This window comes from Giraffa tippelskirchi, chromosome Y (genome assembly GCF_054371585.1).
Source record: "Giraffa tippelskirchi isolate mGirTip1 chromosome Y, T2T-mGirTip1v1.2.pri, whole genome shotgun sequence".
NCBI classification, from domain to species: Eukaryota; Metazoa; Chordata; class Mammalia; order Artiodactyla; family Giraffidae; genus Giraffa; species Giraffa tippelskirchi.
Window position 1 is genome coordinate 21,700,099 of NC_137290.1, and position 72,089 is coordinate 21,772,187.

Genomic DNA, 72,089 nt, shown 5'->3' on the forward strand with positions numbered 1-72,089 from the left:
TATTATCATTATTATTTTTTAATTTTTTTCTTTTTCTTTCTTTTTTCTTGAAGTCCTGTATTACACCTTTAACTTTCAGTGTCATAAACCACTATTACCTTGCAAAAAAAAAAAAAAAAACAAACTATTTTTAAAGCAAACTGCATACATACATCTTATACCTTTAGTGGTTTCTTTTTTTTTTTTGTTACCGTTTTTTTTTTTCCTGTTTTACTTTTTTTACTGTTTCTTTTTTTTTTTTTTGACTGTTTTACTGTTTTATTGTTTTTTTTTCTTTTTACACTGTTTCCTTTATTTCTTTTTTTATATTTTATGTTTTATAAGAGGCTAACCTCTACTCTAGATTTGTAATCTTTGTTTTACATATTTGATATCAATTTTGCACATTTTAGAACCCAACCTTTAGGACTCATTTTTACTCAGGAGTGTGATTACTGGCTTCAATACTCTCTCCCCCTATTGACGCTCATTCTTCTTCCCCAGGGAACCTCTATCTCCCACTCTCCTCCTTCTCTTCTCAACCCAATTCTGTGAATTTCTGAGGGTGTTCTGGGTACTGCAGAACACGTCAGGAACAGAATACTGCCCAGATCTCTCTCTCCCCTCCTGCTTCCTCCCTTTCTACTTATGCTCACCTCTATTACATTCCTCCCCCCTCTCTATGTATCTCTGTGAACCGTTCTGAGGGTTCCAGACTGTGGAGAGCACAGAGGGAAATGCTTACTGGCTAGACTGCTCTCTCCATGTTGGAGTCCCCCTCTTACCCTCCTGGTCACCTCAACCCCCCCCTTCACATCTCCATGTAACTCAGTGAACCTTTCTGGGTATCCCTCACTGTGGAGAATCTTTTCACCATTAACCTAAAAGTTTTATTATTGATGCTGTATGGATGGAGAAGTCTTGAGGCTACTACAAGAATAAGACTGAAAGCCTGTGGAAACATTAATTAATAAGAGATAATCCAATAGCCTCCACATATACACTGAAACCAAGCTCCACCCAAGAGCCAGTAAGTTCCAGAGCAAGACATACCACGCAAATTCCCCAGCAATGCAGGAACATAGCACTGAGCGTCCATATACAGGCTGTCCAGAGGCACACCAAATCCATAGACATCTCAAAACTCAATACTGGACAATCCATTGCACTCTAGAGAGAAGAAATCCAGCTCTATCCACCAGAACACCAACACAAGTCCCCCCATCCAGGAAGCCTTGACAAGCCACCCGTTCAACCCCACCCACAGTGAGGAACCTCCACAATAAAGAGGAACCTCAAACTACCAGAATACAGAAAGGCCATGCCTAACACAGCAAGCTAAACAAGACAAAAAGGCAGAGAAATACTCAGCAAGTAAAGGAAAATGAGAAATGCCCACTAAATCAAACAAAAGAGGAGATAGGGAATCTACCTGAAAAAGAATTTAGAATAATGATAATAAAAATGAACCAAAATCTTGAAAACAAAATGGAGTTACAGATAAATAGCCTGGAGACAAGGATTGAAAAGATGCAAGAAATGTTTATCAAGGACCTAGAAGAAATAAAAAGGAGTCATTATAAAATGAATAATGAAATAAAGGAGATAAAAGACACTCTGGAGGGAACCAACAGTAGAATAACGGAGGCAGAAGATAGGATAAGAGAGGTAGAAGATAGAATGATGGAAATAAAAGAAGCAGAGAGGAAAAAAGAAAAAAGAATCCAAAAAAAATGAGGAAAACCTCTGGGACAATATGAAATGCCCCAACATTCGAATCATAGGAGTCCCAGAAGAAGAAGATAAAAGGAAAGGCCATGAAAAAATACTCGAGGCGATAATAGTTGAAAATTTCCCTAAAATGAGGAAGGAAATAGTCACAGAAGTCCAAGAAACCCAGAGAGTCCCAAACAGGATAAAGCCAAGGCGAAACACCCCAAGACACATATTAATCAAATTAACAAAGATCAAACACAAAGAACAAATATTAAAAGCAGCAAGGGGAAAACAACAAATAACATACAAGGGGACCCCCATAAGGATAACAGCTGATCTTTCAATAGAAACTCTTCAGGCTAGAAGGGAATGGCAGGACATACTTAAAGTAACAAAAGAGAATAATCTATAACCCAGAGTACTGTACCCAGCAAGGATCTCATTCAGATATGAAGGAGAATTCAAAAGCTTTACAGACAAGCAAGAGCTGAGGGAATTCAGCACCACCAAACCAGATCTCCAACAAATGCTGAAGGATCTCCTCTAAACAGGAAACACAGAAAGGATGTTTAAACACGAACTCAAAACAACAAAGTAAATGGCAACGGGATCATACTTACAAATAATTACCTTAAATGTAAATGGGTTGAATGCCCCAACCAAAAGACAAAGGCTGGCTGAATGGATACAAAAACAAGACCCCTATATATGCTGTCTACAAGAGACCCACCTCAAAACTAGGGACACATACAGACTGAAAGTGAAGGGATGGAAAAAGCATACTTCATGCAAACGTAGACCAAAAGAAAACAGGAGTCGAAATACTCATTTCAGATGAAATAGACTTTAAAATAAAGGCTGTGAAAAGGTGCAAAGAAGGACACTACATAATAATCAAAGGATCAATCCAAGAAGAAGATATAACAATTATAAATACATATGCACCCAACATAGGAGCACCACAATATATAAGGCAAATACTAACAAGTATGAATGGGGAAATTAACAATAACACAATAATAGTGGGAGACTTTAATACTCCACTCACACATATAGATAGATCAACTAAACTGAAATTTAACAAGGAAACACAAACTTTAAATCATACAATAGACAAATTAGATTTAATTGATATTTACAGGACTTTTCACCCCAAACAATCAATTTTACCTTTTTCTCAAGTGCACACCGAACTTTCTCCAGGATAGATCACATCCTGGGTCATAAATCTAGTCTTGGTAAATTCCAAAAAATTGAAATCATCCCAGCCGTCTTCTCTGACCACAATGCAGTAAGATTAGACCTCAATTACAGGGAAAAAAAAACTATTAAAAATTCCAACATATGTAGGCTAAACAAAACGCTTCTGAATAACCAACAAATCACAGAAGAAATCAAAAAAGAAATCTAATTATGCATAGAAACAAATGAGAATGTAAACACAACAACCGAAAACCTATGGGACACTATAATTGTAATGCTAAGGGGAAGGTTCATAGCAATACAGGCGTACCTCAAGAAACAAGGAAAAAATCAAACAAATAAACTAACTCTACACCTAAAGCAACTAGAGAAGGAAGAAATAAAGAACCCCAGGGTCAGTAGAAGGAAAGAAATCTTAAAAATTAGGGCAGAAATAAATGCAAAAGAAATAAAAGAGACCATAGCAAAAATCAACAAAACTAAAAGCTGGTTTTTTGAGAAGATAAACAAAATTGACAAGCCATTAGCCAGACTCATCAAGAAACAAAGGGAGAAGAATCAGATCAACAAAATTAGAAATGAAAATGGACAGATCACAACAGACTCCACAGAAATACAAAGGATCATAAGCAACTACTACCAACAGCTATATGCCAACAAAATGGACAACTTGGAAGAAATGGACAAAATCTTGAAAAGTATAACTTTCCAAAACTGAACCAGGAAGAAATAGAAGATCTTAACAGACCCATCACAAGCACGGAAATCAAAACTGTAATCAGAAATCTTCCAGCAAACAAAAGCCCACGACCAGATGGCTTCACAGCGGAATTCTACCAAAAATTTAGACAAGAGCTAACACCTATCCTACTCAAATTCTTCCAGAAAATTGCAGAAGATGGTAAACTTCCAAACTCATTCTATGAGGCCACCATCACCCTAATTCCAAAACCAGACAAAGATGCCACAAAAAAAGAAAACTACAGGCCAATATCACTGATGAACATAGATGCAAAAATCCTTAATAACATTCTAGCAAACAGAATCCAACATCGTATTAAAAAGATCATACATCATGACCAAGTGGGCTGTATCCCAGGGATGCAAGGTTTCTTTAACTTCCGCAAATCAAACAATGTAATACACCACATTAACAAATTGAAAGATAAAAACCATATGATTATCTCAATAGATGCAGAAAAAGCCTTTGACAAAATTCCACATCCATTTATAATAAAATCCCTCCAGAAAGCAGGAATAGAAGGAACATACCTCAACATAATAACAGCTATATATGACAAACCCACAGCAAACATTATCCTCAATGGTGAAAAATTGAAAGCATTTCCCCTAAAGTCAGGAACAAGGCAAGGATGCCCACTTTCACCACTACTATTCAACATAGTTTTCGAAGTTTTGGCCACAGCAATCAGAGCGGAAAAAGAAATAAAATGAATACAGATAGGAAAAGAAGAAATAAAACTCTCACTGTTTGCAGATGACATGATCCTCTACATAGAAAACCCTAAAGATTCTACCAGAAAATTACTAGAGCTAATGAATGAATATAGTAAATTTGCAGGATATAAAATTAACACACAGAAATCCCTTGCACTCCTATACTCCAATAATGAGAAAACAGAAAGAGAAATTAAGGAAACAATACCGTTCACCATTGCAACAAAAAGAATAAAATACTTAGGAATATATCTACCTAAAGAAACAAAAGACTTATATATAGAACACTATACAACACTGATGAAAGAAAAGAAAGAGGACACAAACAGATGGAGAAATATACCATGTTCATGGATTGGAAGAATTAAAATAGTGAAAAAGAGTATACTACCCAAAGCAATCTATAGATTCAATGCAATTCCTATCAAGCTACCAATGGTATTTTTCACAGAACTAGAACAAATCATTTCACAATTTGTATGGAAATATAAGAAACCTCGAATAGCCAAAGCAATCTTGTGAAAGAAGAATGGAACTGGAGGAATCAACCTGCCTGACTTCAGGCTCTACTACAAAGCCACAGTCATCAAGGCAGTATGGTACTGGCACAAAGACAGAAATATAGATCAATGGAACAAAATAGAAAGACCAAGGATAAACCCACACACCTATGGACACCTTATCTTCGACAAAGGAGGCAAGAATGTACAATGGAGAAAAGACAACCTCTTTAACAAGTGGTGCTCGGAAAACTGGTCAACCCCTTGTAAAAGATTGAAACTAGAACACTTCCTAACCCCATACACAAAAATAAACTCAAAATGGATTAAAGATCTAAACGTAAGACACGAAACTATAAAACTCCTAGAGGAAAACATAGGCAAAACACTCTCTGATATAAATCACAGCAGGATCCTCCATGACCCACCTCCCAGAATATTGTAAATAAAAGCAAAAAATAAACAAATGGGATCTAATTAAAATGAAAAGCTTTTGCACAACAAAGGAAACTATAAGCAAGGTGAAAAGACAGCCTTCAGAATGGGAGAAAATCATAGCAAATGAAGAAACAGACAAACAATTAATCTCAAAAATATACAAGCACCTCCTGCAGCTGAATTCCAGAAAAATAACGACCCAATCAAAAAATAGGCCAAAGAACTAAACAGATATTTCTCCAAAGAAGACATACAGATGGCTAACAAACGCATGAAAAGATGCTCAACATCACTCATTATTTGAGAAATGCAAATCAAAACCACAATGAGGTACCATTTCACACCAGTCAGAATGGCTGCTATCCAAAAGTCTACAAGCAATAAATGCTGGAGAGGGTATGGAGAAAAGGGAACCCTCTTACACTGTTGGTGGGAATGCAAACTAGTACAGCCACTAAGGAGAACAGTGTGGAGATTCCTTAAAAAACTGGGAATAGAACTGCCATATGATCCAGCAATCCCACTGCTGGGCATACACACCGAGGAAATCAGAATTGAAAGAGACGCGTGTACCCCAGTGTTCATCGCAGCAGTGTTTACAATAGCCAGGACATGGAAGCAACCTAGATGTCCATCAGCAGATGAATGGATAAGGAAGCCGGGGTACATATACACAATGGAATATTACTCAGTCATTAAAAAAATACATTTGAATTGGTTCTATTGAGATGGATGAAACTGGAGCCCATTATACAGAGTGAATGAAGCCAGAAAGAAAAACACCAATACAGTATACTAATGCATACATGTGGAATTTGAAAGATGGTAATGATAACCCTATATGTGAGACAGAATAAGAGACACAGATGCATAGAACAGTCCTGTGGACTCTGAGGGAGAAGGTGAGGGTGGGACGTTCTGGGAGAATAGCATTGAAACATGTATAATATCATATGTGAAACAGACCACCATTCCATGTTTGATGCATGAGACAAATGCTCAGGGCTGGGGCAATGGGATAAACCCAGAGGGATGGGATGGGGAAGGAGGTGGGAGGGGGGGTCCAGGAAGGGGAGCACATAGAAACCCATGGCTGATTCATGTCAATGTAGGGCAAAAACTACTACAATATTGTAAAGTAATTAGCCCCCAACTAAGCGAGGCGGCTGCGACGGTTCGGCGCAGAAGCTAGGCGGCTGCGACGGCTCGGCGCAGAAGCGTGGCCCAGAGGAGCTAGGCCGGGCCAGGGGCCGGGGGTGGTGGCCGACAGAGCCTAGGCCGGCTCGGGGGCCGGGGATGGCAGCCGACAGTGGCTAGGCTGGGCTGGGGGCTAGGGGCAGCGGCTGACAGGGCCTAGGCCGGGCCGGGGGCTGGGGGCCAAGGGCCGGGGGCGGCAGTCGAGAGGGGCTAGGCCAGGCCGGGGGCTGGGGCCGGCGGCAGCAGTGGCGGCGGCAAGAGGAATTATCCAAGGCCCAAGGTAAGAGAAACCCAAGTAAGACGTAAGTGTTGCGAGACGGCATCAGAGGGCAGACACACTAGAACTAAAACTACAGAAAACTAGCTAATCTGATCACACGGGCCGCAGCCTTGTCTATCTCAATGAAACTAAGCCATGCCGTGTGGGGCCACCCAAGACGGATGGGTCATGGTGGAGAGGTCTGACAGATTGTGGTCCACTGGAGAAGGGCATGGCAAACCACTTCAGTATTCTTGCCTTGAGAACCCCATGAACAGTATGAAAAGGCAAAAGGATAGGACACTGAAAGATGAACTCCCCAGGTCAGTAGGTGCCCAATATGCTAATGGAGATCAGTGGAGAAATAACTCCAGAAAGAATGATGGGATGGAGCCAAAGAAAAAACAATACCCAACTGTGGATGTGACTGGTGATAGACGCAAAGTCCGATGCTGTAAAGAGCAATATTGCATAGGAACCTGGAATGTTAGGTCCATTAATCAAGGCAAACTGGAAGTGGTCAAACAGGAGATGTCAAGAGTGAACGTTGACATTCTAGGAATCAGCGAACTGGACTGGACTGGACTGGAATGGGTGAATTTAACTCAGATGACCATTATATCTACTACTGTGGGCAAGAATCCCTTAGAAGAAATGGAGTAGCCATCATGGTCAACAAAAGAGTCCAAAATGCAGTACTTGTATGCAATCTCAAAAACGACAGAATGATCTCTGTTCGCTTCCAAGGCAAACCATTCAATATCACGGTAATCCAAGTCTATGCCCTGACCAGTAACGCCGAAGAAGCTGAAGTTGAACGATTCTATGAAGACCTACAAGACCTTCAAGAACTAACACCCAAAAAAGATGTCCTTTTCATTATAGGGGACTGGAATGCAAAAGTAGGAAGTCAAGAAACACCTGGCGTAACAGGCAGGTTTGGCCTTGGAGTACAGAATGAAGCAGGGCAAAGGCTAATAGAGTTTTGCCACGAGAACACACTGGTAATAGCAAACACCCTATTCCAACAACACAAGAGAAGACTCTACACGTGGACATCACCAGATGGTCAACACCGAAATCAGATTGATTATATTCTTTGCAGCCAAAGATGGAGAAGCTCTATACCGTCAGCAAAAACAACACTGGGAGCAGACTGTGGCTCAGATCATGAACTGCTTATTGCCAAATTCAGACTTAAATTGAAGAAAGTACGGAAAACCACTAGACCATTCAGGTATGACCTAGATCAAATCCCTTATGAGTATACAGTGGAAGTGAAAAATAGATTTAAGGGACTAGACCTGATAGTCAGAATGCCTGATGAACTATGGACAGAGGTTCGTGACATTGTACAGGAGACAGGGATCAAGAAAATCCCCATGGAAAAGAAATGCAAAAAAGGAAAATGGCTGTCTGAGGAGGCCTTACAGATCGCTGGGAAGAGAAGAGAAGCGAAAAGCAAAGGAGAAAAGGAAAGATATTCTCATCTGAATGCAGAGTTCCAAAGAATAGCGAGGAGAGATAAGAAAGCCTTCCTCAGCGATCAGTGCAAACAAATAGAGGAAAACAACAGATTGGGAAAGAGTAGAGACCTCTTCAAGAAAATTAGAGATACCAAGGAACATTTCACACAAAGATAGGCTCGATAAAGGACAGAAATGGTATGGACCTAACAGAAGCAGAAGATACTAAGAAGAGGTGGCAAGAATACACAGAAGAACTGTACAAAAAAGATCTTCACGACACAGATAATCACGATGGTGTGATCACTCACCTAGAGCCAGACATCCTGGAATGTGAAGTCAAGTGGGCCTTAGAAAGCATCACTACGAACAAAGCTAGTGGAGGTGATGGAATTCCAGTTGAGCTATTTCAAATCCTCAAAGGTGATGCTGTGAAAGTGCTGCACTCGATAAGCCAGCAAATTTGGACAACTCAGCAGTGGCCACAGGACTGGAAGAGGTCAGTCTTCGTTCCAATCCCAAAGAAAGGCAATGCCAAAGAATGCTCAAACTACCGCACAATGGCACTCATCTCACATGCTAGTAAAGTAATGCTCAAAATTCTCCAAGGCAGGCTTCAGCAATACATGAACCGTGAACTTCCAGATGTTCAAGCTGGTTTTAGAAAAGGCAGAGGAACCAGAGATCAAATTGCCAATATCCGCTGTATCATCGAAAAAGCAAGCGAGTTCCAGAAAAACATCTATTTCTGCTTTATTGACTATGCCAAAGCCTTTGACTGTGTGGATCACAATAAACTGTGGAAAATTCTGAAAGAGATGGGAATACCAGACCATCTGACCTGTCTCTTGAGAAAGGTGTATGCAGGTCAGGAAGCAACAGTTAGAACTGGACATGGAACAACAGACTGGTTCCAAATAGGAAAAGGAGTACGTCAAGGCTGTATATTGTCACCCTGCTTATTTAACTTATATGCAGAGTACATCATGAGAAACGCTGGGCTGGAAGAAACACAAGCTGGAATCAAGATTGCCGGGAGAAATATCAATAACCTCAGATATGCGGATGACACAACCCTTATGGCGGAAAGTGAAGAAGAACTGAAGAGGCTCTTGATGAATGTGAAGGAGGAGAGTGAAAAAGTTGGCTTAAAGCTCAACATTCAGAAAACTAAGATCATGGCATCTCGTCCCATCACTCCATGGGAAATAGATGGGGAAACAGTGTCAGACTTTACTTTTTTGGGCTCCAGAATCACTGCTGATGGTGACTGCAGCCATGAAATTAAAAGACGCTTACTACTTGGAAGGAAGCTTATGGCCAACCTAGATAGCATGTTTAAAAGCAGAGACATTACTTTGCCAACAAAAGTCCGTCTAGTCAAGACTATGGTTTTTCCAGTGGTCATGTATGGATGTGAGAGTTGGACGGTGAAGAAAGCTGAGCACCGCAGAATTGATGCTTTTGAACTGTGGTGTTGGAGAAGACTCTTGAGAGTTTCTTGGACTGCAAGGAGATCCAATCAATCCATCCTAAAAGAGATCAATCCTGGGTGTTCATTGGAAGGTCTGATGTTGAAGCTGAAACTCCAATACTTTGGCCACCTCATGCGAAGAGTTGACTCATTGGAAAAGACCCTAATGCTGCGTAGGATTGGGGGCGGGAAGAGAAGGGGACGACAGAGGATGAGATGGTTGGATGGCATCACCGACTCGATGAACATGGGTTTGGGTAGACTCCGGGAGTTGGTGATGGACAGAGAGGCCTGGCGTGCTGCAATTCATGGGGTCGCAGAGAGTCGGAGACGTCTGAGCAACTGAACTGAACTGAAAATAAATAAATTTATTTAAAAAAATAAAATAAAATAGAAAAATTAAAAAGGTGAAGATTCTGAAAAAAATAGGGGGTAGGGAGAACCCATAAGAACATACCTCATGAATCCACTGGTTCAGTCACAAAGAAACACCCTCATCAGACGAGATATTTAAGTTTAATACAAATGTTATGCAAAAAAAATTGTGAAAAAAATACTTCCGTATGTGAAAAGCAATTATGCTTCACAAATAAGGCTAGGTTTTTGTATCTTTTGACAACTACAATTGACAAATGTTCTTTCTTGTTTTCTTCTAGTACTCTCTTTTTTTATTTATTTTCTATTATGAGTAACTAGCTGGAAACTGTACAGTTCACATCCTCTTATCAATAATGAAAAGAAAGAAAACAAGACTAAAAGTACAACAGAATGTACTGGAATGATATCGTACAATTAATTTTTATCCTATACATACATCACCTTTTTGCTTTGTTCAATGCTTCTTGAACATACATACAAAATGGTACTACAGCATACGGAGTGTAACGGCAGAGTGGTGTCCTGCTTCCCCTCAAACTGCCTTCATTTCATACTGACATAGAAACCTAAAATTCCATTGTATAAATATCACATACATGCTTCATCTCAGGCTCAAATGTCCTCCACGTGTGTCTTGCCTTTGACTTTTCACTTCTATGAGGCATGGCCATCTCTTACCAAGAAGGTTTGAGTATCTTTAAAGGAACCACAAAGTAAAGAAAATCTCTGTTTTGGAGCTTCGGACTTGAATGGTTTCTAAGGTCTTCTCTTCTGCAAACTGAGGTGAGCAGGGTTGTTTCTAGTTAATCATCTGTAAACAAAGATATGGATTTTTTTCGTTTGTCCCTTTTATTGGAGTAGAGTCATCATGGAAATCACATCAGATTAATGAGCACATCTATGCGCCCTTCTGGTCCAGAGAGCTTCCCATTTAAAACATGGTAACATAGTACTTGAAAGGGGCCAGTGGGTGCATGTGATGTGTCCATAGCAGCACTAAATTCTGTGCTGGAAATTCTTGATCCCAATGTGCTGTGTACAGACGTACAAATGGAAACAGCTCACAGGGTGTCACAGAGGAGGAGCTGTGCACCGTAAAGCAACTCCTGTGCCCTCTCTGTACCCCTGTGACAGACTGGCTGCGTGACCATCCTTTCTCCAGCATCCAAACATTCTTTTTATTGTTGGGTGTGTCTTTTGTTTTGTTTTGCTCTTTCTCTTTATCTCTCTCTCTGTTTTTTTTTTTTTAAATAAGTTAAAGTTAGTACAAGTGTGAAAAGGGGAAGGTACTCTAGGCTTGATGACAGTCACAAATTGTATATTATTTACATCTAAAGCAAAGATTTCATGTGGGTGGAAGAGTCCTCAGTCAAGGATAATGCAAGACATGAAATAATGTGCCCTGCCCTCCATGCCAGTTGCAGAGGCCAAGTCAGAGGGTGGCAGTCCTCCGTCTCATGTTTCTTTGCCGTTTCAGATTTCCCAGGTGCCTGAGTTGTTTCCCTCTATGGAGTGGGTGGCTTGTGTCCTAGAATGTCCCTAGGTACAGAACGTGTCCAGGTGGGACTCTTTCAGGATGAGGCTCTTTGAACTGGTACCAGTGTTCTGCTCAGAGCAGGTGGAGCCTTGCTTCTGCTCACTGCCACTCCAGCAGGTGGATTTACTGCTCTGAGAATGGTCTGGGAGGGGGAAAGTCAAGGGGACAAGGAGATTTGGCATTCCTGCACATCCCCTTCTACTTGATCTGCACCTGCTTCCCCAGGAAGCCACCTTCCCCTCGCAACTCTCCAACACACAGGGGAAAAATCCTGCCATCATTTACTGACCTGAATTTTTGGGTCTTTAAGGATTTAACAAGAGCTGGTTGGAAAAACAGAAGGGCTTCATGCTCGGAGAAAATAAAGATGAGTGGGGAAACGTACTAACGTATCGAGAAGGTTTCTTATGCAGTAATTGGGACCAGGCACTCTTACTGCATGTGTAGACACAAAGAACCCCAGGCTCTTGTTATATTTAACCTTGGGCACCAAGAAAGGCACTGAGATTTGGTGTTCAATCTACTTAATTCTGTTAATGGAGTTTGTTTCATCACTGTATAGGCAACTTGAAAGCAGAATTATACCTCAACCAGCCAAAGGAAAAGAAGTGAGGACAAGAATGGTTAACCCCACCTGGCTCCGAGTATGGACAAGCTAATGGGTCAACAGAAGGATGAAAGACTCACAGTAAGGGCTAAGGGAGTTTCAAGGACATGTGCACCATAAGGAGCTACATTGTGGATGAGTAAGATGTGAGGACACTGAAGGAAGAGCCAAATGAGGTGTCTGTCCAGTGGGGAGACACCCAGTCTGCAGACTCAGTGGGATGGCCGACTCTGAGAGACCTGCCAGCACATCACTAAGATCTCATCATATGTTAGATCATTTACCAAGTTCAGACACATTGGGACAAAACTTTTTTTTTTTTTTTTAACTTCTTGAGGTGGGATGATAATATTTGAACACAAGAAGTCGACTGTCAAACTTAGAGACAGAATCAGAGTGGGGGAACAAGGGACCAGATCATCACCTAGAAGAGAAAGTACTCTTATTATTGCCTAGTGATAGGCAGGTTGTGTTTGGTTCTGAGCTCTGGTTCTGAAAGAGAAGCAGCAAAGACAGTGATAAGGATCTCCCAAATCACATATTCACTCAGGAGAGAACACATCCTCATCACTTACATCTATGGCCCAAAGAGAGTGCTACTGTGGTGGACAGAGCTGGGGTCCAGGGTGGAGTTCTCTTAGGGTTCTTGAATCCAAATCCACCCCTTCTTAAACATTCTTCTCTACTTGTGACACCTACATTGTTCACACACACACACACTCACTCAAAGGACGAGCACACTGCCTGCTGGGAAAAGATCCCCGTTGGCTGCCATGAAGTTGGTTCATACTTCCACTTCTGCGCTGGGTAGTTTGGGTGAGGCTGGTGCTCTGTGATGTTTGGGGGCAGAGGCAGGTGATTTGTCACACCTGTTGCTAACTGAAGAGACAGCAAGGCAACCTCAGAGACTGGCGGAGGACTAGAGTATGGAAGAGAGCTCGAGCCCGTACAACCCCACCAGCTCTCTATCCTGCTGTCCAACAGGCTACTGATCTTAGCACTGGAGAACTGCTGGGTCATTGTTGCCATTTTCCAACTTGAGGCATTCATAGAAGACTAAGGCTTTTACAAATGTATATTAAACCATGAACTAAGATCTCTGGACGCTGCACGAGATTACAGGTGGAAATAAGGCATACCATGATGTAAAAGCCATGCATTCCCAGAAGTTTGAAAGCAAATTTCCTTCAGAACCACTCTGCCAACAGCTTAGTTCATCCAGGGAAACCGGAGGCCCTGGCTCCACCACACTTAGGTGGCAAGGCTCCATCAAAGGAACCTAGATTATTTAGGGTAAATATAATCATGAATCTACTGCCAAGGCTAATGACAGATCAGGAAAGAGTATTATGGAGGTGCATGGAGTGAGAAGAGTTGAGGAAGGAGCCACAGGTGAGATTTCAGTGGACCACACCTCAGCCATGACGGTAGGACACAGACACATACTTATTTGAAATGGAAGAGCCCAAAATGTGTGACATGAAAAGTGTCTCAAGAAAACAACTGTTATGGCAAAGAATTTGGCAGGGAAATGGTTGAAGATATGAGAGCAGTGAGCGGGGAGAAGAAACATGCAGGGAAAAGTAAGGCTGTACAGAGATGGAAATGTAATCACAGTGCACTAGTTGACTCTGAGACAAACAGCACGACCATAATGATGGACACACAGATGGTCATCTGGCAACATTTATAACTCAGACAACAGCCAGAACTGAGACGGACCAACTACAGTTATAGAATAGAATGCACAAGTTCTCTCCACCTTGGTGATGGGAAATCAGAGCAGGAAGATGGAAAAGTCTGAAAATGACAGTGGAGGAGAGGTGAGGGAGGAACTGTGCACCAAGAGAGGGGTCCAGAGACAGTTTCCTCCAGCTGGAGAACATGAACTAAGGAATAAGTGTTGTATTGGAGCAAGGAAGCCCATAGAGCACGTCAAACAATGACAGAGTGGTCTTGGAGAGAGGGGAGAAGAGAGGTGGTAAGTGACCCCGATTCTCATCTTCTAAGTCAGAAGTCAACACACAATGTCTAGATAAAGTCAAGAAAGAGAAATATGAGGAAACAAGTTATCTATAAATAAGTACAGGGTGCAAAAAATAGCCATGAAGACTGGGACGAGGAATTGTTTTTCCCTGTATGATTTTATTTTCTCTGACTACACATATCCCTTCGTATCAGGGATGGTACAGGGGATTCATTCCACGACCCACCATGGACACCAGATTCCATGGAAACTCAATCTCACGGTCAGCCCTCCATATCCACATCCACAGATTCAACCAGCTACAGATTGTGTAGAAATGTATTCATTACAGGAAAATAAATCCACTCAGACTTGGACCTGCACAGTCCAAACCCATGTTGTTCAAGGGTCAACTCGATATACATGCATCACTTTAAAATCTTAAGCTGAAGAGACAAGTGAACAGGAAAGGCATATGGACACCCCAAGGAAGTTCCTATCTCCTATTTAACCTTTCTTTCTCTCAACTAGACCCTCATCTTAACCAGCCTGTTTCCAGAAGCTGATAAAGAGCACAGGAACCTCCATGTTTGTAACGCTCAGCTTTCCTCCCACTTCCACCTACACTGTCAGCAAGCAGTGAGCACAAACAGAAGTCCGGAGGCATATGAGGAATGAGAAAATGAGCTGGTCTGTCTACTTTGACATAAGCCTTCAGCCAGATGGCTGTGGAGTGCAAACAGGGGGAAACGAATAGGCATGAGCTCACAGTCCTGATGAGTCCTCCAGGAACCTCCAGCTCAGCTCACACTCTAGAATAATCCTGAAACCCTCCCTAATAAATGCTGACAATTTGGGTTCCTTCCCTCCCTCCCCCATAGCCATCAGACTCCCAGAGATGTTCTTCTCCCCACTCCAGCCTCTGAACCAACTCACCAGCATCTCTAGACTCTTACTTCCTCTCTCCATCCTCCCTTTGTATCCTCTCACACACTAGGGTGCTTCAGGCCGGGGGGTCAACTAATGATGGTCCACAGGCCAAATCCAGCCCAATGCCTGCTTTCCCAAGTGCAAGTTCACTGCCGCACAGGAACATCTCTTTATGTGCCATCTCTGGCTGCTTTCATCTGACAACGGCAGTTCTGATAAAGACTGGTGGTCCAACAACCCCTGGGCCAAGAAACACCTCATCCACCTCACAACTGGGAGATGCTGTATCTCCCAACCACGTTTGTACATGCAAGCCTCCTTGTCACACCAGATTCTGTACCCCACAGCATCACCAATCCTCATCTTCCCATGTGGATGACACCACTTGGCTGCTCCAAATCCCCAGCAGGGCTCCCTGCCTGCAGCAGTGTTTTCCCAACTTGAACCCTTCCCCCGGCCAACCACCTCCACGGCTTTGACACATCCAAAGTCCCCCTACTTATGGCTCAGCTGGTGTTCTTAAACTCACATTCCACTTAAGTCAAACAGAAACTTTTCGATCAACACCAAAAGCAGGAAATCAGAATACCTGCACTACACAGACGGCAACTCCACAAATCAACATAATGAACACCCAACTGTAGCAGAAAACTCGAGGTGGGTGCTGCACTGCTGTTGAAGTCTCAAGTCTGCTCTGTCATTGTTAAAAAGAGAAGCTAGAGGAAGGGATGAGGAAGACACTTAGCTCCAAACTCAACGTGTCCTCCAGATGCAGTCACAAGACCCTAGTGAGAGTGAGAAGGGAATTGACAGGCGGTTCAGCCATACTTCCATGCCTATACATGTTCGTATTCCCCCTATAATCAGCTCATGCCACTCTCCCATCTTGTCTCCTGGACCTAAACCCCACTTCCAGTGCCACTGGGAAACCTCCAGCCACCCTAACAAGATACATCGTTTCTTACTCTAAGTACTCGATATGCAGAAACTAACTAACAAAGAAAATTTGGGTTTCCGCTGAAGAGAATAATCTGGGAGAGAGAAAGACCCTGGAGCTGAAGGACCCTGAAAGAAACAGAACTTTTCTCACTGAGAATGAACCATTTTAGAATGCCCTAAAACTTATTTGAGAGGGTGCAGGGGAAAGCCTAAAGAACACAGCTCAAATTCCACAGAAGAGAACTAGAAAAGTTAGTGCCAGATAATCTACCCAAAACAGCCTGCCAGCTTATTCCTCGAGAGGAAAAATTTCTACAGAAAGATCACTTCCGTAGAAATGCTTTTCTCCTCTGAAGGCCTCCATGGAATGTGGGTGCTGGTACCTCAGGGACAGGTTCACACAGTTTAATTTACTATGGTCATTTCTGAGGGCAGAAGAACTGTCCAAACCAAATGTATTTTCTACCCCACCCCAGTTCAACAATAGAAGCTCTCTCTGTCTTTGATTCAGAACTGAAAAAAACAAACACAACACAGGAAAAAAAAAAAAAAAAAAACAACTCACACAAAAAAGGTAAATTCTCGACTTGGAGAAATGCCTCAAAGCTGCTTGCTCAGCTATCCCTCACCTCTACTGACCAGCCCAGGGTTCCCTCAAAGATCACTAAGGAACCACAGTTTGCAAACCACTTCCCTGAACCCTTCAGGCTCCCCTGGAGGAGATGGCTCCCCTCTGCCCCTGTGGAACATGAGAGTACATACAACCATCAGGGGGCCATGTACCAGAGTCTATCTTGGAGCATAAGAGAAAGGAGAGGGTATTTCCGTGGACCCAGAGAGGTCAAGGATCTAGAAACACAGAAAGAGACAGATGGAGCCAAGGCACTGTGTTAAACAGGGCCTCCCCCTTACCCCACCCCAGGGTAGCCCGGGGATCCATGCGGGTGCTCATCATGGCCCCGACAACAACTTCACGCCCTCTGCCTGGCATGCTCAGGGATGGAAGGCCAGACCAGTCAGTGTGGCCTAAGCCCTGTGCCCTTTTCTGCTCCATCTCCCTGGACACAGAACTAGGGAGGTCCCTTACTCAATGCTAGAGCCTCAGGTTCAAGAACACTGTTTGTCAACTCCCCCCTCTCTGACCTATTCCACTCTCTGGATTTCTACCCTATCCCCAAAGGATGTACAGCCATCCCCTAGGACCCAAGGTGGAATGGTACCAGGACCTCCCAAGGATACTAAAATCCAAGGACGTGCAAGTTCCTTATATAAAATGCCCTAGAAGGATAAATACAGCTATGCCTTTGTATCCAAAGGTTTCACATTCACGTATTCAACCAAACAGAGATGGAATTTTGGTTGGTTGCATGTACACGTGAGAAATCCATGGATAGAGAAGGCTGCCTATATATTAAATCATAGTATATCAATTCACTTTTATTCCACAATAACCTCTTCCTAGGCAATGATATCAATGAATTCAAAGAGGTTTGACTTCTGGGATGAATTGATGTTTTTCCCTGATACACATGAATTAAAATCATAATGACTACAAATGTAAAAAATGACCAGTGTGTCCTCTAAAATAAGTCTGCATGCAATCCATATGGCACCCCCTGGGAAAATAAGAAATTTGATGTCTGTGTCCAACATGACAATCACCAGCCACCCATGGCTATTTTATCTACATTAATTATCATTAAATTGATTTAATTAAATTAACCTGAAATCCAAGTTTTGGTCACACTATCCCCAGTTCAAGTGCTCATAGTTCAAGTGCCACATGAGGCTGGTCGGAGGTTCTCGCAATGGGCAGAGGGGATGTAGAACATCCCCATCATCACAGAAGGTTCTTCTAGACAACACTTGCCCTCAACACACACCTGGGGAGAAGAAGCCCTGCAGAGACTCTGTCACCTCTACATGCAGCCTGAAGACAGACAACTTCCCACATCACGGGAATCACCATGGCATTGGGAGTGGGCTCCTCTGAGATTCTGCTTGGCCCTAGGTGTGTGCAATGGATACTCACCGAGCCACTGTCCTTGCATTTCTCAGCTAGCGTCCTCTTCGCGTTCAAGGCACTGGTTTCCAGGGGGGCTGCCTGAGTTTCGGAGGAGGTGCCCTGGGATAACTTATCTAATGTTTCCGTGTTCACCTCGGGGTCTACTTCCTGCTGAGGGGTGGTAGTTGAGTGCAGAATGGGACAGAAGTCACATATACACCGAGCATAGTAGTTCCTAGGACTGTGGGGAACCCTGCTCTGTGCAAACCACCATGTGTTAAGACATACCAACCAGCTCCACCCAGGTTACAGTGTGGGCCCTGAATAGCTGGATCAAAGCCTTCCCAGACACAGGAATTCTAGACTGTGTGTGAAAATATGTTCATTTTTAAGAGTGAGAGAGAGAGAAGAGTGAAAAGGTTGGCTGAAATCTCAACATTCAGAAAACTAAGATCACGGCAACTGGTCCCATCACTTCAAAAGAAATGGATGGGGAAAGTGTCAGACTTCTTTTTTGCGGGGCTACAAAATCACTGAAGATGGTGATTGCAGCCATGAAATTAAAAGACCCTTATTCCTTGGAAGGAAGCTTATGATGAACCTAGATAGCATATTAAAAAGCAGAGACATTACTTTGCCAACCAAAGTCCATCTAGTCAAGGCTATGGTTTTTCCAGTAGTCATGAATGAATGGGGGAGTTGGACTGTGAAGAAACCTGAGTCCCGAAGAATTGATGCTTTAGAACTGTGGTGTTGGAGAAGGCTCTTGAGAGTCCCTTGGACTGCAAGGAGATCCAACCAGTCCATCCTAAAGATCAGCCCTGGGTGTTCACTGAAAGTACTGATGTTGTAGCTGAAACTCCAATTCTTTGGCCACCTGATATGAACGATTGACTCACCAGAAAAGACCCTAATGCTGGAATAATTGGGAGCAGGAGCACAAGGGGACAACAGGAGATGAGGTGGCTGGATGGCATCACCGCCATCCAGCGGAGTTTGGGTAAACTCTGGGAGTTGCTGAACGACAGGGAGGCCTGGCGTGTTGTGGTTCTAGGGGTCACAAAGAGTCGGACATGACAGAGTGACTGAACTGAACTGAACTGATTTAAGTTTTATTAAATCATTCTGGAGATATAAGCATGTTCGTGAAGCAAACAGTACGACTCTTCCAATTTCATAATTTCCTATTTTAGACGAGTGTACACCCCCATGCACTTGCTGTCACCCTGTTACAGCATAGTTGAGAGGTTTTCACAGACCACATGGACCACAAATCGTAAAATGTTTATTCTCTAGACCTTCATAAAAAAAGCTTACGAACCCCTGCCTAGAGCTTCTCAAACTTGGGTCATTTATCTACCACCCTTGAAAAATTTAGCAATCCACTGACACATTTCCTTGTTACATTATTTATGTTATTTGTACTTAAATATATTCTTTGAAGTGGAGACTTCTACTTCTAAATACAGAAATCTAGTATTGGCTATAAATGAGCACTAAGTATAAAATATTACTAATACATATTATTAATCAAGTCTTACTAGGCGGAGTCTCCAGCTAGAGTTTCCTGGCCTGGGATCTGCTTGCCGTGCTTTGGAAAGAGATTTAAAAGACAGATTAGTTCCAAAGCAGCACTTTGTCCTTCATGTAAGAACTAATGATTGTTATAGCCTTGAGTCCAAGATGGGCTCCATGGTGGGGGCTGGCTTGTATAATGCTGCTTGTGCATTGTAGAAAGGGGTAGAAGATACGTTTGATTTGTGTGTGTGTGTGTGTGTGTGTGTGTGTGTGTGTGTGTGTGTGTGTGTGTGTCTGCTTAGCCACTCAGTCATGTCCGGCGCTTTGCAACCCCATGAAATGTAGCCTGCCAGGCTCCTCTGTCTGTGGCCTTCTCCAGGCAAAAATACTGGAGTGTGTTGCCATTTCCTTCTTCAAGGGATCTTCTCGACCCAAGAAATGAACCCAGGTCTCCTGCATTGCAGGCAGTTTCTTTACCATCTTAGCTACCAGGGATGCCCACATTGCTTTGGGCAGAGACAAATATTGCCCCCAGCAGAGAACCACAGCAAACCACATGAAGCTAAAGTCATCTGGGCTGTCATTACAAGCTCCATTCACACAAGTGAATGCTGCCAAGTAAACTGGAGGGTGGAGACAATGGTGCCTGGAGACTTGGCTATGTGTATGTCTGCTACTCTCGTGTATGTAGGAGTCACTTGTGGTGAGTGAGTGTGGCAAGTGCCCTGTGATCCAGGAGGAGCCAAGGGCCCGTCCACCACAGTCGGGGCCAGGGGACACTCCTAAGTCCCACCTGACCGGGTGCAACACTTCATGTGCTCAGGCCAGTGGGCCTTCTGGCAGGGGTAGTCAGAGTAGCTGGTATTCCGAAGCAGTAGAAAACGGCCTCCTTCTTGCAGTTGGTACACCACAGCTTCCTCTTGGTCTCAGCCACTGTCTGCTGCTTCTCCAGCTCCAGTTGCTTCTTCACCTCAGCAATGAGCTGGTCGTGCTCCATTTCTAGGCTCTGCCGCATCTCTGCCTTGGTCAGATCTGCCAGAGGAGGGGAGGCAAGAGGATACCGACTTCATCGCCCATCCCAAGCCATGGGCTCATTCACACCAGGTCCAAAGGTGAATCCTATCAGGTGTGAATCCTTGGGTCGGGGATGTCCTGGTCATATGAGCCCGTTCAGAGACTCTCCCAGCTTCCCTGAGCTCCAACGTCTTTATCTGTAGAATGGGCATCCACCATGCTGACCATGAATGTCAGCATGATCATGAACGTCAGGTCCTGAGGATACTGAAAATGGGGCCCTGCGGTGATTCTGCAGGAAGTACTCACATAAAACCTCTGAAAAATGTCCACTCAATTCACTTTGAAATTTATCATTTGTATAAGCTTGTTTCTCTATCAAATACAGAGTATCTATGATCTGTAGGCACTGTTGTAAAGACTTTATAAATATGAACTCTTTTAATCCTTACTCCAACCTTAAGGAGGTGTATACTCCTATAATACCCATTTCACAGATGAGGAAACTGAGGCACACAGCTAACATGAGCAGAGCTGGGGCTACAACTTGGGTATATTTCCTTTTTGATGTGTTTAGTGGCAGCAGATCTAATCTTCCAGACAGGGCATCAGGACTGATCACTGGGCTGACAGGACAATTATCCAACTGCTCAGGCTACTGAGACTTCTCGCAATTTTACAACAGGTCAGAGCTCACAAGCAGGAGAAGCTACCACAGCTGTTGTGATGAATTTGTTGCTGATGTTGGTATTTGGAAGAGAGGAAAACGGGTTTCTGCCAGCTCCTGCTTCATACCTGGTTTCTCCAGGTTAGACTCCCTAGGCTGCTGTGTTCTCCCTAAAAGTGGTAAGGCGGCCTGGCCTACTTTTGACTCAGTGCACATTTGGGCCTAACTCTAGACATGCCAAGAAGTTCCTATCCAGAACCTTTGTCAGTGGAGGCCAGGTCAGCAGCACTTACCCAAGTTGTATTTCATGCCCGAGAGCTCCTGTTGTTGCAGCCACTGGAGATTCCCTGCCCATACAGTTATATATTTATTCCTTGTTCAAATTCTACATTATTATTTTTTTAATTTTTTAAATATAAATTTATTTATTTTATTTGGATGCTAATTACTTTGCAATATTTTAGTGGTTTTGCCACACATACACATGAACCTGCCACGGGTGTACATGTGTTCCCCATCCTGAACCCTACCCACACCTCACTTCCCATCCCATCCCTCTGGGTCATCCCAGTGCACCAGCCCCGAGCACCCTGTCTCATGCATGAAAAATGGACTGGCGATTAATTTTCCATGCGATAATATACATGTTTCAATTCCATTCTCCCTAATCATCCCATACTTGTCCTCTCCCAGAGTGTAAAATCCTGTTCTATACCTTTGTGTCTCTTTCTCTGTCTGTCTCGCATTTAGGGTTATAATTACCATCTTTCTGAATTATATATATATATATATGCATTAGTATGCTGTATTTGTGTTTTTATTCCTGGCTTACTTTACTCTGTATAATAGGCTCCAGTTTCATCCACCTCATTAGACCTGATTTAAATGTATTCTTTTTAATGGCTGAGTAATATTCCATTGTGTATTTGTACCACGGCTTTCCTATCCATTCGTCTGCTCATTGACATCTAGGTTGCTTCCCTATCCTGGCTATTATGAACAGGGCTGCAATGAACACTGGGGTATACGTGTCTCTTTCAATTCTGGTTTCCCCTTTGTATCTCAATCCTCAGCCTGCAGATATGTATGGAGACAGAAAGACTTATAAAGTGCATCTGGGTGTTTGCTGTCAATAGGGCTTGGAAGCTCCAGAATCACGATACGGTTAATGTCATCTGCTGAGTCAAAGAGTGGGAAGCCTGGTCTCTGCTGGCCTCCCCCAGATGGTTGTCAGTGGGTTAATTCAAATTCATGAGAAATTCTGCTTAAACAAACAAACAAATAAAAAAACAAAAAAACAAATACAAGTAGTCCATCTTTTCTAAGAGATGCTGCAGTAAAAGTCATTTAAAATGAAAAAGACCAGATTTTCAAAATAAATAGGACAGTGAGTGACCTACCTATGAACAAGTTCCATTCCTAGAGCATGGTCATAAGTGCAATTTCTTTGTAGAAGTTCAACAAAGTTAGCCTAAGCAACCAACTAACATAATCAGCTAGATAGTACAATGCCAGGTACATCACTGCTGCTTTTATGCTTGCTTATGGACATCCTGGGCTTGAAATAAAGATACTGTAATACTGCGCTCTGTACAGTAAAGCACACAAAGCACAACGACTTGTAGAGGATGTGTGCGGGTGACAATGTATGCCAGGGAGGTGAACTAACTTACAGGATTAAACATGCAAACATTCACGTCTTTCAAAATTCTCAACTTGAAGGTTCACACATAAGAGACTTCAGTTCTATTCAGCCCCTCAGTCATGTCCAACGCTCTGCGACTCCATGAACTGCAGGACACCAGGCCTTCCTGTCCATCACCAACTCCCGAAGTCCACCCAAACCCATGTCTGTTGAGTCGGTGATGCCATCCAACCATCTCATCCTCTGCCTTCCCCTTCTCCTCCTGCCTTCAATCCTTCCCAGCACCAGGGTCTTTGCAAATGAGTCAGCTCTTTGCATCCAGTGGCCAGAGTATGGGACTTTCAGCTTCAGCATCAGTCCTTCCAACGTACGCCCAGGACTCATCTTCTGTAGGATGGACTGGTCAGATCTCCTGCAGTCCAAGGGCCTCTTAAGTGTCTTCTCCAACACTACAGCTCAAAAGCTTAAATTCTTCTGTTCTCAGCCCTCTTGATATCCCAATTCTCACATCCATACATGTCCACTGGAGAAACCATAGCCTTGACTAGACTGACCTCTGCTGACAAAGTGATGTCTCTGCTTTTTAATATGCTGTCAAGCTTGGTCATAACTTTCCTTTCAAGGAGTAAGCATCTTTAAATTTCATGGCTGCAGTCAGCATCTGCAGTGATTTTGGAGCTCAGAAAATTTGAGTCAGCCACTGTTTCCACTCTTTCCCCATCCATTTGCCGTGAAGTGATGCGACCGGATGCCATGATCTTAGTTTTATGAATGTTGAGCTTTGAGCCAACTTATACGGAAATACATACACATAAATATTAGAAAAAGATCTTATGGTTAACAATACCTCTGAGAAAGGGTGGAGAATGAAATATGAATTCAATCAAGACAATAGATTTTTGTGTGTCTAGGTATCCATTTCACTTCGTTCTAAGAAGACATGTATGCACTGTCTGTAAAATGAGAAAAGAAAAGAGAAAAGTAAAACAGCAAGCTGCAAATTAATTTTTAAAAATAATGCCAAATGGAACGTGTCAGGCCTCTAGGATACAGTGGCCAGGCAACCAAGGGGAACTAAACAAATAAAACAAGGACTATTTTTCTCCTGTCCATGTGGCAAAAAAAAGAGCTGGTACCATGGAGTGCAGAGTAGGGAGGCTCGGTATATTTCACAGCCTGTCTGTTCTGATATCTCGTCCTCTTGGAAGACTGAGGCTGCTGCTGCTGGTGCAGCTTCTGCTGGTGCTGCATCTTCTGCATATGCCTCTTTTGGGAGGACGTTTGAAACTTACTTGATGAGGTCCGCACAACCTGTTACATGGCCAGGGCAGTCTCCTTTAGTAAAACTGGCCTCTGCTTTTTCACTGGGTTTCTCATGCTGCTGGTGGCGGTGGTGGTGGTGGCTGGGCCATGACCATGCAGATGGTGCTGTTGGTGGCCGTGACCCCAGCCATGGGAGTTTGGGAAGATGAGTGGGTGAGGACCAGCATTTCAGGGGGAGACCGGCTGCCCGCTGTTGTGGATGATGAAGCTTCACCTATGATGGAAGCCAACACATGAAAAAACAAAACAGAAAGTAGACGGGACTCAGGCTGACCTGCAGGGTCTCCAGGCCAGTGAGTTCTAGGTGACCATCCCAGGCTGCCATGCCAAGGGCCTCCGTGTGAATAGGCACATTCTTGCTTTATATGCTTAGGCAACTTCTTCAGTGTGTGCTAGCTTCAAATATCAGGCTCCTTGGGATACTCAAATGTGGGCTTGCTCATATTTGAGAAACTTGTCAAGGCCTCTGAGGGACTGAGGCCAACATGACCCAGCGCTTGGCCTGGAATTGCCCACCTGCTAGTCGATGACCCACTGGCTGAACAGAATCGTTGCAAGTACCTTGTTTTACAAAGTTAGAGTTCAGTAAGCACTTTGAGAAAGACTTAGCCAAAGTCCCTCTGGTCATTAACAGGAATCCTTTGCTTGGACAGGAAACCTACAGAGCATGTACCCCAAGGAACCAGACAGCCTCCCAGTGGCCAAAGCACTGAATACCAATGAATCACCCAGAACGAAGAATATTCCCTTTCATCTCTTCTAATTCCTTCGCGAGAAGTCTCAGTGTGGTCCTGGCAGTCTTGACACCTATCACTCAAGGGAACTCCACACCAAGGACAGAACCATCCCCAGCACAGTGGTATTTATGGAGAATTTAGAAGCCTTGCTTTCGTTTTGACTGCAGTTCTCCATTTTGCATCTTTTATGCACAGCACAAAATACTGTTTTCCCTACTGTGTGGTAGTTAAGTTTAAGTTCAAAGTTGAGTTCATTTTTTTAAACAGCTGCTGCTTCAGATAAGAAAATATACTAAGGCAATAAGTGAAGAAGCAGGTTTTGGGTATGACAAAAATAATGACTACGAGTGACTGAGTTTGAAAAATGCTGCCTTTTGGAGTGCATCTTCTGGGAGAAAATGAGCTATGAGAGTGGAGGGCAGCATTTCAACAGACAGCAGGGAAAATTTGGAAGAGAACAGTTTTAGCCAAGACATGCCCAGGAATAGGCAGAATTTTGGTGGGTGAGGTCAGGCAGTGAGAAGGGCTGGCCCGGGGGTGACCACATGAGTATTTATCTGTAAGGGGAAGGAGTCTGTTATGACTGCAGGGGCCCCAGGCACTGGAGAGATGAACATGCATCCCCAGAGAGGATTCCCTCGGGTTCACACAAAAAAACACTGATGCAAGTCAGCATCCTTGATCTCACACAATGTGCCTGGACCTCAAACTGGGTTTAATAAAGACTGAAAGTGAGGTCGCTCAGTCGTGTCCAACTCTTTTGCAACCTCATGGACTGTAGCCCTCCAGGCTCCTCTGTCCATGGGATTTCCCAGGCAAGAATACTGAAGTGGGTTGCTATTTCCTTCCCCAAGGGATCTAACCAACCCAGGGAAAGAAACCTGGGCCTCCAGGATTGCATGCAGATTCTTTATTATCTGAGCCACCAAGGAAGCCCTTAATGACAACACCTTTTTTGAGGGGCTCAGCATGCTTCCACTGCATGACCCCATGCCTGTCATTTTTAGATTTCTGTCACCCAGAAAAGACATGAATTCTTGATTATTCTAGGGGACATTTTCAGTTAGCTGTCATTCTAGGAAAATCAAGGAGTGTGAAAGGAAAAATATGCTGACAGGTTGACTTTTCCACCCGAGGGGGGAGGGGGTCTTGGTGGTTACACAACTGACTGCCCCTCTTGCTCCTCCAGGGAAGAATTCAACCAAAGTCCTGGGCCAGAACACAGGGTGGGGCTGGGAGAAGAGCTCTACCTAGAGTGAGGTTGCCCCCATCCTTTCCCAGGACAACATTTCAGATATCAGTCACAGCCTCTACCCCTTCCACTTGCAGGGGAAGAAGTGGCTTTGAGCTTGCCCCTTGTAAAAGGTAGAGATCCCACAGGCAAGGCTTCTAACTTGCAAAAGCAAAAGCAACATTTGTGCCTCTCTTTTCTGCCATGTGATTAAAAAATATACTGTCCTTGTGGATTAGCTAGCCTGATACCTCCTTGAGCAAAGGGCAACCACAAAAAGGTCATTTCTCTCTCTCATCTTGCAAAAGCAAACAACTGGCTTTGAGCAGAGTGGTAACTGCTCTGAAAGAGTCCCATTCGAGCTCTTTTCCAAATTAAAAAACAAACAAACAAACAACAACAAAGCAGGAGTATGCAATCTGAAAACTTTCCAGGCTTGACACACTTTTGGGGAGTTTTCATCTATACACTAAAACGCTTTAATTTCTAAAGGATATGGAAGGTTTACTGGGGCGGTGGGGAGGGAGAGGAAAGGCCATGGAAAATTGCATTTGTCCTAAAACTTTGGGAGTATATACTCACCTGCTGTCTCAAAAAGAAGTGAATTTCTTAAAGGTCAACACTCCAATGGCGACCCCACTCAACTAGCCTACTTATATCAGACCTAGGTCACAGTCTTGTATATTAAAAAAGGACTTTTTAAGAGAAGGCTGGAAACGACTGATATGACACCTGTAAGTGGAGTCAAGGTCCTGAAGCGAGCTCCCTTAGCCTCTGCTCTGGTATCTCTAGCTAGAAAAGCCATCTTTCGATCTGAGGATTCAGTTTCTCTGTATAAGCTGCACTCCTAACTGAAGATCACTTGGAGATCACCAAGCACTCTTCAAAACACCAGTCACTTAATAAACACGTAAGTGAAAGCACACCTTTGAAAAGATGCTCAACTGCAGATTCTGACATGAAGCCAATTCTTCAAGACCGAAATCATCCTCAGGTGGCTCTGGATTTCAACTTCTGTGAAGTTCCTCTAACTGACTTATTGTTTCAGAATCATCCTTTGTGTAAAATTCCCACCACGTTCAGAGGATCCTAGAGAAACTTCCTTCTGACACCAGTGAGAGGAACAGCTCAGCTTCATTTTATCACCTGGAGTGCTTTCTATTTAGGGGGGGAACATGAGATCTTTTAAAGCACTCATATGTTTTTTTTTTCCCTTTTCACTTCAACTGCAGGAAGCTCAGGGTCAAAAAGGAAGAGTGACTTTGCTAATTCTGAAGGCTGACATAGTTATTTCTGTATACAAACTTTCCCTACATCTCTCACTATTTCATGTTCATTTTTCTCGGTGTCTTGATTTCCATTTTATCAGTATATCTGAAATCCTTTCTGGAAGCAGTGAAAAAACCCACAACTAAACACACAATTTACTTCAGAAAGAGAGGAATAGTATAAATCTATCACTCATAGGAACACTGCCATCTGGGACCCAACAATTCCACAAACTTTATTGAAAAAATGCTACTCCCATTGCTTTCTGCAGCATCAGAAGTGCTCCCTCAAACCCCAATCCACACAGAATTGGATGTTTCAGATGCCACTCATAATTTTAAGGGATGAGGTGGTGATCCATCCTTCCTGACTGACTCAACTGCTCTCTCTCCTCCTGCCCCATATCACCGAGAGATATTCCATCCTCTTTCAATGAATTCCAGGAATTGAGGTTCAGGAACCTCAGTTCATTGTGAACTGTTCAGGAACAGTTCACAATGATACAAAGACAGAGAATAAAAGCTCAAAACCCATCCCTCTTCCTGCTTTAAGCAGTGAGACGAAGAAAACCCCAGGGGACACAGAACTGAGAAGATGGGTCCTGTCAGAAGCTGCCCATTGTCTGTTTTGTCACTAAGTCATGTCCAGCTCTTTTGTGATCCCAATGGACTATATAGACCACAACACTCCTCTGTCCATGGAATTCTCCAGGGAAGACTACTGGAGTAGGTTGTCATTTCCTTCCCCTGGGGATCTTCCCAATCCAAGGATCAAATTTGCGTCTCTTGCATTGGCAGGCAGATTCCTTACCACTGAGCTACATAATTAAACCTGGCTATCCGTGTACGTAACTCACAAAGTACAAGAGGTTTTATGGCTACAATCTCCAATTTGTTCTTAGGCCACGTGTCTCCTGGGCCCTTAATTAATTCTTATCTTTCTTGGGCATATCAACACCCACTTGCCAAGCCAGCTGAGAAATTCACTGACTGCTTCACCAATGGGCTAAATATCTTTTAAATCATTCCTATGATTCACTGGTATGGACCTAACAGAAGCAGAAGATATTAAGAAGAGGTGGCAAGAATACACAGAAGAACTGTACAAAAAAGATCTTCATGACACAGATAATCACGATGGTGTGATCACTCACCTAGAACCAGACATCCTGGAATGTGAAGTCAGGTGGGCCTTAGAAAGCATCACTAGAAACAAAGCTAGTGGAGGTGATGGAATTCCCGTTGAGCTATTTCAAACCCCCAAAGTTGATGCTGTGAAAGTGCTGCACTCGATATGCCAGCAAATTTGGAAAACTCAGCAGTGGCCACAGGACTGGAAGGGTCAGTTTTCGTTCCAATCCCAAAGAAAGGCAATGCCAAAGAATGCTCAAACTACTGCACAATTGCAGTCATCTCACATGCTAGTGAAGTAATGCTCAAAATTCTTCAAGCCAGACTTCAGCTATACGTGAACCGTGAACTTCCAGATGTTCAAGATGGTTTTAGAAAAGACAGAGGAACCAGAGATCAAATTGCCAATATCCGCTGCATCATCAAAAAAGCAAGAGATTTCCAGAAAAAACATCTACTTCTGCTTTATTGACTATGCCAAAGCCTTTGACTGTGTGGATTACAATAAACTGTGGAAAATTCTGAAAGAGATGGCAATACCAGACCATCTGACCTGTCTCTTGGGAAACCTGAATGCAGGTCAGGAAGCGACAGTTAGAACTGGACATGGAACAAGAGACTGGTTCCAAATAGGAACAGGATTACGTCAAGGCTATATATTGTCACCCTGCTTATTTAACTTATATGCAGAGTACATCATGAGAAACGCTGGGCTGGAAGAAACACAAGCTGGAATCAAGACTGCCGGGAGAAATATCAATAACCTCAGATATGTGGATGACACCACCCTTAAGGCAGAAAGTGAAGAAGAACTAAAGAGCCTCTTGATGAAGGTGAAAGAGGAGAGTGAAAAAGTTGGCTTAAAGCTCAAAGTTCAGAAAAGCAGGATCATGGCATCTGGTCTCATCACTTCATGGGAAATAGATGAGGAAACAGTGTCAGACTTTATTTTGGGGGGCTCCAAAATCACTGCTGATGGTGATTGCAGCCATACAATTAAAAGACGCTTACTCATTGGAAGGAAGGTTATTGCCAACCGAGATAGCATATTTAAAAACAGAGACATTACTTTGCCTACAAAAGTCCGTCTAGTTAAGGCTATGGTTTTTCCAGTGGTGATATATGGATGTGAGAGTTGAACGGACAAGAAAGCTGAGCACCAAAGAATTGATGCTTTTGAACTGTGGTGTTGGAGAAGACTCTTGAGATTCTCTTGGACTGCAAGGAGATCCAATCAATCCATCCTAAAAGACATCAACCCTGGGTGTTCATTGGAAGGTCTGATGTGGAAGCTGAAACTCCAATACTTTGGGCACCTCGTGCGAAGGGTTGACTCATTAGAAAAGACCCTAATGCTGGGTAGGGTTGGGGGCGGGAGGAGAAGGGGACGACAGAGGACGAGATTGTTGGATGGCATTACCGACTCGATGGACATGGGTTTGGATAGACTCCGGGAGTTGATGATGGACAGAGAGGCCTGGCGTACTGCAATTCATGGGGTCATGAAGAGTCAGACTCTAATGAGTGACTGAACTGAACTGAACTGATGTTCCACTGCAGGCTTTGCCAACATGCCTGGGGTGTGGCAAGTTTGAAAGAAGCCACTGCTGGTTCAGTCCCTAACAGCAGTAAAGGGAGAACTGCTAAGACTCAGGCAGCAGTTCACAACTAGGTGAGATTTAGCTTTGTCAAGACACTTTTGAAGTCCTCCACTGGGTAGATGCTACTGACATCCAGTTTGTAAAGGCCAGGGATACTGCTAAGCATCCTTGAATAAACAGGACAAAGAACTGTCCAGCATAAAATGTCAATAGCGCCAAGGTTGAGAGGCCTGGGGCCTATGTCAGCTAAATGCAACTATGGCAGAAAACGGGCTCACGTGCACATCATACAATGCCCCTTGGATTTCTACAGACCTAAAGAAGAACACAGCAGTCTGGTGCCGCTCACCCAGAAAGCCTTATACTCTAGTAAGAAAATGTATTTTGAGATGCCTGGGCAGTGTGAGGGGAGGTAAGGGAGAATAAACTTATCAAGGTCTTTGACCTGAACGCTTTTATCAATTTCAGACCTGTCCAATGTCTTAGCATCGATAACCACTTGAGACATGTAAGTGAACATATTGGAAAGGAAACTGCTTAGGTTCAAAATGACCTGACTGCTGGAAGCAACTATTACTTTCTAAGAGACTTCTTCTCCTGTGCTCAAAATCAACCACATTGGGTATCAAGAAGGTTAAAGGTAGGCAGGCCCAGCTCAAGTCCTTGTCCTGCTTAGTAACTACCTAGATGTCTTGGAGCTAACCTAAGCTTTGTTGTGCACACTTCATGATGTCTGAGCATCATGTGACATGACATGTGATGCTATAAATGGCAATGTGACATTCAAAAACCAAATCAAGAAACCAGAAACTGATACAGTCACTCACCCTCCTGTTTGGGAGTTGTTTCTTTGGGTTCCTTCCTAGGTTTTTGACCCTCCAGCACAGAAAGGTCTTCTCTTAAATCTATGACAAATGCACTCTCTGAATCAGAATCCAGGCCCAAATGCACTCTTGGGGAGTCAGTCTCACCTTTTCCCTTCAGATTATCCTTTGTGGGATGAGGAAAGGGTTTTGCTTTGTCTGAAAAGTCCTTCTCAAGCTGATACCTCATCTTCTCCTTGACTGATCTTGAGTCCACTTTCTCACTGGCTAGTGACGTGCTTTCAGCTCCTCTTCCATCTCTACTGGATTCGACAATTTGGACTTTTCTTTTTTTTTTGACAGCAGATGGCTCTTTTTCCATCTGAGACAACTCTGTGTTTTCAGCATCTTCTGGCTCATTCTTGCTCCTCTATTCCTCTTCACTGATAGGGTCACTTCTGCTACTATCTGACTTCTCAGTATCCCTGGAATCGCTGGGATCAACAGTCATATAAACATCTTCTGAGATTTCATTTATGCCTACATTTAAAAAAAAGAAAGAAAACAAGATGCAGCATACTCACAGAAAAAGGAGCACGACCAGAAATCCACAAATATTTAACATGCTCAATGCTGAAAAAAAAAAAAAATCACATTGCGTCACACTGGCCTGGTGGTGTTAGCAGTAGACTTAACTTGCAGGTGAATAGAGGTGACAGGTCAAGCTTGCCTGGAGAGTGTTTCAGTTACTAACATTCAAAAATGACATCGGACCAAACCGCGTGAATTTCTAATTTATACAGACCTCAATCTTGGCAGCATAGGTAACTACTGGGAAACATAGAATGGGAGGGATGGAAGGGAACACTACACAGGATTTGTTAAAACTGATCAATTTTCAGTTCAGTAGAGTTCAGTCGCTCAGTCTTGTCTGACTCTTTGCGACCACATGAATGGCAGCACACAAGGCCTCCCTGTCCACCACCATCTCCCGGAGTCCACCCAAACTCATCTCCGTTGAGTCAGTGATGCCATCCAACCACCTCATTCTCTGTTGTCCCCTTCTCCTCCTGCCCTCAATCTTTCCCAGCAGCAGGGTCTTTTCTAATGAGTCAGCTCTTCGCATCAGGTGGCCAAAGTATTAGAGTTTCAGCTACAACAGCAGTCCTTCCAATGAACACCCAGGACTGATCTCCTTTAGAATGGACTGTTTGGATCTCCTTGCAGTCCAAGGGACTCTCAAGAGTCTTCTCCAACACCACAGTTCAAAAGCATCAATTCTCCAGCTCTCAGCTTTCTTTATACTCCAACTCTCACATTCACACATGACAACTGGAAAAGCAATAACCTTGACTAGACAGACCTTTGGTGACAAAGTAATGTCTCTGCTTTTAAATATGCTGTCTAGCTTCGTCATAACTTCCCTTCCAAGGAGTAAGTGTCTTTTAATGACATGGCTGCAGTCAGCATTTGCAGTGATTTTGGAGCCCAGAAATATAAAGTCAGCCACTGTTTCCTCATTTATTTGCCATGAAGTGACGTGACCGGATACCATGATCTTAGTTTTCTGAATGTTAAGCTTTAAGCCAACATTTTCACTCTCCTCTTTCACTTTCATCAAGAGGCTTTTTAGTTCTTCCTCACTTTCTGGCATAAGGGTGGTGTCATCTGCATATCTGAGGTTATTGATATTTCTCCCAGCCATCTTGATTCCAGCTGGTGCTTGCATTTTACAGATTAGAAATAAAAGAGGGCCTGAGAAATCCCTTGTCCTGGGACACAAAGAAAACCAAGACAGAGAGGCGAGGCCAGAGACTAGGATTCTTGAGTCACCACTTGGGCTCTTCCCACATATTCCCAAAGCATTAAGTCTTTTACTCTTTCTGTCCATGACTCAAAGAAATAAGCCAAGCCTTAAAGCAGGGATTGCAAACTCACAGCCCAAGAGGCACGTGGGGCAAGCAGACGTGTTATTTAGGAAGCAATGATTTGACCCAATGCTTTCCAGTCTTTCGTTATTTGTCGCTTTTAACTTAGAATGCGCTTGCCAATTCAGAAATCCGGAAGTTTCACACAGAAATTAAGATTTTAGGCTTGCCTGAAAGAGCAGAAGACCTGGCCCTTCTGGGTCACAGGGCTTCAAGGCTGGCTGAGGCTGAGAACTACTGGCCCATTTCGGTTGGGGGAGCACCGTCTCCAGGTCACCCAGCTGCCCAGCCCCCATCTGGCTCCCTGCCCTGAAGCAGAGTCAACCACCATTGTGCTTCTACTGTTTTTCTACTTGTAACTGAGTCCAGAGGAAAGGCACCCATTTCCATGTCTCAAACAATAGGAAAACCGATCAAACAACAGGAGTTTCCTACATATACAAGCAAAACTGGGGAAAAGTCTATTTCTAACAATAATTTCATTTAACCTGTTTATGTTTCCTACTCCCAGTAGTGAGCGTCATCCATCTGTAGGTAAATAATCCGTTACCCTACTAGTTTGAAAAGAGGAAATCCCCATCAACTCTGTATTGTCTTCATTCTAGAGCAATGGTTACCATGAGTGGGATCATGGAAGAGAAAATCGTAAAAGAGTAAGAGCCACAAACAGCCCAGCAGGATCAGGAGTGAACTATATCCACCTCCACCAGGGCTCAAAGGGAAAGAATCTAAAAACCAAATCTGGTTTGATTTCTGGATCTCAGGGCTGGTGCAGTTGGCAACTAAAGGTCGGACCCAAGAATGACAAGCATGACCACATTTGCTTGGATACTGGAGCCCAAAGGAGGTGAATTCAGATCCTACTCCTCTGCTTCTATTAGTTGTGTGACCCTGAATGGGTGAACTACCTCTCTGAGCCTCAGTTTCTTCCCCTGGACAATGGGTTTGATAACACTTTCAACCTTCCAAGGCAATCTTTGCACAGTGCAGGGGGGATAGGAAGTCCTCCATAAATCCTTATTGACAATAACAAATCGAGGAGCTAGACTAGCTGCCTGGAAGAACCCAAGAAAGGTATGGACTGCATAGTTCATCCACGTCACTCAATGACCTAACCAAATGGGCAACCCTGCAACGAGTGATTTGGTTAGACAGCCTAGGTGACACCCAACTACAGCTCCTTTCTCACCCGAAGGTCCAGAGCCCCCAGTGAAAAGGAAACCTGAAGATTCCTTAAAAAACTGTAAATAGAATGGCCATATGACCCAGAAATCCCACTGCTGGACATACACATGGAGGAAACCAGAACCGAAAGAGACTCATGTACCCCAATGTTATTCACAGAAGTGTTTACAATAGCTAGCACATGGAAACAACCTAGATGTCCATTGGCAGACAAATGCAGAAGAAGGCTCTGATCCATACACACAATGGAATTTTACTCAGCCATTAAAAAGAATGCATTGGAATCAGTTCTAATGAGGTGGATGAAACTGGAGCCTATTATACAGAGCAAAGTAAGCCAGAAAGATAAAACACCAACACAGTATATTAATGCAAATATATGAAATTTAGAAAGATGGTAATGATGACCCTATATGTTAGACAGCAAAAGAGACACATATGTAAAGAACAGACTGCTGGACTCTGTGGGAAAAGGTGAGGGTGGGATGATTTGAGAGAATAACATTGAAACATGTATAGTATGTGAAATAGATCGGCAGTCCAGATTCGATGCATGAGACAGGGTGTCAGGGCTGGTGCACTGGGGTGAATGACTCTGAGGGATTGGATGGGGAGGGAGGTGGGAGGGTCGGGATGGGGAACGCATGTACACCCAGGGCTGTTACACATGAATGCATGGCAAAAGCCACTACAATATTGTAAAGCAATTAGCCTCCAATTGATATAAATTTTAAAAAAAGAGGTAAAAAATAAAAAGAAAAATTAGGATGACCCAGAGGGATGGGATGCGGAGGGAGGTGGGAGGGGGGTCCAGGAAGGGGAACACATGTAAACCCATGGCTGATTCATGTCAATGTATGTAAAGTAATTAGCCCCCAACTAAAATAAATAAATTTATTAAAAAAAAGACCGTAAAAATAATAAAAAATAATAAAATAAAAAAATTAAAAAAAGAAAAATTAGAAAATATTTTAACTCAGTGATAATGAAAACACAGTGTATCAGAATTCATGAGATGCATGTCTAGAAGTGTTCATAATTTTAAATGCTTATATTAAAAAAGAATAAAAGCCTAAGGCAATGGAAAAAAGAAAAAAAAAACTCCCTCAAAGCGTTCAGCAAAGGCTATGTATAGGAAAGGTGAGGAATGGATGTGATTAGCTCTTGCAAACTTCTTGGTGTCAAATCTTGTGTTCTTGAAGTAAGTGGTGGTCAGCTAACTGTGTTCCTGTAATCCTTGAGGGAAGCAAATATTATTCCCTATTCCCTATTTCCCGAAAGGATAGGTCCCAAGCTTGGCATTCACCCTCCACAGTACTGGTTGGGATGTGGGGGTTCCCTGTGCAGGCCGGTTATCCTAGTCATGGAGCATTCATCTAGCACCCACTCTTGTTACTTCCAGCAGTGCCCAGTCCTAGGTGGAAGAGGCAGTTCTCAGTTCTCTGTGCCCTCCTCTTTCCAAGGCCCCCATACACTGTCCAGCCACCTTCAATGAGGGAGCCAGGTACCCACTATGTAGCTGACCCTCAGCCTCCTCAGTCTACCCAGTTGGAGAGCTGGGTCCTGTAGACTGTGACCCATGCAGATTGCCACAACCATTGGTCATGGAGATGGGGATGGAACACGTTGGCCATTGCTTTGAAACCTGGGCCAGACCAGTCAGTGGCTTCAGCAAAGGCTCTGGGACTCTGCAAGACACAGCCTGTTCCCAAGCTCCACAGTTCACTCCCCATCCCAAGGCCTAAGGTCCTAGAAGGCTCTGTGGGAAGGCTGTAATATATCTCACTACACTCTGTTTAGAGGCTTTCTGTGGGTGGTGTTGGGGTTTCTAATTCCACTGAAGGTCTTGGGCTGAGGCCTAGCAGCACCGTTTTCCATCCTGCCTCTATTACAGTATCTTCCTTGATGAGCTTATTCAACTTGGGACTAAAAGTTGGTACCTTGGACCATCACGGGCCATTTCCAGTAGCCCGAGGACCACATTCTACTCTGTTTCTATAATGCAGGGATTTCAACTTCACAATGTCATGTGATATAAAAGATTTCATCTTCCTCTAACTGAAATATTTAACTTAGAATAGTGTCCCCATGGATATATATTGCAAACGAGGCTACCATTTATTTATTCACTGCTGGAATTATACTTGACATGTAATATGATTGAAACAATTATCATCAGGCTATAGTTGCATTACAATGTTGCTTTAGTTTCTGAGTACGTATGTCCAAGTGAATCCATTTTAAGTGTACATATATCCCCTCATTTTTGCATTTCCTTCCCATTTAGGTCACCACAGAGCAGAGTCAAGTCCCCTTGTTCTTTCACTTTTCTCAAACTGTAACATTTTCTTAAATGTTAACTGGAGGTTAATTACTATACAATATCGTGATGGTTTCTGCCATGCATCAACATTAATAAGCCATAAGTATATCGGGATCCCGCCCATCCTGGACCCTCTCCCACATCCCCTCCTACGCTATTTTTCTGGGTTGTTCCAGAGCACTGCTTTGCATTCCCTGCTTCGTGCTGAGGAAAATCCGAAAGATGATTTTTCTGTACGAAATATGTAATTTTCTCTATCTCACATGTGAGAACATGGGTGCAGATTTTTCTACGTGAAATAGGAAATACGTACTTCATGTTTGAAAATCTACTGAGTGAATTTGGGGGTGAGGTTCGGATGTGTAAATGCTCATGTACATAGGAGTGCCTGTACGTAGGAGTGCCTGTTTTCCAGAAGTAAGCTAAGTTTTAGGAGGCTGAGATGGAGCTTAGGGCCTTTCCTGTTAGGAACAGAACCTCCTCTCGTAGTGCACTCATAGGTACAGCCTTGGGGCTTGTCATGCCTTCATACAGTCTACATTAACAGAAATGTGAGGAGTTAACTCGTCGCAAGTTGAAGTCAGATAGTGCCATTTTACTCTTTAGGCTAGATTTGTCCTTCCAGCACTTTTTTCCTCTAGCATCTAGAGGCTCCTTGACCTAAAGCAGTTTATGAACCACCCCCAAATGTCAGCTATGATGGCTGACCAAGATGAAGACATGCTTCACTTCATCACCAACTTGAAGGTCATGCAGGAGACACTGATAATTGTGGAGGGAAGGTGACTGGGGAGGGGAGAGGACATGATTTACCCCTGGAAACAGGAAAGGACAGCTCTTCTGTAAAGATGTGTCATACCCACCCAGCCCTACACCACTCCCCACACTTTGTCCTGGCAGGTGGAAGAACTCAGGAATCCCACTCATCACTGCAACATCACATTGTCCTTCTGGAAGAATAGGTATTTCCAGAATGAAGTGATTGTTAAGGACTATCTCATTAATGTCACTGGTAAGAGGCAGCTCCTTGGATTTGGGGAGTGGGGGCAGAAAAGTGTAGGTTGAATTGGAAAGTGGTTTAGGTCTTTCTCCCATACTCCTTTTCCTGCAGGATATCGAGCATCTCATTCCACCCTAATTCACTGGAACCAGGGATTTGAACGTAAGGCATACAGCCGCAGGCACCACGACAGCAGCGTTAACTTTTTCAACTGGTTTTTTAACCACGATTTCACAGGATCTGACCGGATTGCTGAGATAGGGCCCCACGCGGCCACTGGGCCAGAACTGGTGATGTATGTTGGGGTTCTTGGAGGTGCATGGAAGGGCTCAGGGTCTGGCCAGCCCTGTGCTGACCTCCCTCATTGCCCTGACAGATCGTCATAAAGGATCTGTGGCCCAATCCCGTGCGGTACTATATGAGGAGGAAGGCTCTGCCACGAGAGGTACTGGGAGGACGAGAGGTGAGGAGCCCAGGGATCGGGCACTGGCATAAGTGTTTTCCAGAAACTTGGGTCATTTATTTCACTTGTGGAGTAAGTGAGAGTCGGTGGACTGCAGTGTAACACCAAGGAACGAGGGAATCGGCAAGAGACAGCAGGAGTAGACAACTGTAGTGAAAAACAGGTTCTAAGTAGAGAAGCTTGAGGTAGATGAAGTGTCCTGGTCAGGGCAATGTCACCCTAATTTATATCTGACTCAGCTGCACATCTCTGAACTGGCATTCCATGGCCAACAAGGCTACCCTCAGGCTCCTCTTAAATTGGGGCCCACCTACTATTGAAGTCCCCTTTCTACAAAGGTCTGTGAGCCTCCTTTCTGCTAGGCTCTTCCCCACTGACCATCATTTGATTCCGTTTTGATCATCACACATGTTTCTGTTTTTGTTTTCTTTCACATCTTTTTCACCTGCCACTCTCATTCTGAGAATACTGACCACTGTGCAGGATTATGGAAAATAGTCTTTTAACTTATTTATTTTACCTGGAGGATGATTACTTTATAAAACCATGACGGTTTTTGCCATACATTGGCCAACACGAATCACCCATAGATATACACGTGTCCCCCCAAATGCTGAACCCACCACCCACTGCCCTCCCCTACATGTCTTTCTGGGTTGTCCCACAACATGACCTTGGTTGCCTTGCTTCACACATCAAATTTGCCCTGGTCATCTATTTTGCATAAGGTAATATAAATGTTTCAGGGCTATTTTCTCAAATTAACCCAGCCTCACGTTCCACCACAGAGTCCAAAGTCTGTTCTTATATGTCTGTGTATTATTTGCTGTCCTGCATGTTGGATGTCCAGTACGATCTACGTGGTCCTAAACTCCATATATTTGTGTTAACATGCAGTATTTGTTTTTTCTTTCTGACTTACTTCACTCTGTTTAATAGGCTCCATATTCATTCCAACTCATTAGGACTGAGTTCAATGCATTTCTTTTAAGAGCTGAGTAACATACCATTGTGTATATGTACCCCAACTCCCTTAATCCTTCATCTGCCGATGGACATATAGGTTGCTTGCATGTCCTAGTTCTTGTAAATAGTTGTACGGTGAAGATTGGGGTACGTGGCTTAAAAACCTGTATGCAGATCAGGAAGCAACAGTTCGAACTGGACATGGAACAACAGACTGGTTCCAAATAGGAAAAGGAGTACGTCAAGGCTGTATGTTGTCACCCTGCCTATTTAACTCTATACACAGAGTACATCATGAGAAACGCTGGGCTGGAAGAAACACAAGCTGGAAGCAAGATTGCCGCAGGAAATATCAATAACCTCAGATATGCAGATGACACCACCCTTATGGCAGAAAGTGAAGAAGAACTAAAGAGCCTCTTGATGAAAGTGAAAGGGGAGAGTGAAAAAGTTGACTTAAAGCTCAACGTTCAGCATGAGACAAGGGCTCAGGGCCGGGGCAATGGGATGACCAGAGGGATGGGATGGGGAGGGAAGTGGGTGGGGGGTCCAGGAAGGGGAACACATGTAAACCCATGGCTGATTCATGTCAATATATGGCAAAAACTATTACAATATTGTAAAGTAATTAGCCCCAACTAAAATAAATGAATTTATTAAAAAAAAAAAAAAGCTCAACGTTCAGAAAACTAAGATCATGGCATCTGGCCCCATCACTTCATGGGAAATAGATGGGGAAACAGTGGAAACAGTGTCAGACTTTATTTTTGGGGGGTCCAAAATCTCTGCTGATGATGACTGCAGCCATGAAATTAAAAGACACTTACTCCTTGGAAGGAAGGTTATGGCCAACCTAGATAGCATATTTAAAAGCAGAGACATTACTTTGCCAACAAAAGTCCATCTAGTCAAGGCTATGGTTTTTTCAATGGTCATGTATGGATATGAGAGTTGGACGGTGAAGAAAGCTGAGCGCCGAAGAGTTGATGCTTTTGAAGTGTGTTGTTGGAGAAGACTCTTGAGAGTCCCTTGGACTGCAAGGAGATCCAATCAATCCATCCTACAGGAAATCAGTCCTGGGTGTTCGTTGGAAGGATTGATGTTGAAGCTGAAACTCCAATACTTTGGCCACTTCATGTGAAGAGTTGACTCATTGGAAAAGACCCTAATGCTGGGTAGGATTGGCGGCAGGAGGAGAAGGGGACAACCGAGGATGAGGTGGTTGGATGGCATCGCTGACTTGATGGACATTGGTTTGAGTAGACTCCTGGAGTTGGTGGTGGACAGAGAGGCCTGGTGTGCTGCAATTCATGGGGTCGCAAATAGTCAGACACGACTGTGCAACTGAACTGAACTGAGAGAGGGAATGTAAAAGTTCACAGACTCTCTCTCCTGGGAACTGACTTGAAAGATTAAAGCTGTCTTTAGTGTTGTTCAGAGAGGATAGGTTGACATATCTGTGTCTGTGTCTCTGTCTGTTTTGAAAGGAAAACCCCGATTTTGTGAAGCTTATGATGGAGTGTCCCCCTTTACCTAAAATAGAAAATCTAAGAAGGTGCTTCACATGAAGATCAATGGCCAGCTAGTCCTCTAGGACAGGAAAGTAATGAAGAGTGGTCTGGTGGTGAAACAGATCGAGAGGGAAAAACAAGTAAACATGAAATAATTCCAAAGGATAAATAGAAAGCATCAACCGTATGTGTCTGGGTATTGTTTGGCCAGCTCCTCAGGGAAAATACTTCAACTCCATGTAGGGTTCTCAGTTTAATGTGTGGGAATTACCAGACCATGGAGAGTTGTAGACGGGGTTAAGTCATATGTTGGGGTTGTGTCAGGGGACACAGTTCTTCCTGTGGGGCGGGGTTGGGGAGGAAGGAGAAGGAAGAGGAGGAGCCATTAACTGTGGGTCTGGCAACTTCACAAGGGAAATGTGGATGTTCATGGAAAGGGTCTGGTGGACAAGGGCCAGAGATTGAAATAATGGAACACAACTTTATTGGAAGGTGGTATCCCAGGTATCATCACTGTTGGATATCATCAGGCATTTTAAGAGTACAGGACAAGGAAAAAGCCTTAACATTCAACTCACTATGAACCACATAGCCTCCTTGTGTATATGACTGCACGGTTCAGCTTTGCTGAGAGTCAGCTTCCCAGAGCTAGGGTTCCAGGTAACATCTTAGGGGATGGGGTCATAAAGTATATGGAGGGGCTGTGGTCCAGGACGAAAGTGAGGGGGTGGGAAGGCAGTCAGGATATTAGTTTCTGGCAAAAGTGACCAGGGGAAAAGATAAATCGCCAGGAAACAGACAGACAAACAAAACCAGATCCCATCATATATGTTTGAGCTCATGTGAACTCTGTTCTTTTTTCCAGGAACTCAGTTTAGGTACAAAGTCTGCAGGGGCAGAAGTCAGGGGAATGGGGATGTTAAACAGGCAAGGTCCAGCCTACCCAGCCGTGCACTCTGTGTCCCATGATGGCTCAGCAGTTAATATCCTTTTTTCCAGGAAGGCTTAAGCTCTGTGCCCAAGGCCCTCTGTCAGGACTAGGTGTAGAAATAAAATTTTTCTCACGAACCCTCTGGTGAGTGTCTCTTCCTTGCTGAATGGCTCAGCACAGACTGTATAAAACCACAAGGGACATTCTTCTGGGGCTTTGTCGCTACTCTGCGGGCCAAGGGCCAATGGGAACACCTGGAGAATACAGAGCTCACTGAGGGACTGGTCAGAACTTAGGGTGGCCCTTTCCAAGTAGATGGCTGCTTTTCAGAATCACGTCCACCTCTGGATTGGGCAAAGGACAGACTGGCACAAAGGGAGTAGGGAGAGTTCAACGTTTGTCCACTCGCCCCAGATACAATGGCTCCAACGTGGGCTTGCCTGAGGGTGATATTTCTGTCTCACATGGAGTTCTCACTCCAAAAATTGTCTCCCAACAGCAGCATCTCTTTTGAGGGCAAAGGGTAAAGAATGAACGTCAAAGTTCATGGGTTCATGGATGCCCCCTTCAAGGTGCACTGAATAAGATCTCCTGCTCAGGGCCAACTTTTGCATTTGACTATCTGCACCCTACTATGCCCCTTCTGCAGAGGAGCACCTACAGTTCTAGAAGGCAAGGCTTGGCCTTCTCTGGGTGCTTTCTGTACAAGCAGCCCAGCAAACAATGGAAACATGTCTTCTTACTTTCTTAATCTGTAATCTTCAAAGAATCCTTGGGGCTCCGGCAGGCTGGTACCTGTCTTTCTCAGTACCAGTTCAAAACAAAACAATGCAAAGCAGAAACTAATGTGTAATAACTCTGCTGTGGGTGTGGGATGGCATATTGGTGCATGTTTTGGGGGACCTTAGACTGGGCTCATTCTAGTTATCCACATTCAGAAGTTTTAGTAAGGCACTGCAAAGAACTTAAAGACAAAAAGAGTTAAGGACAGGGTGCCCCAATGCCTAATATTGCCTGTCTTCAGTACCAGTGCTTCAGTACCAGGAGTGGCTTTAGCTCTAACCTGTCCTGAAGTGAAGAGTGCCGAGATAGTCATGGATCGGTTAGTAAAACTGAACTGTGCGTCGTTGACTTGATGGTCATTCTCTGGAAACTTGCCATGACATGTGTCCCAGTGTCTTTCGGGCTTTCACTTGGGCCCTAAGGTCTAGGCGCTATTAGATTTGACTGCACACTTGGACATGTTGTGTAAGGTTTTCTTCCACAGAATATCAATCTGTGTGAGACTTGCCGGGTTACTGATGATTTCTTGAGCATTCTGGCTCAATCACCCTAAGCTGCATTTGTTTTCTGTTCCCTGGATGTGTTCATGTTTTCCTCTGTTTAGAATGAAGATTGGGTGTCTCTGTTGTGCCTGCCCATGAATGTCAGTTGATGTTTCTTCCTGTGGGTCTGCCTATGCCTCCTGTCTTCTTTGATATGACACCCATGCCTGTGCCATTATACACAGCTCTGCTGCAATAACTGTGTCAGTTCTTGCACAGCCCTATTCAACATACATGAATTGTGTTGCTTGTATTCACTTTTGTTTTTTAAGTTTGTGTGTCTTTGTCAGACTGTGTGTGAATTGGATGATTTCTTTCATTCCTGGATCAAATGTTTCCAACATCTTGACTTGTGACTTTTTTTTTTTTTATAAATTTATTTATTTTAGTTGGGGGCTAATTACTTTACAATATTGTAATAGTTTTTGCCATACATTGACATGAATCAGCCATGGGTTTACCTGTGTTCCCCTTCCTGGACTCCCCACCCACCTCCCTCCCCATCCCATCCGTCTGGATCCTCCCATTGCCCCGGCCCTGAGCCCTTGTCACATGCATTGAACATGGAATGGTGTTCTGTTTCACATATGATAATATACATGTTTCAATGCTATTCTCCCAGAACGTCCCACCCTCACCTTCTCCCTCAGAGTCCATAAAATTGTTCCATGCATCTGTGTCTCTTATTCTGTCTCGCATATAGGGTTATCGTTACCATCTTTCAAATTCCATATATATGCATTAGTATACTGTATTGTTTTTCTTTCTGGCTTACTTCACTCTGTATAATGGGCTCCAGTTTCATCCATCTCAGTAGAACCGATTCAAATGTATTTTTTTTAATGGCTGAGTAATATTCCATTGTGTATATGTACCACAGCTTCCTTATCCATTCGTCTGCTGATGGACATCTAGGTTGCTTCCATGTCCTGGCTATTGTAAACAGTGCTGCGATGAACATTGGGGTACACGCGTCTCTTTCAATTCTGGTTTCCTCGGTGCATATGCCCAGCAGTGGGATTGCTGGGTCATATGGCAGTTCTATTCCCAGTTTTTTAAGGAATCTCCACACTGTTCTCCATAGTGGCTGTACTAGTTTGCATTCCCACCAACAGTGTAAGAGGGTTCCCTTTTCTCCACACCCTCTCCAACAGATGGAGAAATATACCGTGTTCATGGATTGGAAGAATTAATATAGTGAAAATGAGTATACTACCCAAAGCAATCTATAGATTCAATGCAATCCCTATCAAGCTACCAATGGTATTTTTCACAGAACTAGAACAAATCATCTCACAATTTGTATGGAAATATAAGAAACCTCGAATAGCCAAAGCAATCTTGAGGAAGAAGAATGGAACTGGAGGAATCAACCTGCCTGACTTCAGGCTCTACTACAAAGCCACAGTCATCAAGACAGTATGGTACTGGCACAAAGATAGAAATATAGATCAATGGAACAAAAGAGAAAGCCCAGAGATAAACCCACGCACATATGGACACCTTATCTTCGACAAAGGAGGCAAGAATATACAATGGAGAAAAGACAATCTCTTTAACAAGTGGTGCTGGGAAAACTGGTCAACCACTTGTAAAAGAATGAAACTAGAACACGTCCTAACACCGTACACAAAAATAAACTCAAAATGGATTAAAGATCTAAACGTAAGACCAGAAACTATAAAACTCCTAGAGGAAAACATAGGCAAAACACTCTCCGACATAAATCACAGCAGGATCCTCCATGACCGACCTCCCAGAATATTGGAAATAAAAGCAAAAATAAACAAATGGGACCTAATTAAAATTAAAAGCTTTTGCACAACAAAGGAAACTATAAACAAGGTGAAAAGACAGCCTTCAGAATGGGAGAAAATAATAGCAAATGAAGCAACAGACAAACAATTAATCTCAAAAATATACAAGCAACTTCTGCAGCTGAATTCCCGAAAAATAAACGACCCAATCAAAAAATGGGCCAAAGAACTAAACAGACATTTCTCCAAAGAAGACATACAGATGGCTAACAAACACATGAAAAGATGCTCAACATCACTCATTATTAGAGAAATGCAAATCAAAACCACAATGAGGTATCATTTCACACCAGTCAGAATGGCTGCTATCCAAAAGTGACTTTTTTTTTAAGAGATACACGATATTTGTGAACAGCAAGAAATGCTTTATCGCAGGAATAGTTAACAGTGACCCCCGTTTGGAAACAGCAATACCCACACACTTACAGAAATGCCCGTGGAGCAAGAATATCACTCGTTGAAATGAGAATATTAATTAGTATCACAAAGGGCAAAGATGTTGGAGAAATGCATCTGTCAGAAAATTTTTGATCTATCAGGAGAGATTCGGGGTTGACTTGTTAAGTGTTCTATAAACACTGCTGCAGGAAAGAAGGACATTGACTATTACCACTTCTTGCAGTAATCATTAACCTGACATTACCCATGCAGAATTTCTTCATGATTTTAAGTGAAGCATCACTCAGGCAGTAAGAGTTGGGACTTGCCTTTCTGTGAATAGGAATTTGTTAAAGAATTCTTGTCCTCAGTGACCTTCAATAGCCTGGGCAAAGGGGGTGCATGATCAATTTCAAGTTCAAAGCCCCTTGCTATTTCTGTGCTTTTTCTGGAAGGAAAGCAAAGGGAATGGAATCATGCCACTGTGATTGGCACTGTGAACCAGTCTGTTGTGATGGGAGTAGAGAACACAGGCACACGTCACTCAACCATCCACAGTGAGGACTTCCAACCCTGCCAACCTCTTTGTAAGTCAGCCCCCTCATGAGCAAATCCCATTCACCTTCCAGGATGTATCATAGAAGTAGAAGAGGACGCTGATTTGATCAACTAGTGAGTGAAAAAATTACTAATAACCGGGCCAAAAAAAGAGGGGTGCTTACCAAATTCCATTATACTGGACAAGTAAACAATTAGCTGCACATCTGTGCAAGTTTCTTTTCAGGATTGTTTGTGTGTGGGGGCGTAGGTGGGTGGGAGAGCATGCACACACATGTGCTGACACAAATGTGTGTGTGAGCTGTCTGAGCTGGTCTGGCTGGGGAATGGAAGAATGGACACTGAAAACGTGAAAGAGCTTGTGTAAGGTAGAAAGATCATAGAGCAGCAGAAGCACTGACACCACGGAAAAAAGCCCAGGGGTCTCACCGACAGAGCAAGCTGGAAGTGTAAACAAGCATGTAAATGTAAACATGGATGCCTGATCAGAAAGGAGAGGCAGGAACAAAGCACCTGGGCACAGTCAGGGAGGATACAAAGGAGCAGAAAAATGAAGTGGATCAGATTCCCAGGCACAGAAGAGGGGCTATGCACAGCCCCTAGGACACCCAGCTACAAAAGGTTTTCTGTCCTTCTCAAGTGCAGGACCATTCTATCCTCGACATGATCAGGCATCTGAGCACAGCTTGCCCTTTTCTGTAAGGTTTGGGAGACTGGTAGCACTGTAGCACAAGCACCTGCTACATGCAGAGTTTGTCAGTTTGAAACATCACTCCTTAAAAGGGTGTCTTGGGTTGATCCTCTTACCCCTCCTAGTCCTACAGGCCTAGGCTGATGGGGTAGGCTGGGCTGTGTTCTCACCTGGAGGCTGGGTGAGAACAGAACCACTGTGAAAAGGCCTCTGTACAATAAATGGGCAGACTTCAATTCCTCTGATAATGGAGAGCCGTGGCCCTTGGTGGGGCACTATCCTTAGCATCTCTGTATAAATTTCTCTCAACAGAGAGAATTCCATGTCTGTATCACATGTTGACATGAGGGCAAAAGTGTTCTACGTGAAGCATGGAACTTGGTATTTCACATCTGAATACATGCATGTAGATTTCCTGAATGAAATACAGAATTCTCTGCATTTCACCTGTGAATATCTCACCACAAACTTTCCAAATTGAGAATGAAATTCCCTATATTTTACAGTATGAAAATGTATGCACATATTAAAACATAATGTGGCACACATGAGAAGCAAACTACTAAATGATAGAAAAGATAAAAGATATATACTCTCTCTATATATCCTAGCAAATCAGTTCATGACAAAGTTTCCAAAATAATGAGTAGTCCTCAAGTAAGACCTGATGAAAACCTTTGTCACACTTTGTCCTAAATTCACCTGGTAACTAGGAGAGCTCTCAGTGTCTGTTAACTTGCTTCACACACAATAAAAAACTGCTCATCCTTTTATGAGTGTATGTGGTTTTGAAATGAGACATTCTCTCAAGAGATTCTGTTGACCTCCACAGACTTGAGAGATAAGGTGTTACTGTAACTAAATACCCCTGTACCCAGCAACCTTGGGCCAACCAATATCAAAATATTAGAGTTTAAAGCAGAGTATCTTTTATTGCAGAGACATGCAAGAAGTGTGGCTTATGCCTTTAAAAACCTCAATCTACCTAAAGAGACAAAGGAGCTACATATAGAAAACTATAAAACACTGATGAAAGAAATCAAACAAGACACAAATAGATGGAGAAATATACCTTGTTTATGGATCAGAAGAATCAATATAGTGAAAACGAGTATACTACCCAAAGCAATCTATAGATTTAATGCAATCCCTATCAAGCTACCAGCGGTATTTTTCAGAGCTGGAAAAAATAATTTCACAATTTGTATGGAAATATATAAAACCTCAAATAGCCAAAGAAATCTTGAGAAAGAAGAATGGAATAGGAGTAATCAACCTGCCTGACTTCAGGCTTATACTACAAAGCAACAGTCATCAAGACAGCATGGTACTGGCGTGTAGACAGAAACATAGATCAATGGAACACAATAGCAAGCCCAGAGGTAAATTCATGCACCTATGGACACCTTATCTTTGGCAAAGGAGGCAAGAATATAAAATGGAGAAAAGACAATTTCTTTAACACGTAGAGCTGGGAAAACTGGTCAACCACTTGTAAAAGAATGAAACTAGAACACTTTCTAACACCGTACACAAAAATAAACTCAAAATGGATTGAAGATCTGAACATAAGACCACAAACTATAAAAGCCCTAGAGGAAAACATAGACAAAACACTATCTGACACAAATCACAGCAGAATGCTCTATGACCCACCTCCCAGAGTAATGAAAATAAAAGCAAAAATAAACAAATGGGACCTAATGAAACTTAAAAGCTTTTGTACAACAACGGAGACTAGAAGCAAGGGGAAAAGCCTACCTTCAGAATGGGAGAAACTAATAGCAAATGAAGCAACTGACAAAGAGTTAATCTCAAAAGTATACAAGCAACACCTGCAGCTCAAGTCCAGAAAAATAAGTGAACCAATCAAAAATTGGGCCAAAGAACTAAACAGACATTTCTCCAAAGAAGACATACAGATGGCTAACCAACACATGAAAAGATGCTCAACATCACTCATTAGCAGAGAAATGCAAATCAAAACCACAACGAGGTACCATCTCACACTGGTCAGAATGCCTGCCATCCAATAATCTACAAATAATAAATGCTCGAGAGGGTACGGAGGAAAAGGAACCCTCTTACACTCTCGGTGGGAATGCAAACTAGTACAGGCACTATGGAGAACAGTGTGGAGGTTCTGCCATACAACCCAGCAAACCCACTGCTGCGCATATACACCGAGGAAGCCAGAACTGAAAGAGACACGTGTACCCCAATATTCATTGAAGGCCTGTTTATAATAGCCAGGGCACGGAAGCAACCTAAATGGCCATCAGCAGACGAATGGATAAGAAAGCTGTGATACATATACACAATGGAACATTACTCAGCTATTAAAATAAATGCATTTGAATCCCTTCTAACGAGGTGGATTAAACTGGTGCCTATTATACAGAGTGAAGTAAGTCAGAAAGCAAAACACCAATACAGTATACTAACAAATATATATGGAACTTAGAAAGATGCTAACGATAACCCTATATGCGGGACAGCAAAATAAACACAGATGTATAGAACAGTCTTTTGGACTCTGTGGGAGATTGCAGGGGTGGAATGATTTGGGAGAATGACATTGAAACATGTATATTATCATATGTCAAACAAGATCATATGCCATATCGTATCATATGACAGACCAGATTCGATGCATGAGACAGGGTGTTCGGGGCTGGTGCACTGGGAGGACCCAGATGGATGGGATGGGGAGGGAGGTGTGAAGGGACTTCAGGATGTGGAACATATGTACACCTGTGGTGGATTCATGTCAATATGTGGAAAAACCACTTAGATATTGTAAAGTAATTAGCGCCCAATTAAAATAAATAAATTTATAATACAAAATAAAAGTTATCTGAAAATAAACTAATTACATTTTCGTAAAAAAGAAAAAAAAAAAAGAATGCTCTAGAGCTAACAAGTCCTGTGAACTGAACTTCGTTCGTCCCATTCTGTCCCTTCAGTCTGGGCTAGTCATCAGGTTTTTTTGTGTGTTTGTTTGTTTGTTTGTTTTTTGACTACTGAAAAAGATGGAGTAGATTTCCTTCCAGTCTTTACATCTACTTAGACATAATCTTTCACATTTTTATTGATTGAAACAATATATCTGTTTCTATTAAAATATTTATTGTTAGCAAAAACCAACCAAACAAACAGCAAAAAGGAAATTGGTGTCCAGATTTTCACATGAGAAACAGAGATAATGCCATCATTCATGCAGGAAAATCTGCACCCTGATTTTCAGATGTGAAATATAAATAAGTCCATATTTTATGTAATGAAAACTGTGCTGTGATGTAGATGTTGGAAAATTTGAGAAATTCATATTTAATATAGATGTTCATAAATAAAATAGAGTATTTCATATATCATGCCCCCAAAAAATTGCTCTCACAGTCTCATATGTGACATATACAGATGCACACTTTTCATATGGGAAAATCAAAACCTAGAAATACAACTGTTACTTCAGAGATTTATGCAATTCATGTAGAAATATTGGCACCCAGATTTTCATGTGTGAAATATGGATTATTCCATATATCATGCACGGCAGCCTTCACCCAGATTTTCAGAAATGAAATCCAGAGAATTCCAAACTTCAATAGGGAAATCTGTGACCAGATTTTCATATATGAAATATAGCTCATTCTATATTTGACTGTCTGGCCCAGATGTTAATTTCCGAATCACGGAAAATCCCATATTTTGTATGTCAAAATCTGACACAAATATTCACATGTGAATAACTGACATTTTGTATCTCACATGAGAAAATCTGTCCCCAGATTTGCAAATGCAAAATATACAGAATTCCATATTTCATACTGAAGAGCTTCATGCAAGTTTTCTTGGGTGAAATACAGAGAGTTTCACACCTCAAGCATGAAAATCACTTTATGAATGAAACAGAAATTTCTATATTTCTTTAGGAAAATCGATGCCAAGTGTTTCAATTGTTAAATATACAGTATTCTGTAGTTCATGAAGTAAAGTCAGTACACAGGTTTTCAGATGAGAAATATGAAAAGTTCCATATTTCATGTTACAAAATGTGACCTTATTTATTGCCAATTCCATGTGAAATACAAGAATTTCATATTTCAGGGGAAAGTGCTCTGTGCCTTGAGTTTCAAATGCGAAAGTAGAGAAATCCATATTTCATGTAGGAAAATCAGTGCCTAGATTTTCATTCATGAAATATAGAGAACTGCATATCTCATGTAGGAAAATTGTGACCCAGATTTTCCTAAATGAAATACAAAAAGTTCATTATCTTATGGATTAGGTCTCTGCCAAGATTGTTTTTTTTACGTGAAATATAAAAGTCTATCCCACAAATGCAGATGCTGAAGAAGCTGAAATAATCAGTTCTTATGAAGACTTACAAGATCTTGTAGAGCTAACATCAAATGAAAGATATCCTTATCATTATAGGGGGTTGGATTTCAAAAGTAGGAAGTCAAGAGGTACCTGGAGTGACAGGCAAGTTTGACCTTGGAGTGAAAAATGAAGCAAGACATGGACTAATCAAATTCTGTCATGAGATGCACTGGTCATAGCAATCATCCTTTTACAACAACAGAAGAGACGACCTTACAGAAGGATGTCATCAAATGGTCTCTGCCGATATCAGATTGATTATCTTCTTGGTAGCAATCAAGTGGGAGAAGCTGCATACCGTCAGCAAAAACAAGACCTGTGGATCGTCATCAGATCATCATCTTCTCATGGCAAAATGCAGGCTTAAACTAAATGGGGAGGAGTTGGGGTGGGGTGCAGAGGGCAGAACGACTAGGCCAGCCAGGTACAACTTGAATCAAATCCCCTCTGAATATGCAGTGGAGGTAACAAATAGTTTCAAGTGTTTATATCTAGTAAACCGAGTGTCTCAAGTACTGTGGTAGGAGGTCCAAAATATTGTACAGTGAGCAAACCATCCTGACGAAAAATAAAAGCATGAAGGCACAGTGACTGTCTGAGGAGGGTTTACAAGTTGCTGTGGAAAGGAGAGAAGCAAAAAACATGTGGAAAAGGCAAAGGTATCCCAACTGAGTGCAGAGTTCCAGAAAATAACAAAGAGAGACAAACAGGGCTTCTTCAATAAACAATGCAAAGAAATAGAAGAAAACAATAGAAAGGAAAGACTAGAGATCTCTTCAAGAAAATTGGAGATATCAAAAGAACATTTCATCCAAAGATGGGCATGATAAAGGACAGCAACAGCAAAGACCGAAAATAAGTAGAAGAGGTCAAGATGAGATGGAAAGAATCTACAGAAGTGTAGAAAAACAGGCCTAAACGACTCAGATAAGCACGATGGTGTGACCATTCACCTAGAGCCCGCCATTCAGGAAGGTGAAATCAAGTGAGGTGATGGAGTTCCAGCAGAGCTACTTAGAGTCCTAAAAGACGATGCTATCAAGGTGCTGCACTCAGATCAATTCAGTTGAGTTCAGTCGCTCAGTCATGTCCGACTCTTTGCAGCCCCATGAATCGCAGCACGCCAGGCCTCCCTGTCCATCACCAACTGCCGAGGTTCACCCAAACCTATGTTGATTGAGTCGGTGATGCCATCCAACCACCTCAGCCTCTGTCATCCCCTTCTCCTCCTGCCCCCAATCCTTCCCAGCATTGGGGTATTTTCCAATGAATCAACTCTTCACATGAGGTGGCCTAAGTACTGGAGTTTCAGCTTGAACATCAGTTCTTCCAATGAACACCCGGGACTGATCTCCTTTAGGATGGACAGGTTAGATCTCCTTGCAGTCCAAGGGACTCTCAAGAGTCTTCTCCAACACCACAGTTCAAAAGTATCAATTCCTCAGTGCTCAGCTTTCTTCACCATTCAACTCTCACATCCATATATGACCACTGGAAAAACCATAACCTTGACGAGATGGGCCTTTGTTGGCAAAGTAATGTCTCTGCTTCTAAATATGCTATCTAAGTTGATCATAACCTTCCTTCCAAAGAACAAGTGCCTTTTAATGTCATGGCTGAAATCACCATCAGCAGTGATTTTGGAGCCCCCAAAATTAAAGTCTTTCACTGTTTCCACTGTTTCCCCATCTATTTCCCATGAAGAGATGGGAGCAGTTGTATGATCTTAGTTGTCTGAACGTTGAGCTTTAACCCAGCTTTTTCACTCTCCTCTTTCACTTTCATCAAGAGGCTCTTGAGTTCTTTTTCACTTTCTGCCAAGTGTGGTGTGGTCTGTGTATCTGAGATTATCACTATTTCTCATGGCAATCTTGATTCCAGTTTGAGTTTCTTCCAGCCCAACATTTCTCATGATGTACTCTGCATATAAGTTAGATAAGCAGGGTGACAATATACAGCCTTGATGTTCTCCTTTTCCTTTTTGGAAGCAGTCAGTTGTTCCATGTCCAGTTCTAACTCTTGCTTCCTGACTTGCATACAGGTTTCTCAAGAGAAACTTCAGATGGTCTTGCATTCCCATCTCTTTCAGAAATGTCCACAGTTTATTTTGATCCACACAGTCAAAAGCTTTGACATAGTCAATAGAGCAGATAGATGTTTTTCTGGAACTCTCTTGCATTTTCGATGATCCAGCGGATGTTGGCAATTTGATCTCTGGTTCCTCCGCCTTTTCTAAAACCAGCATGAACCTCTGGAAGTTCACAGTTCACGTATTGCTGAAGCCTGGCTTGGAGAATTTTGAGCATTACTTTACTAGTGCGTGAAATGGGTGCAATTATATGGTTTTTAAGCATTCTTTAGCATTGCATTTCTGTGACATGGGAATGAAAACTGACCATTCCCAATCCTGTAGCCACTGCTAAATTTTTCAGATTTGCTAGCATAACAAGTGCAGCACTTTCACAGCATCATCTCTGAGGATTTGCAATAGCTCAACTGGAATTCTATCACCTCCACTAGCTTTATACGTAGTGAGGCTTTTAAGGCCCACTTGACTTCACATTCCAGGATGTTTGGTTGTAGTGAGTGATTGCACCATTGTGATCATCTGGGGCGTGAAGATCTTTCTTGTACAGTTTTTCTGTGTATTCTTGCCACCTTTACTTAATATCTTCTGCTTCTGTCAGGTTCATACCATTTTTGTCCTTTATCGAGCCCATCTTTGCATGAAAAGTTCCCTTGGTATCTCTAATTTTCTTGAACAGATTGCTAATCTTTCCCATTCTGATGTTTTCCTCTGTGTCTTTGCATTGATCACTGAGGAAGGCTTTCTTATATCACCTTGCTCTTGTTTGGAACTCTGCATTCAGATGGGAATCTTTCTTTTTCTCCTTTGCATTTTGCTTCTCTTCTTTCCCCAGATATTTTTCAGGCCTCCTCAGAAAGCTATTTTGCTTTTGTGCACTTCTTTTCAGTGGGGATGGTCTTGATCCCTGTCTCCTGTACAGCGTCACGTACCTCTGTCCATAGTTCATCAGGCACTCTGTCTATCAAATCTAGTCCCTTAATCTATTTGTCACTTCCACTGTATAATTATAAGGGATTTGATTTAAGTCATATATGAATGGTCTAGTGGTTTTCCCTACTTTCTTCAATTTAAGTCTAAATTTGTCAATAAGGAGTTCATGATCTGAGCCACAGTCTGCTCCCATTATTTTGTTTGTTTCTTTGTTTTGCTGAATGTATAGAGCTCCTCCATCTTTGGCTGCAAAGAATATAATCAATCTGATGTCGGTGTTGACCATCTGGTGATCTCCATGTGTACAGTCTTCTCTTGTGTTGTTGGAGGAGGGTTTTTGCTATGACCAGTGCTGCACTCAAGATGTCAGCAAATCTCAGAAACCTAACAATGGCCATAGGTCTGGAAAAAGTAAATCCTTTTCCCAATTCCCAAGAAGAGTAGGACTAAAGAACGTTCAAACCACCATATAATTGTGCTTGCCTCTCATGCTAAAAATTTATGCTCAAGATCCTTCATGCTAGGCTTCAGCATTACGTGAAGTGAGAAATTCCAGATCTTCAGGTAGCTTTAGAAACAGCAGAGGAGCCAGAGCTCAAGTTGTCACCATTTGCTGGATGAGAGAAATAGCAAGTTAATTCCAGAAAAACCTCTACTTCTTTTTCACTGACGACTCTACACAGTCTTTGATTGTGTGGATCATAACAAATTGTGAGAAACCCTTAAAGAGATGGGAATACAGGACCATCTTTTACCTGGATCCTGAGAGACCTGTGGGCAGGTCAAGAACCAAGCATTAGAACCACGTATGGAAAAAATGACTGGTTCAGGATTGAGAAAGGATGACAAAGCTGGTGATTGTCACCTTGTTTATTTAACTTAAGCACATAGCACATCATGAGAAATGCCAGGCTGGATGAGTTACACCTGGAATCATGATTGCTGGGAGAAACGTCAACCATCTACGATATGCATATGCATACCACTCTAATGATAGAAAATGAAGAGGGACTAAAGAATCTTTTGATGAGGGTGAAGGAGGACAGTGCAAAATCAGGCATAAAACTCAGTATAAAAACGCAGATCACAATATCCGTTTCCATCACTTCATGGCAAATAGAAAGGGGAAATGGGAAAGCTGTGTCAGATTTCCTCTTCCTGGGCTCTAAAATCGCTGCAGATAGTGACTGCAGCCATGAAATTAGAAAAAAATGCTTATTGGCAGGAAAGCTATGACACACCTAAACAGTGAGTAAAAAGCAAAGCTATCATGTTGCTGACAAAGGTTCGTAGAGTCGAGGCTGCGATCTTTCTAGTAGTCACATATGGTTGTGAGAGATGAACCACAGTGGAGGCAGAACGCCAAAGAACAGATGCTTTTTGAACTGTGGGGCTGGAGAAGACTCTTGAGAATCCCTTGGACAGCAAGGAGACCAAACCCGTCAATCTTCAAGGAAATCGACCCTAAATACTCATTGGAAGGACCACTGCTGAAGCTGAAGCTCTAAAACTTTGTCCACCTGATGCGAAAAGCAAACTCACTGGAAAAGACCCTGATGCTGGGAAAGACTGAAGGCAGAATGCAAAGCCAGAAACAAGGATGAGATGGTTGGATGGCATCACCGATGCAGTGGATATGAACCTGGGCACACTCCGGGAGATAGTGGAGGACAGGGAGCCCTGGTGTGCTGCCACCCACAGCTTCACAAAGTGTCAGACACGACGTGGCCACAGAACGACGATGTGGAAGTTTCCTAATTTCATTCTTTCCTTTAGCTGTCAAGATTTTCCACCATCACTTATAAAAGAGATTGTCTTTTTTCCATGGAATATTGCTGCCTCCTTTGTCATAGATTAGGGGACCCATTTGGGCATGAGATTATCTCCAGGTTTTCTGTCATGTTCCATTGCTCTATATTCCTGTTTCTGTGTTAGTTCCATACCACATTGATTACTACAGCTTTGTAGTATAGACTGAAATCAGGGAGTCTGAATCTTCCAGCTCTTGTTTTTCTCTCTCAAGGCAACATGGTTCTTCAAGGTCTTCTGTATTTCCATACAAGTTGAAAAATTTTTTTGTTCTACTATCTGTGCAAAATGCCATTGGTAATTTCACAGGAATGGCACTGAATCTGTAAACTGCATTTTGTAGTGTAGCCATTTTCACAACATTTTTTCTTCCAGTACATGAGAATCGTGTATCTCACTATCTCTTTGTATCACTTTTGTTTCATCCATGCCTTATTTTTTTCTGTGCACAAGTTTGTTCCCAGCCTAGGTAGGTTTGTTCCCAGAAATTTTTCTTTTCTTGTTTCCGTGGTGAATGGGATTGCTTCCTTCATTTCTATTTTTTTTAAATTTTTGTTGTTATTTTATAGGAAGGCAGGAGTGTTCTGTGTGTTATCTTTGTATCCAGCCACTTCCCTAAAGTCCTGGATTAGTTCTAGTCATTTCCTGGTGGCATCTTTGGATTCTCTCGGCATAGTATCATGCCATGTGCAAACAGTGACAGTTTCACCTCTTCTTTCCCAGTTTGTTTGAAAATTGTTTTCTTCTTCTCCTCTGATTGCTCGCAATTGGAGTCCAGAGACGATGCTGAATAACAATGGTGAGAGTGGGCATCTTTATCTTATTCATAACATTAGGGGACATGCTCTCAGGTTTTTACCATTGTGAATCATGTGTGCAGTGGATTTATTCATATATGGTTGAAGAAGGTTCCCTGTGATCCCACTGCCTGTACAGGTTTTCCTATATACCCGTCATGAATGGGTGTTGAATGTTGTCAAAAGTGTTTTCTGCATCTGTATCCTGAAGAGTTTCAAGGCCTCTCCTTGGAAAACTTCGTTACCTTTCAGTGTTCTTTCTTCCTTTCGCCCCCTGATGCAAAGAGCTGACTCAGTAGAAAATGCCCTGATACTGGGAAAGATTGAAGGTAAAAGGAGAAGTGGTCAGCAGATGATGAAACGGTTAGATAACATCACCAACCCTATGGACATGAATCTGAACAAGTTCTGGGAAATAGGGAAGGGAAGTCTGGCAGGCTAGAGTCCATGGGGTTCCGTAGAGTTGGGTATGGCTTACTGACTGAATAACAACACAAATTCTCTCCTTCTGTGATTGATACTACTATTCATTCTTGACTACTTCCTTTTCTAATGCACTTCACCCTATCCATACCTCAGTGTTGTTAATTTTACCCCTTATCATGCTTTAGATTCAGCCACATATCACTGTCTTTATCGACACTCACCTGGCACAAAATGTGCAGATTTCTCAACTGCAGATGACTCAGGGGACTGCAATCCATTCTCTAGCATCCACGTATGTTCCTCGGACACTGTCTACCTTGCTACAATCAGAGAAAATTGTCACTCACCAGCTAAGCCATGTGATGGAAAGCAAGATCTTGAGAAGAGCCTATGAGGACTCTGGATTCTACCTTATTCTCAATCTTCACGTTGTTCCTTTAACTCTATTCTTCAATCACACTGACTTTTCAGTGTGTGCTCTGTTCTGCTTAGTCTCACCATCTGTGCCTATGCCATTCTACTGCTCCCCTTGATTTCTCTTGTTTGTTAATGCCTGTGAGATCTTATTTTAACTTCCTCATGCAGCTTTTTCTGACTTTACAGATTGTTATTAGACTACTATTTTAGATTGACCTGTTCAATGCTCTTTGACAGATTGTCTTCTCTGACTGGAATAGACGAACATCTCCCAAGTCTATTTCGCTTGGGATTTTATTCTATTGTCTTCTGGAATAGAGGTCTGTGTTTGAAACATACAACCTAAATAGTGGAATCGATAAGAAACATGTTTAACCTTACTATTCTTGATAAACTCTGGACTTGAAGACAGATTATTAAGATCCTATCCCTTGAAAAAATGAAGTATATTGTTTATAAGTTAAAACAACCAACTTTGGGTGTCCATCTCAAGATCAGCTAAAAAAATATCATCAGCTTCTAAGAAAAGCATATCTTTCCATGACTTATGTGGCCGAGGAACATCAAAAAGGAAAAAATAAAAATAAAAACAAACAAAGTAATCTCACAGGTCTGTACAAAGGATAGTAAATAGCAGCAGACAATGGCATTTCACCGTAAGAGAAATTGAGGCTAGAGTATGAATATTTTTCCCGTTCCTTTTCTTGACGAATGGTAGTTGTTATTCTGTGGTGGGGATGTTTTCCATCAGATTTCCTAAAAGCAGAGCCCATCTTTGTTACTCAGAGGACTCAATGGTGAGGGTTTTCCAGAAGAAATGGAATGAGGGAAGCAGGATATAGCAGAGGGGAAACAAAATCTAATGTCAAGCAGAGATCAAGTTACACCAGGCTTTATCTCACTTTATATTAAGACATTTACTTCCTTGTCATTCAGTCCAAATCTCACCCACAGATTTGGGAATTTCACCTCTTGGGTGAGGAAGCTTTCATATGACCAAAGGCAATTTTCCAGAACAGGAAACTTTTCACAAAAATTAGTGGCCAGGATTTATGGAGTTGAGGGATGCCTAGTGAAAGTAACCTGAGTGGTGCACTATAATAAGTATAGTCTGGTGTGTTCTACCCAGCAGGCCACACTGCTTCTCGTTTTTACCGCTGGTCTTCCTACTTACTGTATGCCTGAAACAGAGGCTACCACTGACCCTTGGACCACTAAAATTTGCCATGAAGCAAACCACAACCACATATTATAGGAATTAGAAAGCGTCAGTTGCTCAGTGGTGTCCGATCTTGGCGACCTCATGGACTGGACCCCACCAGGCTCTTCTGTCCATGGTATTTTCCAGCCAAGAATACTGGAATGGGTAGACAGTTCCTTTGCAAGGGGATCTTGACAAATTGAACCTGGGTCTCCCACGTTGCAGGCAGATATCTTACTGTCTGAGCCGTGCACATCAAGGACAAAGAGAATACCAGGTATTTCATTGACTAGCCGCCATACTCAAAGTCCAAGTCCAGGGTCCAATTGTCCTACTGAATGATTCCTTTAATGGTTGCTGCTAGTAATCCAGGCTCTAAAGTCAAAGAGAAAGTTGCTCAGGCATGTCTGAGCCTTTGTGACCCCATGGACTCAGCAGCCCATGGAATCTTCTAGGCCGGAATACTGGTGTGGGTAGACTATCTCTTCTCCAGCGGATCTTCCTGATCCAGGAATTGAACCGGGGTCTCCTGCATTGCAGGCAGATTCTTTATCAACTGAGCTATCAGAGAAGCCCAATCTTGGCAGTAAGGTCAACCTCTAAACTGCATGTCCTATTACAAAGTGATGTGCACAGAATTAGATAAGTACAAGTAAGAAGGCTTCTAAGGAGCAAAATAACCAAGTGGTTGCTATTGAAAATATCTCTATATGAAAGAGTTTAGAAGTTCCAGGGAGATGTCTTGATTATGAAGCTTGCAGGGAAAGGAAAAAATAGAAGACAGAGCTTTGCAGGCCCACATTCATTCCATAATTCAGCTCTAACAGCTTAAATAGTATCTATCGCATACACTGTTCTCTGAGGCAGAAAAGGTTAAAGCTTAGAGTTCGGCAACTGGCAATCTGATCCAATTGCTAATCTAATCCATGGACCAGGAGCTGACTGCGGCTCAGATCATGAACTCCATTATACTCTTTGCAGCCAAAGATGTAGAAACTTCATAGAGCCAGCACAGAAAGACCAGAAGCTCTCTGTGGCTCAGATCATGAGCTCCTTATTGCCAAATTCAGACTTAAATTGAAGAAAGTGGGGGACACCACTAGACCATTCACGTATGACATAAATCAAATCCCTTATGATTATGCAGTGGAAGTAAGACACAAACTGAAGGGACTATATATGATACACAGAGTGCCTGATGAACTATGGATGAAGGTTCATGACATTGTACAGGAGACATGGATCGAGACCATCCCAATAAGAAAAAAAAAATACAAAAAAGGAAAATGGCTGCCTGACGAGACCTTACAAAGTGCTGTGAAAAGAAGAGAAGTGAAAAGCAAAGGAGAACAGAAAATATATACCTATTTGAATGCACAATTCGAAAGAATAGCAAGGAGAGTTAAGAAAGCCTTCCTCAGTGATCAGTGCAAAGAAATAGAGGAAAACAATAGAATGGGAAAGGCTCGAGATTTCTTCAAGAAAATCAGAGATACCAAGGGAACATTTCATGCAAAAATGGGCTTGAAAAAGGACCAAAAATGGTATGTACCTTACAGAAGCAAAATACATTAATTAGTGGTGACAAGAATACACAGAACTGTACAAAAAAATCTCCATAACCCAGATAGTCACCATGGTGTGATCACTCACCTAGAGACATGCATCCTGGAATGTGAAGCCAAGTGGGCCTTAGGAAGAAGCACTATGTACAAGGCTAGTGGTAATTATGCAATTTCATTTTTAAATCCTAAAAGATGATGCTGTGAAACTTCTGCGCTCAATATATCAGCAAATTTGGAAAACTCAGAGGTGCCCACAAGATTGCAAAAGGTCAGTTTTCATTCCAATCCCAAGGAAAGGCAATGCCAAAGAATACTCCTTGCTTGGGCCTACAATAAACACTATACTACACTTGCTTTCACCACAGCTCACAGTCGGTTGTTTCGCTTTACTGCACACAAGAGAGCACACCCAAGTTTTTTTGGTAAAAGTATTGACTTCTAAGTGTGTGTGTACCAAAGAGGGATACAATACTTTTATTTCAAGAACCAAGTAGACTTATTGATGTAACTTGTTTGTGTAAAATTTCTTGAGGAATGAAATTTTGCAAGTTTCATATTTGTGGTTTCTATTTAACTAAGCAGCCTATATTTTAGGTTGATATAATTTACTTTGTAGTGAAGTAAACACTGGCTGAGTGTTACCCTTTAATTGTTAGGAAACCAGTGATTGTGTGATGTCACTGTTGCTCAGATTGAGAAACAGTGATGATCTGTGATGATCTAGAGAGATTAGCTTTGTAGTGTGGTCATGCATCATTTGAATTTGCACTGTGTAAAATCAGACAAATTAGAAAAGTATCTGCAGAATGATTTGAAATGGCACATAGTGTTTTTCAGTAATTAAAGATGTGTTTCCTAAAGATGGATCAGTTGGTTCAGAAACCTGCATTAGATCTCCTTCATGATGTCACACAATTACTGGGAACTTGGTCTTGAGGTCTCTGATTGAAGAAGATCCTTTTCAGGTTTTGTCTGAAGAATTTGTGATAAAAGAACCATGTTATACATTTTCTATCTCTGATCCAGGTGGATCAGATGACTTTCTTTCACTCACATTTCCTCAAAAACGTTGGAATATAGTTGAAAGTGATCAGCTTAAATCTATTTGTTGGGGTGGGAGTGACCTTTGTATATCGATCAATGAAAAGACATCAAGAAAGAGCTCTTCAAATGTATTTTTTTAATGGCTGAGTAATATTCCATTGTGTATATGTACCACAGCTTCCTTATCCATTCATCTGCTGATGGACATCTAGGTTGCTTCCATGTCCTGGCTATTGTAAACAGTGCTGTGATGAACATTGGGGTACACGCGTCTCTTTCAATTCTGGTTTCCTCGGTGTATATGCCCAGCAGTGGGATTGCTGGGTCATATGGCAGTTCTATTCCCAGTTTTTTAAGGAATCTCCACACTGTTCTCCATAGTGGCTGTACTAGTTTGCATTCCCACCAACAGTGTAAGAGGGTTCCCTTTTCTCCACACCCTCTCCAGCATTTATTGCTTGTAGACTTTTGGATAGCAGCCATTCTGACTGGTGTGAAATGATACCTCATTGTGGTTTTGATTTGCATTTCTCTAATATGGATGAAACTGGAACCCATTATACAGAGTGAAGTAAGCCAGAAAGAAAAACAACAATACAGTATACTAATGCATATATATGGAATTTGAAAGATGGTAACGATAACCCTATATGCGAGACAGAATAAGAGACACAGATGCATGGAACAATTTTATGGACTCTGAGGGAGAAGGAGAGGGTGGGACGTTCTGGGAGAATAGCATTGATACATGTATATTATCGTATGTGAAACAGAACACCATTCCATGTTCGATGCATGAGACAAGGGCTCAGGGCCGGGGCAATGGGATGACCCAGAGGGATGGGATGGGGAGGGAGGTGGGTGGGGGGTCCAGGAAGGGGAACACATGTAAACCCATGGCTGATTCATGTCAATGTATGGCAAAAAGTATTACAATATTGTAAAGTTATTAGCCCCCAACTAAAATAAATAAATTTATAAAAAATAAATAAAAATAAAAAGCAGAGACATTACTTTGCTGACAAAGGTCAAAAAAAAAAAAAAAAGAAAAAGAAAGAGCTCTTCACGATCAATGAAAAGACGCCAAGAAAGAGCTCTTGACTCTTTGCAACCCCATGGACTGTAGCCTACCAGAATTCTCCTTCCATGCAATTTTCCAGGCAAGAGTATTCGAGTGTGTTGCGTTTTCCTTCTCTAGGGAATCTTCCCGACCCAGGGATTAAAACCAGGTCTCCTGCGTTGTAGGCAGAGGTTTTACTGTCTGAGCCACCAGGAAGGGCCCCTCACAAGATATCTAAAACCGATAATATGAAAAATTTAGTACAACAGCTTAAATTTTATGGGTTTAGTAAAATATGACAAATTTTTCAAAGATCTCCTTCAGTAGCTGACTTTCTGGCAGAAAAAAAAAAATCTCTGTTTTGAATATGGTATTCATATTTTTTTCACTTAGTTCAGGAATGTATGAGATTAATCCATGTGACCCAGTGAGTGTGTTCACATGGGTACTTAAAACTGACTTTAAAACTGAGAAAACATGTTATTGACATTTGTTTTCTTTTTTTTTCTTTTCTTTATTCTTTTTTTAAGTTGAGAACAGATGGATATCAAAACATTTGAGATCTCAAAAATTTCCTAGCAAGTTTCAACAAGACACAAATCTTGAAGCCACTGAAAGTGGAACTTACTGTAGATATACAACATGATTTTACTTGTGGAATGCAGTAACTTCTAATATGTATGTATTTAAAACTGCTAATGGAGGTGTTTAGATGCTATTACCTTTGTATGCTTAAATGAATCAGTTTTGTAGTTGAGCTATGCTTTTTTGTTTTACCGTGCTTTAAAAAGTCATTAAATTTTCTTCTTGAGTTTTAGATGCACTTCTATCATAATCTGAATTTTAAACGAGTCCATGCCCAGCTTTTTGTAAGAAGAAAAAGAATAAACTGGAATTAAAAATGTCTCTCCAGTATCTTCATTAATTCATGCTTACAAGAAGAAGCATGTTAAAGCAAGGGGCAATGTGGATTATCATAAATATGCTTTTCTTTCTGAAACTAGAGGAGTGTATTTTCAGGTTCAACAAGTTTAAGTGTGCCTTTCATACTAAAACCTTCTACTAGCCAGATAACTGGTAATACAAGTGCCCCAAATCAAAGGGATTTTTCTTCTCCATCATTAATGTCAATTAGAACACCAGCGCAAACTGTGATAGATCAACCTATGGTTTACAATCACTTGAACATTTTTCCATCAACACTCACATAACAGCTACATCCAACAAAAGATCATATTGAGAATTTTGCTACTATGACTACCTCTACTTCACAGTACCACATCTTATCGCCACGGCAGAGCAGTTATTTTGGACTAATGGTTGAGATGTCTAACTTTCCAGTTAGGTACAGAGATATGTGAGCCCTATATGATACTTTCTCTAAGCTGGAACATGCAGGCAATTCATGGTTCCTAGTGCCAATGACGGCTGATACATCTGCTGCCTCTCTTTCAAGGTTAACTCATCAACCATCTTCCTTATATGAAAATTATCCTAATTACAACCGATCTAACAAATAGGTGTCAAACATGCAGGATAATGAAGAGTGAAATTAATGTTGGTACACGTTAACAAATCCCTACATCTCTTAATTGAACAATAAGGTATATGTTCATATTCATAGTTTGTTTTTTTTTAATAAGAGTAGAATTAGAATTTCCTTCAATGTCTGACTATTGGACAGTGTTTTAATATAAACACTTCAGTTACAATAGCCAGGACATGGAAGCAACCTAGATGTCCATCAGCAGATGAATGGATAAGGAAGCTGTGGTACATATACACAATGGAATATTACTCAGCCATTAAAAAAAATACATTTGAACCGGTTCTACTGAGATGGATGAAACTGAAGCCCATTATACAGAGTGAAGTAAGCCAGAAAGAAAAACAACAATACAGTATACTAATGCATATATATGGAATCTGAAAGATGGTAACGATAACCCTATATGCGAGACAGAATAAGAGACACAGATGCATGGAACAATTTTATGGACTCTGAGGGAGAAGGTGAGGGTGGGACGTTCTGGGAGAATGGCATTGAGACATGTGTATTGTCATATGTGAAACAGAGCACCATTCCATGTTCGATGCATGTGACAAGGGCTCAGGGCCGGGGCAATGGGATGATCCAGAAGGATGAGAGGGGGAGGGAGGTGGGGGGGGGTTCGGGAAGGGGAACACATGTAAACCCATGGCTGATTCTTGTCAATGTATGGCAAAAACTATTACAATATTGTAAAGTAATTAGCCCCCAACTAAAATAAATAAATTTATAAAAAAAAAAAAAGAAAAAAAAAAAGAAAACTTTTGATATGTATCCCATGTAAATTAAACAATCACTTTTTTTTAAAGGAAATTAAAGTAAAGGGAAAAGAAGTAATGGATAAAGTGACTTTTGAAACCGTCCAGGCTGATCTGAATGGATATCAAAATTAGGATGATATGGGAGAAATAACAGATACAAATCTAACTGAGGCAAGGCAAATGCACAATATATACCCTATAGCTGTCTCAGGTGCATCCTATTCTGTCACTTAAAATAAAGAGAGGTTAGACTTGAGGTTGTCTCCATTAGAAACTATGTTTCACACTTGAAAATATATGTGGTGTAGCCTGCTCAGTTATCATGATCAGGATAATAATATCAGAGAGAAGATGACAGAGTGAAAAATTGTAACATGGCATAAAATAGGTATTTTACAAATGGTATTATAAAGTGTCACTTTTACTCTTCTGTCTTTAATGCGTGTGTTTATTGCCTACCAACAGGATTTCACCCTCTATTTCCAAATGCATAATTTGATATTACTTTCCTGTTCCTGTAAAGACAGACTTACATCCTTCTGTGGAATGCAACACCTCAGTTTGGTTCAGATGTTCTTGGACGACCTGATATCTGCTTGCCTTAGTAGCTTCACTAAGTTCCTCTTTCGTTGTCCTTCTGTAGCTATGAAAGGCAAACTATTTTCAGGCATGCTAAGTCTCTTCTCACAACTTTGCTTTAACCTTTTCTTGCAGTTGGAAGGCGAATGTGTTAGCCTTCCTACCAAAGTAATACAGATATCAGGCCTTCTATGTGTTTACACACTTTCACTTATGTATCTTGCACATCAGCAAACATATGGCTCCTTCCAAATGACGTGTTTTAAGTACTTCCTGAGTTAGCAATAAAGAGATGTAATAACCAATCAAAAGCTATATTCATTACTCAACAAAATCCCATATCCTCCACTATTGCTATAATTGACCGTTATAATTGACTGAGAATGTTTTCCTTTATCAAATATGTATTATATTTATGTGAAAGACAAATGAGGTACTTCAAATTATAAAATGATTGTATGCTCTCAGCAAATTTGCAGTCTATTAGAACCCATTTTAAGAGTTTTGTTTCAGCCTGCACTTGCCTAAAATTCAATAGTAATTATACATAAATATAAAACAAAGAATAAGCATTCAGTTTAATCATCTATCAAAGTCATGGAGAAAACATGGCCCAAAGTCAATGGCTGCTCCTTAATATACTCTGCAATGAAATATTCTGAGCAGAATATCTGCTTGCTGGTCTGTTCTATACAGACTCTTATGAGCTCTATTTAGAACTGTGGGCAATCTCAACTTGTAGCCATTCCTTTAGACAGTGGTGGAAACATGGAGTCATGTCCGTGTGTTTGTGTGCTACTTCATATACGGCAACACCAAGTTAAGGTCATCATTCTCATTCTTCCAGCTAATTGACAGTGAGGCCTTGGAAATCTTTGTGTAGATAAGGACACATTCACAGCAGCACATTTTTTTTTCTTGCATTGAAAATTGTCTTTAAAATGCAGGTCAGAGTACTATGCATTAGAAAATTAAGCATTTTGCAGCACATCTGAGTCACTGAAATTGGTGTCTTCAATTATAATTTCAAGCACTAAGTTAAATGGCCTCAGTTTAGATTTCAGGCATCTTGATATGTAGGCAAATGTGCGTGCTTTGAGCACAATCAACATAAATGTGATTGCACCTTCTATTTCTTTGCCTTGTGAAGACTATTCCTTCTGACTCCCTTTCAGCTTCTTTTCATAGTCTACCTTGACTGAAAGATCCTTCCCAAAGATAACAGGATTAATCTCCATAGATCTTTGGGATATCCAATAAAAGCCATGGCTATGGGCATCAAGATATCTCAAGTTGACAAACCTCTGTTTCTATCCACTCCTGAATATTATCAAATTGTGTCTCAATCATCCTACCTAGGGAAACCTGGTTATGTCCTCACATTTCATGACACATTAAAACTTTGATCTATTCTTATATGTCTTTATTGTATCAGTGTTTACAATCCTGATAACATTAAGAAAATATAGGTCAGTACATTAGTTAGACAGTGTGCATGATTCCATTTTTTTAAGTCTGGTGTCTAAAATAGTAAAAGTGCAAAAGAAAATTTCTGGAACAAAACTGCAGAAATTTTGAGAAAAAGACAGATAACATGACGGGTAGGATCAGAGGATGGAATTGGATGCTTAAAGTATAACAAGCAAATAGGTAAATGCAGGACACAAAGGTCAGTGTGACTTCAATACTGTTTCCCGACAATATCATTTTATGTTACCAATCACAGAATAGTCTTATATACAAAATATTCAAGATACCCTGAGATGTAGAACAAAGATGCATCTTTTAAAGTGTTCTTGTTTAGGATGTCACTAGCGTGAAACCATTTAACTAGAAAAATCATTTCCCACATTTGGTCAAGGGAAAAAAAAAGTGAGAGAGAGAGGAAAAAAAAAATGGAATTAGTAAGAGTCCCTGAGTAAGAATTCTCAATTTTCTTTTTTTTTTTTTCTGTTATTTGTGATTTGGGCATATAAGAGTGTGGCAGGGCTTCTGTGTGTGTGCATAGGAATAAAATGTGTTTGTGTATGTCTGGGTGTTCTTTTTGACTTCCACTTTACAGATTTTTTCCCTGAAAAAAAATGATTAACCCAGAAATACAAATAGGGAAATGAAATACAAATGAAAATGACCTTAGAAAAGACTACTTTCTCTGTTCACAGGGGTGAATTGAAAAGATTGAGAACAATTAGTTAATGATCAAGCTACTTCAGTAAAACAGCTAGAAACTCTGGAACTCTCACAGTTAGCCAAGAATAAGTTGAGAGGGACCTAAGATGTCTACTATCTCACAATAACAAAACAGCCTACCTCTATTATGGCAGTGACAGAGAAGGCTAATTAGACATGTGGATTTTCAATCAGATCACCATGTAATGGGATATTCCCTCCCTTCCTAGCCAGGAAGATACTGTTAAAAATGATGGAGAGCAGGTAGGCTGCACACTCATTATTAATGAAAAATACTCTTGGGAGTCAAATGAAACAAAGAATGAAATTTGGAATTCTGTCCCTACAAGGTGGAACATACCTTCCCCATGCCCAAGAGTATCAGAAAGAGAGTTAAAATAGACAGAAGGTATAACATCCATATTCTTCTCACCTAATATCTTCAAATTCCAATCCGCGCCCCACTGCTAAGCTGCTGAGTATACAGGACTTCTGGCTTCAGCTGTCTGTGGCAACCAGCCAATAAGAATTTTATGAATATAATTTATTTTGATATGCATTGATACTGTGTGTATTTAAAAGGACAAGACTTGAGAGTTGACTCGAACTGGAAAACTGTGTACTCTCAGTCTTCAATTTCATGGGGCTTCCATATACATTCCCTTACTTTCACAATCCTCACCCTTCATGTGTAGACAAAAACTGCAACGTTAAGGGGAGAGAAATGGCTTCTTCACAGAGAAGGCAATAGGGAAAGTAAAAATGAAGCAGGTGGCCTACCTCCCTATATGCTCAGCAAAGTCAACCCATATAAGTATTTCTAAGGGATACTAGCATGCACAGGTCAAAGATGCTGCTCCCAGGATTACAGAGCTTGATTGAGATATTTTAATTATGTTTTACTTCTCATCTTCTTCCTCAGGTCATATACCAGGCATGCTAACACCTCCAAAAATGGGGAGGTCTAGGAAGTACTTAGAGGCAATGTCTGCTGCTGCAAGAAGACCAAGGTTGTACATTCAAGTGGTATGTGGGGTAAGGGTTCCATCTCAGCATTCCGCATGACTTTGCAGAAATTTTCCATCCCTGGAAAGCTCTCCAAAGTCTTTGTAAAAAGTACATTTTGAGGGAGGATAGGAAGGAAACTGACAAGAACTCTGTGCTTTCTCACTGTCCTCAATCTCACTTATCACACTATGTACTATGAGAGATTAATATGCTTAATGAACCATCCCACAAGCCGTGCCTACACTTAATTTTTGATGTTCTGTTGTGTCTGACACTCTAAGATCATTTACTGCATTATACTGGGCTCTCTTTCATTGAGATGAGGCAGAGTTTGCTCAAATTCATATCCATCGATTCGGTGATGCCTTGCAACCATCCCATCCTCTGTGTTTCCCTTCTCCTCCAGCCCTCCATCTTTCCCAGTGTCAGCTTCTTTCCAGTGATTTGGCTGTTGGCCTCAGATGACCAAATATTGGCCCTTCAGAATCAGCAGCGGTCTTTCTGTGAATAGTCAGGGTTAATTCCCTTCATGGTTGATTTCTTTGATCTCTCTGCTCTTCACAAGACTCTCAAGATTCTTCTCCAGCCTCACAGTTACAAAGCATTGATGCGTTGAAGCTCGGTTCTTGTGGCCCGTCTCTCAGCTCCATACACGACTGTTGGTAAACAAGTTTGTATATTCAGATCTTTGCCAGGAATGTCTTCACATTTTAATATGTGGAATAGATTAGTCAAAGCTTTTCATCCAACGGACAGGGTCTTTTAGTTTCATGGCTGCCGTCCATGCCCGAAGTGGTGTTGTAGGTCAAGAAAACAAAATATTTCACTGATTTCATTTTCTCTTCATTGATGCGCCTGGAAATGATGGACCAAATTCCGCTTTCTTAGTTTTTTGAATATTGAGTATCAATCCAGGTTTTCCACACTCCTCTTTCACTTTCATCGAGAGGCTTCTTGTTCCTATTCTTCTGTCATTCGGGTGGTGTCATCACGTTAATTAAGGTTATTCCTAACTCCCACATAAATTTTATTTCAAGCTTGAGATCCGTCTAGGATTTTATTTTTCATGATGTTCTCTGCACAGAAGTTAAATAAGCAGAGTAACATCATATAGTTTTGACATATTCCTTTCCCGATTTTGAAGCAGTTAATTGTCCCATGTCCAATTCTAACTGTTGTGCCTTGATTAGCATACACATTTCCCAGGAGGTAGTCTGGTATTCTTACCTCTTTAATAATTTTCCACAATTTGTTGTTGTGGTTGTGTGTATGCTTCACAGTGTACACGTCATTAATAAGGACAATTAAGCAGATAAAAATGATTTTATGATATTCCCATGCTTTTTCTACGATCCAAAAATCAGGTAATAATTATGATCAAATCACTAACTACACTTGCCCGTTTTTTTGTTTGTTTGTTTGTTTTTTGTTTTTTTGGTCATTGTTGTTGCTGTTGTTGCTTTCTCTCTTTATCAAGTAGTCAAACAACAACTGGTAGTTTCCTGTGAACTTCCCATATTACTTCTACAAGAATTAAATTATGCCCATGGCAGTCTCTGGCCTTCAACACCGACTGAATGGACTCAAACTTTGAGATCCGAAATCTGGCATGTGTACTCCGGGAAAATGTCAGGAACGTTAAAAATATTGCTAGCTATATTCAAGTGCTGACTTTTCAAACCAAATTATGCTATTATATTTTATGTGGAAAAGTTCTGCATTCCTCCATGTTGATGACAATCCCTCATTAACAGACATTTCAGGGAGAGGACGGTAGAAAAACAACAACAACAAAATGTGCTTGATTGCATGTAAGAAGTCAAAGTTGTACCAATTATGTGTGCATGAATGGGGCTTCCCATCACATAGATTAATTCATGTCAACTAATATTTCATGTTTTGTTATCAAGAGAAAAAAAAAAAAAGAATAACAGAGCTTGCCAGGAAAACTGATAAGTTCCAAAAAGGCAGAAATGTAGGAGAACGTGAAATGCATCTTTCTCAATGAATGGATTACAAATTATACGTTTATACTGCCTGAAAATAGTTCTCCCAGACCATCAGATCAATACTAACAGAATACCATGGTCACCAGAGTGGCCCATGTGGATATCAGACATACCTGGATGGAAAGGAATTAAGATGGGAGAAGGAGGATGAGATGAAGCAAGACAAAACCTCTGTCTTGTGGTGGGAGATGGAGAAGCAGGAAAGAGATTTCCAGAAGAAGGCAAGCCTCTTCACTAAAGGGTAAATTACTTTGGACTGAAAGGAAGCATGGTAAAACAACTGATGAAATATAAACTGTATAGAGCGAGAGTCACACAGACAATGTGTGATGTGACCCTACATGCCCCAAATTGCAATATAGCTCAACCTGTGTGCATGGGGTCTGGAAGCTGATCCCATTAAAGACAAATATTTTCTGCCCATGGCTGCTGGCTCCTATTGATAATTGGCACTGCCAGGTTCCAGCAGTCCAAGCAGCTGTACCACCCCCTGTGCTCACCAAGCGAGACCCCAGTGCTCCACAAGTGTCTCAGGGCAGACTCCTTTGGTGACCACATGTAAAGGAAGGATAAAAATTACATCTGAGACCAAGGAACAGAGCCATTAAGGCAGTGGCTAGCATATCTTCCAACCAGTTGAGCATGCTGCAGATTAAATATACATGATTGATGACACAGACATTGTGTCTATGAAATACATCAAAAGACAGTAAGAGTTCAAATGAAAGAAAATGCCCAGCCTCAGGCAGCTGTAAGAATGCACATGTGTTATAGCAGTTTTGAGTCTGAGCTCTCCCTAGAGAGATCCAGAGTCCAACTCTCTCCACCTCTGGAGAGCTTTCAAAAGAGGTGCAATTGTCCTGTGACTCATGTTGTGGACTAGGATGCTAATCAGATGAGACACAAGGGAATATGTATTATTCTTCTGATGCTTTGAATTCTTGTGTTGTCGGTGCACTATTTTTCTCAGTTGTAGGCTTCTTTATTACTGCATATTGATTTGGTATTTTAAGATTATTTTGACCATTTATTTATGTATATATACTTCTATTTTTACTTTGGTTTCCTATTTTCTGTGCCTTTTGCTGATGTTGCCTATCTTCATTTTTAAATAGATGCATATTTCTATATTAACTGTGATTTTCTGCTATTGTGTGGGGGCTGTATCTGATCTTGTCATATTTGCTTTCTTTATTTGTCAGTTGTCGCTCTGCTCTGGTGTTGTTTTTTTCTTGAGATTTATTTGATCAATTTTCTCTATGAATCTGCCATCTCTGCTGTTGTGTCTATTGTGCGTGCTACTGTTGGTTTTGTTTGGTTTTGTTTCCTTGCCATTTATCTATGCTACTTTTTTAATCTCCTCAAACACTTATTATGGTATTGTGGTTCTCTGAACATAAGTTGACCCTGATCGTGCAGGGTCCCAGCACTGAGACCAGGATCATGGGACACCAGATACTTCCTGTCTACAGTGAATATTAACTAGGACAGTTTCCATGAAGATTCCCTTTTTAATCTAAAATGCACTCCACCCCACTGCCTGAACAACCCAGAGCTGATGCCTCATGCCTGACAGCAAGCATGACAGAAACACAAACCAAATCATCAGCACATAGACTGCCTAATGTCAGACTAACCCAATAGATACCTGCGAATGACACAAACAGATATGGTCCCACCATTAGACAGGAAAGACTCAGCTGTAGACTCACGAACATAATTGCCATCTCTTCAACTCCAAAGCCCACACGAGCCACTTGACCAACCTTATCGACTTGGAGTGGAGACTAGGACCAATAACGATAACCCAGAAGTCTGGGAAGAAATGACTGTAAACACAGTGAATAGGTAAATGTGAAGACAGAGAAATATGTTGTGGGCAAAGGGACATGGGAAAAACTCAAAGCATAATTAAAGAAGAAATGAGAAGACTCCCTGAAAAAGACTTGGGAGTAATGATAGTAAAGATGATCAGACATTCCAGAAATAGAAGGGAAAAGACAAGAAATATTTTTGAAGGGCCTGGCAAAATGAATAAGCAACAACAAGTAATTAACAACCAAAAAACTGACATTGGTATACTATAGGCTAATACACATTGTTGTACTGCTGAAGCCAACACAACATTGGAAAGAAAACATCCTCCTATTTACACATTGAAGTTTAACAAGAAATACAAGTGTTCAATGATACAACAGACCTGACAAAGTTATTTGGTACTTAC

General features: G+C 41.8%; 1 pseudogene; it reads right to left on the reverse strand.

Moving 5' to 3' along the window:
• Positions 1-11,607: 11,607 nt before the first annotated feature.
• LOC145537730 (MYND-type zinc finger-containing chromatin reader ZMYND8-like) lies at positions 11,608-36,053 on the reverse strand (annotated as a pseudogene).
• Between the last annotated feature and the right edge of the window lie 36,036 nt (positions 36,054-72,089).